The sequence below is a fragment of the Pyrus communis genome, chromosome 8 (genome assembly GCF_963583255.1).
Source record: "Pyrus communis chromosome 8, drPyrComm1.1, whole genome shotgun sequence".
In the NCBI taxonomy this organism is placed as follows: domain Eukaryota; kingdom Viridiplantae; phylum Streptophyta; class Magnoliopsida; order Rosales; family Rosaceae; genus Pyrus; species Pyrus communis.
This window is the reverse complement of record NC_084810.1, coordinates 24,318,582-24,387,965: the sequence shown is the minus strand read 5'-3', so window position 1 is coordinate 24,387,965 and position 69,384 is coordinate 24,318,582. Positions and strand designations below refer to the sequence as shown.

Sequence of the window (69,384 nt, the reverse complement as noted above, 5' to 3'; positions counted from 1 at the left end):
ATATTAAATCCATATGTGGTTTAAATATTTATCAGTTTAATCATTAAAATGCATAAACTCAATTACACATCCAAGTTAGATCAATTCCCGAAGTTTTGCTGCACAATAAAAATTGCTTAGCTATGAGTTTGCCTTTAAACGTGCATAGGCGACATACTTTTTAGCCACAGTTCAATGTAATGTGAATTGTTGTCCGCAACTTTTGTATCTAATAAATATCCACCGTTTAAAAAAAAAAATTATCCACAGTTAAAAATATTCATTGATCTACCAAAAGTTATCATGGACATACTCATTTTTCTAGCACAGATAGGAATATAGAGTTTAGAAGATTCTCATTTAATTGAAACATACCAAACACATTAAACACTCTAACTAGAAGATCATTTAATTGAAAAGAAAAAGTAATCAATAGGTAAAAATTGAACCAATCAATTGAACACATACCAATTATCATGCTAATTAGTGCTCTAGAAATTTAGAGATGTCAAATGATGAAGAAAAGGAAGAGGAAGAGGTTTGGATGACTACGGAGGAGTAGATGGGGGTGCAGAATGACAACCATGGGAGATGGAATGATTTTTTAAGGAGAGAGAGAAGGGGTTTTGCTCCATGGAGATGATGGACTGATAGGGTTTTATTTTTTATTTTTAAGTAGATTGAGTGGTGTAAAAAGAAGTTTAATTGAATTGAGTTTTGATAAATAAGGGTGGTTTCGGAAATAACGTTGGGTGTAATTTCAACGGCCCGATAGGTTTGGTTAGGAGGATTCTCACCCTTTACTCAGGAGAGGATCCTGATCCCAAACTTTATTCCTTTCTTTGGCCCTTTGAACTTTCATTTTACATTTCACATTGCCCCATTTCGTCAATTCCACAAGTGAGCATTAACTTTTCCTTACATGGGCTTTGGCCTAATATGACCTCATGAATTAGTTCATGTAGGCACAATGTAAGAAAAAGTTAACAATTCACTACAATGGTTAGACTAAATGGGTGCAATTTGAGACGCAAAATGAAAGTTCATGAAAACAAAGTGGTACAGTTGCAAAAGTACGGGATAAAGTTTACCAATAATTCAAGGGGCATTTTGTTAAGTAAGCCCTACTTTGGCGGTATCCTTACAAAAAGTTAAAAACACAGAGGAGGCTGCGGCTTAGGCAGAGACTTTAGTAGAGAGTAAACTTTGTAAGGGCAAGGAGAGCCACACAGACATCACCAAGAGTGTTAATCCGGTCATAATTAATCCTGGGGATTCTTGCAGCTCCTTCCTGAATGCAACTGCAAGCAATCCTCTGGTCCATCGTCGTGTTTTGTGCAGCATTCAGCCGTTTTATGCCTTTACAGCAATCTAGAGGCACTGTGCCTCCAAACACTCCAAAGGGTATGCATGGAGTGAGAAAAACTACCACTTCACTACAAGTTATGGTGGCATTACTGACGGAAGCAGCCGTCACAAATAAGAATACTATTGTCAAAATGACTGAAAACCTGGCCACAGTCATAATCTCATCATGTGTTAGACAATATCTCATCATGTGTCGAATGATTCTAACTCAACTTGTTTATAATGTTCGTGTCATTTGATCTATTAGCATTCCTTATAAAATCCATGAGAGATATTGACAAACCCTAGAATTCTTATCAGATAAGCCAGAGAGAAAGAACGAAGCTTTTCCTTTACTAAAGAGTATCTTTTTACACAACAATAAGTCTGAGCAATCTCAGACTATATATGCCCACAATGATTAACAAGATATTCGTGTTGGTGTAAAAAATGGCTAATCCAACCAAATCTAACTGTGTTGGGTTTAAGTAGCTTTTCTATGTCGTGCAAAAATTGTCACCCTGAAAAATTAAGCATATCAAACTATATGTTGACAAGGGTGGCTTGGGAAAAAAAATAGGGTTTGATTGTCTGTTACCTATGAAGGTCATGGGGCTGCTGCTAGAAATTCAATTTTCCTTGTACCGATGGCTCAAGGAAAATATAGGAAGGAGATTTCAAATGGTATTGAGCTTCTTGTGGAAAAGGGTTCCATGAGGGATACTTAGTTGTACAAATGCCAAAAGAGTGGAAGATCAGATTTATGATCAGCGTAATGCCAATCATGGAAGATTATTGAGTGTGACAGAGGATATGTCCTTCTCTTTGTCTCTTGCATCACATAACTGTATGCTAGAGTCCCCCGTCAATTGTGCATGTTTCAACTAGGTTTTGAATTTTCCATGTCAAATTAATCCAAGATTCATGGCGTCACCAAAGCAAGGCTCCAATTTCTTCAAAGCACACTTGATTGACTGTTTGTTCGTTCCATTTGACTTGTTTGATTATGGGGCATCAAGATATAGGTCCAAAAAATTGACGTACTATTGGCTTTAGTCCAATTTTTTGAAATTTCTGATTTAGGTCCACTTAACTATTTTTTAAACCTATTTTACCCCTTGTTTTCAAATTTTGAATATTTAAACATTTGCAATCTACTAAACATTTAAAAAAACGTTTCAATTCTTTACCCTTTAATAAAATAAAATATTTTTATCATAGATTAAGTTTCAAAAGTATACAACCTAATTAAAAGGTACTAATACATAAATGTACATATACCTATAAGTAAGATATCAAACGAAGAAAATATATTTAATCAATAGGTAGATAAACGAACTGAAAGGTACAAATACACAATTTACCTACCTATAAGCAAGATAAATTACTATGTAATATAGGAAAACATATAGAAGCAATCTGTGATAGAGATAGATAATAAAAATAAAAATAAATATAATCTACCTATAATAGAGGTAGGTTATATAACAAAATCTTGTGATACGGGTAGATTAATATTGGCCATGAAATCAATTAATTTGAGTAAAAATACAACTCAAATGAAGATCCAATTTTGACCATGAAATTAACTAATTTGAACACAACAAGCAATTTGATGAAAGAAGCCAACCGACCTCCATTCTTTGATCAAACATAATCAAATTTCATATATAGTGGAAGCCTGAGAAAAGAAGAGGAAAACTGAACAATGATAAAGAAGAAGAAGATTCGCAAGGCAAATGATAAATCCTAATTAAGAAGAAGGTTTTAGATAACAAACTAAAAAGAAATAATAGATAAATGAAGAAGAAATGAAGAGGCGTATCCTCACTTGGAGATATATAGGAAGTAATTTTATTCAACAATTATCCTATCATTAAGGGAATTTTATTCTTTAAACCTCAAATAGGTAAAACTTATCACAAATACTAATCCTAAAATCAAGGGATAATATTGATTACTTATAAGTAATTTTAGGAGTAAATTGGTATGAAAATGAAAAAAAACTGACATGGAATATAATTGGACTTATCTCAAAAATGACTCACAAAATTGGATTCATATCAAGTTCCCCTTTGATTTGATTTGATTAATTGTGTTCTAACTTTTAAAGCATTTCTTATTGAAATTCTTAATGATGGAATTGGACATAAGTACATTGAGTTGAGAGACTTTCTTTACGATGCACTGAAAACTGCACTGTTATTAGAATGTTGTTCCTGAGTTGTACCTTGTAAAGAAAATCTCACTTATAAGTAGAGACTAATAACACTAAAATCATAGTGCTAAGCGGCCAACGAATGAAATACTTTGGATTCCAAACATTGGCGTAGAGTTTATTGAATTATAGATTTTAATTATGTACTTTTATTATTGATAACGGCATCACTTTGTATATCAAAATTGAAAAAGATGACAACATAGTTTTTTACCAAAGTTATTTATGAAATTATTATTAGCATTCCAATCATGTCATCCTGCACTATCTATCGGCACTGAAATGTTATTTATCCTCTGGCGAATAAACGGGGCGCGGAGAAAAAGATCCTTGGATTTCTCCACCGAGAGGAGGAGGAGGAGAAGGTATAGTGCAGCAACGACAGTGTGGAAGGTAAAGTCCACGGACTTCCTTAACTATGCAAGAACCACTTTGCCCGCATTCCTCTAGACAATAATAATCGCACGATGCCGTCTTGCATATTTTAAGTTGAAGGTAATCACGGCAACATGTTTCTTCGTGGCAACAGTCTTGTTCAGCTTCACCTCGAAAAGCTGTAAAACATGAATTGAGCTCCGTCAGCTATACGATATATGGTTAGTTTTATTGATTTATGGGTCAGTTTTATGTAGATCGGATTAGGACATATGCAATTGAAATACGATTAGGATTGAATGATACATTGTTTTGATACACTTTCTTACGACCCCTACACCCTGTCTTTTAGGTATTTTTTCATAGATTATCATTATAATAATCAGCCAAATCCAAAACTATACAATCGTTGGATTAAAGGCAATCACTTTGTGTTCCGAATCAGTCTGTTTTTTTTCACTATAAATGAATGTCTTAATGGTTTTGCATTTATTTATTTTTTATTATTACACAAATGATCTAGAAATGATTGATAATTTAAAATACAAACATTCACATTCACATTCTTGAACAAAACTACAGAGTGAGCCCTAAGGAAATTTGTCAAAATGTTTGGTTGAAAAATATGTGTCCCCGATCATGACCATATAATATGTTAATGAAACCAACAAAGCTATCACATATAATATAAATTTACTCCACCATTTGATGAAAATAATTATGTATTACACAGACCTGTGCTTAAAGCATAGGTGACAATACAGAAAAGCACCAGCGCTCGTGCTATGGCCATCTTCTAATCTTCAGCTTTTTTCTGTGTACTATTTCACTTAACCAGCCATGATATATTAGCATGTATATATATGTGATGGCTATTGTGGAGGGAGAATGGTGTATATCTAGGAAATTAATTCCCATTTAATTTAGAGATGATTTTGTTGAAGGTTAATTAGCACTTTTGAACTAGGGATATGCTAAGGATTATTAATATTTCCTTTTCAGATCAGGCGTGATCAACAGTGAATTTGTTGAAGACTCCTTAATTTTTATTTTTCTTTCAAAGTTAGGTTTTTTTTTTTAAATAAATAAAGAAGGGTTCGAAATAATTACAATAATTTAAGAGAGAAAAGTAAAGTGTTCGAACTTAGGATGAATGTATGAAAACCCAACACTCTATCCAATATTTTTTTTCAAAGTTGTGACTTTAATAATTTTGTAAAAAATATATATAAATCATCATTGCACTTTTGGGGTGTAAAGGATAGAAAGCTTATTTTTAGCAAGAATCCATGTACTCTCAGCAAGTCTCATTACCTTATCGAGAAAAATCGTCCATTCGATTGCATTGAACTCTAAATCAATTCTTTTTCCAATTCTTAGTGTTTTTTTTTTTCTACAAAAGGAGGACAACTGATGACAAACTACGATTATGCACCCCTTTCGAGTCTGAAAAGGCTATGGAGAATTTCACTCTACTTGTGGCCATAGTCAAGCAAACTCACTAGTCAAAACATTGAACCCGGGACTTCCTACATTTTTTTGTTTATTGGGGAGCCACATTGTAATTGTTAATGTTTCAATTGGAACATACATGTTGCATGCTAAATACCAAATATATGCTATGTAATTACCTTTGCTTTTTATTGTTTTATTCAAGTTAATTTTCTTTTGGTATAACAGTTGTTGACCATATCTTTAAAATTAACTTTTCAAATTAAGTTTTTATACTACAAATTCAATGAATTTTTCTAACTATGTTTTTATTCCAAATTTATTTCAATTGACCGTTTGGACATGTCATTTAATTGTTTCTATGAATAACCTGTTGTTTTCTAATTGGTGAAAACAAAAATCCTTCAGTTACATAACATAGGTTAACAATTATATTAAATGCACAACGGTACAATCTTTTTTATTTAATTTGTTTCAACTTTGAAAATAAAATATCGATCTTGATTGAAGGATGTACATAATTATGTAATTTACATTTTCGTTTTATTTATTTTACATCTAAATGAGGTGGACTTCGTAAGTTGAAAAGAATGAGAGAAGAAAGCTACCACGTGAAGTGAGAGAGGAATCACATGAAACATCTCCACGTTTGAGTAAAAATAATATTTACATTTCCCAAAATTATAAATGATATATAAATATAATTTTCACAATTAAAACAAATGCAGAAGCAATAGAACAATGACGTCTATTATTGGCAATTCGAAAAAATCATTATGCACTTCAAACACGTAAAAATTAACTTAACAAAGCGTCAATAACATCTCTTTTAAACAATATTATTTAAATAAACGTTTGTATAATAAAATGAAAGAAAGAGTTTTTATTATCATAATTTGGATTACACATGATCTGTACGAACCATTACCCATATTCAAATAATTAATTATTTGTTCGATCAAATAATTAATAATTGAATGCGACAAAATAAAGCATTGTGCTTTCAATAAGTGACCCTTCTTGTAGCTAGATTTTGAGGAATAGTCTTCCAGGAAGCTTGATTTCAAAGGCATTATTCAATTTACCCTGCAAATAAATTACATCCATGTATTGTTAGCATGCTAATTTCTAGTAAAATTCAGTAACAAAAACGGGCATGTGTATAAATTAACACAAGGCTTACTCGGAGCAGTTAGTAGAGGGGTAAACTGTGTAGGGGCAAGGAGAACCACATCGATCCCCAAGCGTGTTAACTCGGTCATAATCTAACCCTGGAATCATTGCAGCCCCTTGTTGAATGCAGCTGCACGCAGTTCTTCGATCCTCCGCGGTGTTTTGTATATCATGCAGGCCTTTTATGCCGGCACAACAATCTGGCGGCACGTCTCCTCCAAACACTCCAAAGGGGATGCATGGAGTGAGTAATGTGACGACCTGACCACAAGTTACCGTTGCATTAACGGTGTAAGGAGCAGTCACAAGCATCGATAATAGCACCACCGTGAATGCCGCCCTAGACACCGCAGTCTTTGCCATAGTGGCTAGATTTGCAGTTAATACATTTTCTCCTTTAGGTTGTTTGGGCAGGAAACACACATGTTAATTGCCCTACTGGAGAGCCTTGCAATCACGTGTGTGACAAAACGTTGTCTGATTATCTGTTAGCATTGTTGTGCCTTGACCCGTTCGTTAGTGCGGAACCGAGATTCAGATTACAACCTCACCAAAATCACACACAGTTGAACAAAATATAATACAAGAAATAAAGACACAGAGAAATTTACGAGGTTCGGCAAAAAACTGCCTACATCCCCGGAGAGATATTGCTCTTCACTATGAGAATAACAGTACAAGTATACATGAGTTAAATCGACATAACCCAATCCCATATCCCTTGTACACCCACTCACAGAATTTTCCCAAGAGCCTCACTCTACCCCAAGAGTTCTTTCACTAGAATACTTTTCACTCTAGCTCTCTTGATTTTCTCTCAACCCATGTTCAACCTTTTCCATGGGAGAGCCGAATGCTCTTCCCCTTGGATGCTCTCTTTCACACTTCACAAAGGCATAACCAAATGCCTTAATATAAACAAAAGGTCCCGCCTTCTCTCTCTCCTCTTCTCTCTTTCGGCTCATCACACAAGGTCAATTCTTTGCCTTTGTAAAAGCCACAAATCAAGGGCTAGACATCATAATGATGTCCCCCTTTTTCTTTGTCTCTTTCTTTAGCCGAAAGTAGCTAGCACTCCACATGGTTAAGATGAAATTGTTGCCAACTCATAATATGAGCCAATCACAACAAGCATTGGTCATAAGGGGCTGCAGGAAAATTCAAATTTTCGTGCACCGAATGACCCACGGCCGGAAAATGAGTGCAGAAAAATACAAAGGGTACTGATCGAGTGAGATCATGTCGACAAAAGGGTTCCGGGAGGAACTTGAGTAGGGAAAATGGCCGAGACTGTGTTTTAGAAATGCATGCCAAGGGACAAAGAGAGATGGGACACTTTCCACAAAAATGAAGCTTCCGTATCTCTTCCTCTACTCGGCAATATCCCGGTGTCACCAACGCAAGGTTCGAATTACAGCACGGTACTGTCAGGCTGATAAAACAGTCGAGGCAGTGTCAGCTTTCGGAACTACCTCTACTGTTTTTGTTGTATCTGAAATTACTTGATTTCCTTGTTCTTTCCTTCTGACTTTTCTGATGGAAGAAGAAGAGTGGGTATGTCCTGGCAAGAAAATTCAAAAAAATGATAGCCCGATTTCGATTTCATCGAGTTCTAAATTCTAATTCATCATATGCATTTTTCTTTCTTTGGCTTTGGCAATTATTTCTCAGAGTTTTTCTATTTAAACACCATCTCATATCTACGACTCCTTGATATAAATCGTACATATTGGAACAAAAATAAAGTTTTAAAGTGTTAAGTGGCGAAATTTGAACTCCCGAAGTAAAGTGAGATGGAAATTGATTTAATGGGACACAAAACCGAGCACAATGAACTTCTAGGATTAATATAGCCGACCCCGCTTAGTGGAGCAAGACTTTGTTTTTATTGGTATATTTACACCAAGGAGCAGATGATTTAGGTCAAGCCACATAATGTTTCAATATCAAACACGTCATAGGAGTCAAACCTAAAATCTCTCATTTACAAGTGAAAAAAAAATACCACTAGACTATCGTACATTAGTACTAGTTGATAAAAGGACACTACAAAAAACATCTTTCATCCACATCCTGTAGTTGTACAAATATGTAAAAAGTTAATGTACACGTCCGATAAGGTACCAGATGACCAAAATACAACCGAGCAGACTATTCACAGGTGCCGCTACCCTTCCATGTTTCTCCACTTGTCCTTTAGATCAACCTGGAAGGACATGGTAACCCCAAAAGTCTTAGACACAATATTGACTGATGAAGTAGAGACATTTCAGATGAATAGAAAAACTTGTTTACGGAATGTACTTATGAATAGGTGAAAGTCATTGAATATATTACGAAACATGGGTACCTCAGTTCTCTCTTCGAATATATCGCGGTAGCTATTCAAGATAAGTTTCCAGTTCCCTTTTCCATACCTTCAGTGAAAACGACCAAAAAAATGAGACTCAGATGCATACATAATGTTCAAACTAATATCAGATCCTACTTATCCAGTCAAGTTGTAATGACAGGTATTCTGTCAAGACTCAAGACCAGGACCAACCGAATGACCATCTAAATCATGAAATTTAGAGGGGGGAAACAGGGAAACAAAAAAGAGGCCAGAGAGAAGAATGCAACTTACTTCTGTACACCAGTCCTTAAGGTTTCTTCTTCCAATAAGCTCCATCTCTTAACTTTTCTTCTCTTAGTCAATCTGATATTCCCGTACTTCTTCAATGGAGAAACAGCAGTCCTCTTTGGGCTCGGAAGGTGAAGCCTGCCTGCATCTTTCTTTGTTCCTTCTTGTGATGTATCTATTGAGTCCTCCCACTGAAAAAAACAATTTTCAACATGGAGTACAAATTTATGCAACCAGAACCACAAAATTGCAGGAGGGAATAAACCATAATACAAACTGAATAAAATAACTAACAGCAGAGAAACTCATGGATTCAGTAAAACGTTTACGAGGAATTAGTTATGTTCCCCTTGCCAAAGATAAAAGCAAATCAGGTCTCACACTCGAATAAAATGCAAAAAAAAAACAGCGTGAACATAAATACCTCAAAAGTACGGGCAGTACTATTACGTTCCATCAAGCTAGGACGAGCAACATTATTCTGATTATTGAGAGAAGCATTTCTAAGATTGGCAGCATCAGTTTGAACAGACTCAGTGCCCCCCTGGTCAACAGGCGGATTTGGTACATCATTTTCTATTCCACTAGATTGAGGATCATTCTGATGTCTGGATGGCAGATTTCCGACATTATCATTATTAGATTGAACAGGCCCAGCACCCTTCTCAATAGATGGATTATCTGCACCTATATCTTTTCCATTGACATGATTTGCAGATCTCACTGCCAAACCAGATCTTACGGTCTCAGACACTCTTAATGCATCTGGAAGTGGATCAATCACTACTTCTTGGAGCTCCGAAATACTGGTTTTAAGTGCTTCTTGTGCTTTGTTAACTTCAGGGGAAGAAGGGGAACCAAATTTTCTATTTGGTACCTCTGTGCTTGAATCTTCAGCATCCCCAATCCTAATTGGTCCTCTAGTGCGTCTATGAGCAAGGTGCTTGTGTCTAGGCACAGCACTCTGATTTTCTACAAGAAATTAAAAAAAAAAAAAAACAGAAATATAATAATTCGAAACTGAAGTCTGCAATAACTATATTATGCACGAGTTGGCAAGTTGTATTTTGGCAACGCTAAACAACCCAGAACAAGATCATGCACTTAAAAGAACAACAGATGACAGATAATACAATACAAAGCACTCTCTCACCATCCACGCACATAAGTTACTGTCACTAAGATTACCTTAATTTCTGCTAATGAAAAAAAAGTACCTTTATCTTTCGTGGTATGGTCAATACTGAGATCCAGTTCCCCATTCGCACAAGGCGAGCTCCCTGCCCGAACTTCTTTCAATGGGACTGCAACTGATATAGGACCTAATTCAGACTCATCAACTAAATTTGTCTCATTCAATGGTTGCTCTTCCAATGCAGACTGACTGCCCACATTAGATCCATTAGTAGTTTGTGCCTGCCTTTGTGACCGAACACCCTCATTAGTCCCATTAACAGTTTGTGATTCTGGCTCGGACCTATCAATCAGACTAGCTCCACTCATCATTTGTGCTTCCAATTCAGGGTCACCAGTCACATTAGCCTCCTTCCTAGTTTGTTCCTCCAATTGATCCCCGTCACCCACTTTAGTCCCATTAACCATTTGCTCCTCCAATTCAGATCCATCACCCGCATCAGTCCCATTCTCCATTTGCACCTCCATATCAGACCGACCACCCACAGTAGTCTCATTCTCCGTTTCAGCCTCTAAATCCAACCCACGCACCCCCACGTTTGCCTGGTTCGCCATTTGAGCATCCAATTCAGACCCACCATCACCACCCACGTTAGCCCTATTCGCCATTTGATTCTCCAATTCAGACACACCTGCCCCCACACTATCCCCATTCGCCATTTGTACATCCAATTCAGGGCCGTCACCCGCATAAGCCCCCTTCTTCTTTTGCCCCTCCACTTCAGACCCACAACCAACATTAGCCTCATTGGCCACTGTAATCTGATCAGCTTCCAAGTCAGCAACTTCCTTGGGCACATTCAATCTAATAGCCCAAGTAATAAACGGAGGTCCCAACAACGCCAAAGCTGCTTTCACATAAACTGCAAGCAATCTCAGCGCATCATTCCTCGTGTTCATCCTCGACAGCTTCTTCGACACTCTCAAATCCCAGACCCCTGCCTCGACCTCATCCATTCGATGCCTCAACTCCGCCGATACCAGCTGGCTCCTCCCAGACCTTTCCAAAACCCCAACCCTCCCTCTCCAAATGCGATCCACGGCCTCCAAGTACTTCCCACTAGGCTTTCCCATAAAACCCACCAAGAACTTGACCGTACACTCAGTGGCCACGGCGCAGTAGGCGGCTTTCATGGATTCCGTGGTGGAAATGCCTTCTCTGATATCCAAATCCTCAATCGTTTCAAGCGTTTCGAGGATCGATTCGGAGACCGAAGCTTCGTATACCTCGCACTCGATGGTTCGGAGGAGCACCGTCTTCTTCAAGCGATAGTCTTGGTCGGAGAAGGGTGCGACTGCGAGGACCCTCTTGGCAATGCAATCCTTCTCGCGGTCTCGGAGAAGGAGCTCGATGACCCATCGCGAAACGTCGACGTCTGAGTCCATTGAACAAGGCAATCGTAACCCTAATTCTGCGAGAAGGGAAGAAAAATGAATGTCAGAGACTGAAAAGTGAAGGTCTTGAAGCACGCTGCTTTTGCTTATTTGGGAAGTTAGGGTTTTTTCGATGCAATAATTGGGAGCGACAGAACAACGTTAGGGATTGGAATTTTTGAAAGGGGTGAGAGTTGATCATCGAAACGACGAACGTGAACGTCCTAAACCTTTGAATTTGGGGCTATTTGTGATGATGCTAGACGAATTTTACTGTCTATAATCTGCTTGGTTTTTTTGTATCATGTGTGGGCCAAGACACTGTAAATTAGGCCTCGGATTTGGGCTCAAAATTTGGACCTTTAACTTAACTTGGGCTTCATTCATGGTCTTTCTTTTTTCTTTTCTTCTTTCAATTATCTTAAGGAAATTGGTATTGGCATTCCAAAAATCTTATTCTACACTCCACACTTTCTATATTTGGAAAGAAAAATACACTTGTGAAGAGTGTAGAATGAGATTTTTGGAGTACCAATAACACTTCCCTTATCTTAATATGCAAATTATTTTTAGCACTACAAAATAGTAAGGTTGGGTTGGAAAAATCGAAAATCGAAAAAAAATCGAACCAAATACCGAACTGAAACCAAAAAAATCCGAACCGAACTGAAAGTTATTGGTTCGGTTTCGGTGATTCAAAAACCAAACCAAACATAACCGAATTAAATATAATTAAGTTTATTTATTTATTTTATATTTGAGTGTTTATATTCCAGGCCAAATTTAAGTTTAGACCCAAGTTTTAAGCTTTTGTTTTAGACCAACCATTAACACATAATCCAAGTCCTTTTTTTTTCTCCCTACCAAACCCTCTTCTTTCTTCCATTTTTTTCTCCCCATCTGACCCTTTGCTTTCTTCCTTGTTTTTTCTCCCCACCCGACCTCCCTACATCTTCTTTCTCTTTCTCTTTTTTTCTTTCTTTACTTTCTATGAAATGGAAAAACTGTAAGCAAAGTTGTAGAGCATAGGCCAATTTTCAAATTAAAAAAAAAATTAGGTTTTATAAAAAAAGGAACCGAACTGAAATTGAACCGAAATTTAACCGAACCAAATAAAATTGAACCGAACCGAAATTTCGGTTTTGGCAAAAAAAGGAACATATTGAAACCTAACCCACCCCTTCAAAATAGTTATGCTAGGGTTTTGTTTATAAAAAAGAAAAAGAAAAAAACAGCTTGTGGTTGCGCTACATAATTATTTTTTTTTTTTCTCAGAGTTGAAAAGAGTTACAGAAACATCGAATGACAATAAAATATCCTATTATCATGAAATCTAATTTTCAATCATGACCATACATTCGATTTCACGTACGAAATAGTTTTAATCAATAATGTAAGAATATCTCCACCAATCATGATAATAAGATGGTCATTTGTCTCCTTACTTGAACTAATAATAGTGATTTGAAAATTTCGTACGCACAAATAACCGATATCATTAGCCACTTAAATAAATAATTAGTATCTCAATGCAAAGTGACCACATGCTGACTTATCCAACTTACCAAAATTGCAATTGAAACCCTAGGGAATGTGTGACGGAATAACATAAAGTACCTTGAAGCACCCACATGAAAGGAATAAATTCCACCCCCGTCCCGAGTTGAGATCGTGCTCTTCCTCCTCCAAGCTGCTCCAAGACCCCGACTGAATCTCAAGACCCATAGCAGTGGAGAGAACTCGGAGAGCTTCCTTCAGCCGACTCCGTACTCTCTCCCTCTCTCTCCGACAATGGCTCGCTGCACTTTCAAATCGGACGATATCATAATAAAGTCCCCGAATGACAGACGATTATACAGGTTAATCGAGCTCGAGAACGGCCTCTCTGCATTGCTCGTTCACGATCCTGAGATTTACCCAGAAGGGCCGCCGGAGAACTCCAAGTACGTCGAGCACAGCGAAGCTGAAGAGGAAGAAGAAGATGATGATATGGACGACGGGGATGGAGAGGAAGGGGAAGACAGTGAAGGAGAGGACGATGAAGAGGACGATGACGAGGAAGATGAAGAAGCGGAAGGCAGAGATGGTGAACTGAAGAAGGGGAAGGGAGGAGATTCTCAGACTAAGAAAGTTGGTATTTTGATTTACATTGAAATTCTGAAATTGCCCATCTCGCGTTCAAGTTTATTCGATTTAATTTGATTGAAAAGTGAAAACCCAGTTGGAGAAACTTGATGAAATCGGTTTTACAATGTTAACAAATTGATTTTAGGTTGAAAAACAATATGAATTTTTGGTTGAATGATTGATTCCAGATTATAGTAACTTCAAGTTTTGAACTTTTACTTGGTTACTGCTTCAAGATTCCACCATCATTGTTTTTTCTGATAATCTTTAGCTATCGACCATTGGTACCTTCGTACAAATTTCATTTAAAATAATGATGAAGCTTTGATAGTATAATTCCAAGTACTGAGAATGGCACTGGTCTTTATTCTACTCTAATGATTGGGATGATGTTTACTCAGCCCGGTTAGCAGAACTTGATTTATGTGAAGATGTTTGGTCGTATTTGCAGGCAGCAGCAGCGATGTGCGTTGGAATAGGAAGCTTCTCCGACCCTTTTGAAGCACAGGGGCTTGCGCATTTTCTAGGTTTGTGTTACACATGCTTACATGCTTCATAAAAGGATGTACTTTTGAATGTTGAGGCATGCATTACTGACATGTCGAATGTTTTGCAGAACACATGCTCTTCATGGGGAGTACAGAGTTTCCAGATGAAAATGAGGTCTGTTTGTACTTGGAGTATTCTTTTCAGTTTTTAGGTGCCAATTATCTTCGTTTTTTTTTTCGCAAGTCACTTCGAGATGCACATGATCCTTTGTGCTATGCACCATAAATGAGGTGTACTGACTGTGTATGGAAATAGTTACGCCGCATGAATTTTCCCTCAATACAGATTGCTAGATGTAATCTCACTATTTATATTTACTCGTCCTTAAGCAACATCATGAGCCTGCTTAGTTCTGTTTCTTATATAAAATTATAAAAAAAATAAAAAAAAAAAAAAAAAAAAAAAAGCATCACCAGCATGCTTGTTCTATGTATATGTGAGTGTGAGGACTTGTTTGTTCTTTTGCTGCCCACCTGCTCGCAGATGGGTCAGGCTGTATGGAACAACTAATTCAGCCTATGATTGTGTCATTTGTGAAAGGTTGCTCCTTTGTGACCGAAAGGTCACAGGTTCAAGTCGTGGAAACAGCCTCCTTGCGTAGTAAGGGTAAGCGGTTGCGTAACGTTCCCTGGCCCCCGACTCTCGCAAAGCGGGGAAGTCTTGTTGGCTTGGGGTCGCCCTTTGACTTAAACCTTATAGGAATCGATGCCATTTCAGATTTATTATAGAAATTGTTTATGGTAGTTTTTATCTTCTTTTCTGCTTATTGTTTAATTGTAAAACAGATATTTAAAAGTAATCTGTTCTACTTGCTACAACATTTATTAAAATTTCACTCAAGTTAAATAGGAGAAGTCTATATGCCTTTGTTTGTGGCCACTCGTTTTGACTCTTCTCTTTGCTAGTATGATAGTTACTTGTCCAAGCATGGAGGTTCATCAAATGCATACACAGAAGCAGAGCATACCTGCTACCATTTTGAAGTGAAGCCGGAGTTTCTTAAGGGTGCCTTGAGAAGGTAAACTCTGAGCTCTTCATGCTTTGAATATTATATATGCATGCTAGTGATGTTACTTACGGGGTGCAGTGCACAACCATATAAAAAATGTTGGAATGGAACTATGGGGGTGAGGTTTTCAGATTCATAAGGTCCAGCAATATGTTCCTTTTGGTTCCTCAATATCTGGCTCGCCATAGTTGTTTCACTGGATAAAAAATATTTATAAATAGTTTTTAAATTAATATGCCCAGTATAGCGTTCCGTGTTCGATATGTTCCAATTGCAATACATTTAGTTAATAGGATGTACTTGGCCCTTAGTATAGAATACTCTAGTTATATTTTTCTCTTTCAAAATTTCTGTTTTAGAAACCTGGTTTGTATTCATTATGGCTCTTTATTTTGTCAGATTTTCCCAGTTCTTTGTTTCACCTCTAGTGAAAATTGAAGCGATGGAGCGAGAGGTACAAGCTATAGATTCAGGTGCGTGCATGTCTTACCTACGGTTCTTGATTTCCACGTTTCTTAAAAATTATCCAAGCTTTTTGCTTACAGTATTGCTCAGTGCAAATTTTCTAATGCTGAATGGTATTTCTTTGTTGTTAATCAAAATGGAATGCAGAATTTAACCAGGTTCTGCAGAATGATTCTTGCCGCCTTGAACAAATTCAGTGTCATACATCCGCACCTGGTCACCCATTTAATAGGTTCTCTTGGGGTAAAACTTTAATCCATTGTGCAATCTTACTCTTCTCTCTCTCTCTCTCTCTCTCTCTCTCTCTCTCTCTCTCTCTCTCTCTCTCTTACAATTTTTTTATGTTTGCTTGAAAGGAAATAAGAAGAGCTTGGTTGATGCTATGGAAAAAGGGATCAACTTGCGAGAACAAATACTAAAATTGTACAAGGATTATTACCATGGTGGACTAATGAAGCTAGTTGTCATTGGTGGAGGTGAATATACTCCTTTCCTTTCCTTTTTTCTTCTGCTCTTTGTTCTTTTTTCTTCTACTGTTGTTTTTTGGGGAATGAATGTTAGTTAAAACCTATCAATTTTGTATCATGCACAACACAAGGCATGCTTGAATGGAAATAATGAAACATTTTCAATTTGACTTGGTGGATTTCAATCACATTACTTATCTACTTAGGGTTTCTGTTCTGTAGATGATTGTTCTTTGAACTGTTAGAGTTTGATACTGGTGTTCACTATTAGTCTATTACACATTGGAATTTCGTCATTCATAGTGCTTTATTGGTGATACAGCTGTATTGGCAAAAATTTATCTATTAGCGGTGAAGATGCAACTATTGTTGGTATCAGTCTTTAAATGGTGTGGTTGTGCCATAAAGTTCATTTTCTAGGATCTCAATCCTGCATTTACTAGAATGATGTTTAGCTGGTAGTTTGATTTCTGTATCAAATAAAAAACTATTCCTGTGATCCTGTCCAATCATTTATGTGTACAATTAACCAACCAAATAGAATATTTTTATTCTGCTTATATATCAGATATATTTCATGCTAATTATAATAGTTCTGATTGCTGCAGAATCTCTTGATGTACTTGAGGATTGGGTTGTGGAATTGTATGGTAATGTCAAGAAAGGCCCCCAAGTAAAACTGGAGTTCAAGGCAGAAGGTCCTATCTGGAAAGTTGGCAAACTATACAGGCTAGAGGCTGTTAGAGATGTTAACATACTCAACCTTATGTGGACATTTCCATGTCTTCATCAAGACTATTTGAAGAAACCAGAAGATTATTTAGCTCATCTACTTGGGCATGGTAATCTGATTCATTATTACTTAATTTGATGTTGATTATTATTCCTCTGCAGAGAACAAAAATTTCTTTAGCAGGAAAAAAAAATGTTAAAGTTTAGAATTGTTAGTTTTCAATTTTTTTAGTACAAGCAGCAGTTACAACTTCCTAGAGTAGACGTCACTTGAAACTTTGATAGTAAGATATAGTTTTATTTTATTTGAGCGGAGCTTAAATCCTTCAGTTCCTTCTGTCACTTTGCGTCTCACTTATAATTTTTCACCTTGGAAAGGTATCTGTCAGAGTCATTGCTTTTCTGCATTAGATTTTGTTGCTTTTGCATTTCATATACATTGCATGTTATTTATTATATCTCACAATGGGTTTAGTCTGTTTGGCCACCTATGCCGTGATTATGACCTTAAATTCTGAGAACTAAATTATGGGGTTTTCAGAGGGCCGGGGAAGTTTGCATTTTTACCTCAAAACCAGAGGGTGGGCAACATCTTTGTCTGCTGGTGTTGGGGACGAGGGGATGCACCGATCTTCTGTGGCTTATGTCTTCCGCATGTCCATACACCTCACTGACTCTGGATTGGAAAAGGTAGCATCTCAAGTTTATCCTTGTAGAGAATCTTTTGGTAGAAGATAAATTTTCACAGATTCATAGTTTAATATGTTCTACATGCGCAGTTACTGTAAGCATCAGTAACTGTGGAGCAAAGTTTGCTTTTTTCTTTATTACTTCTCATTTGCTATATGTGATGCTTATCTTGCAGATTTTCGAAATAATTTGCTATGTCTACCAGTACATTAAGTTACTGCGTCAAGTGTCTCCACAAGAATGGATATTTAGGGAACTTCAAGATATTGGGAATATGGATTTTAGATTCGCAGAGGAGCAGCCCCAAGATGATTATGCTGCAGAACTTGCAGGTTTTCTTTTGTTAGCAAAATTGTACATCTTTCCTTGGTCATGTTTTACCTAACTGAAAGTATCCCTACTCCATAAAAGATTCTTTATGATATCTATATTCTGTGTTTTTCTTAGCCAAAAGGATATCCCCAAATTCATGACCTGTTTAATATTGTAAAATCTTATTGTTGCAGAAAATTTACTAATGTATCCAGCAGAGAACGTTATTTATGGGGACTATGTGTACAAGATTTGGGACGCGGAACTGATAAAATATGTTCTTGGTTTCTTCACGCCAGAAAACATGAGGGTTGATGTGGTATCAAAGTCCTCAATTAAGTCGGAAGGTAAATCGCATATGCCCTTTTATGTAAAAAAAAAGAAAGTAGAAGAAAAACCTAGAAAAAAAGTGTTGTTTCCACCTTGCAGTATTTATGAGTACGAACATAACAATAATTTTTATTTGTCCCATTCTATATGTGTTATAATATTGATGTAAGCTCTATTTTCTCGAACTGTTTCAGATTTCCAGTGCGAGCCTTGGTTTGGGTCACATTATACTGAGGAAGATATATCTCCATCCTTGATGGATTTGTGGAAGAATCCCCAAGAAATTGATGACTCATTGTATCTACCTTCAAAGAATGAGTTCATTCCTAGTGATTTTTCGATCCGCTCTGATAACTTATGCCTTGATCCTGCAAATATATCTTATCCAAGATGTATAATTGATGAACCATTGATGAAGTTCTGGTACAAGCTCGATGATTCATTTAAATTTCCACGGGCAAATACATACTTCCGCATCAATCTGAAGGGTGGATATGCTAATCTGAAGAGTTGTGTTTTGACTGAACTATATATTCTCCTTCTTAAGGATGCGCTGAATGAGATTGTTTATCAGGTTCATGTCTTGTCCTTTATAACTAATTATTTTGTGCTTCAATTTAGATAGCTGATAACTCTTATGTACTTGAATACATTTTAGGGAACACTTGTTCCATTAAGTTTATTTAGAATATCTCTGCAGTCTCTGTCCAAGTTTGTTCTGTAGAGGGACTTGGATGTTATAGTGGCTTACGATACAGACTAGAAAACCGGTATAATTATTGTCCAAACAAAATATATTCAGTTAACTTTTCATTATGTAAATCAGAAACTACAAATGGTAATTCTTATCCATAATGCCCTCATTTTAATATTCTCAATGTATAGTAATTCGGTTGTAAAAATATTAACTTATGCTGCCAGTGTAGTTATTTAGTTGATGCTGTATTTCACGAATATAGGTCCTTTTTATCCTCAGTGACATGCCCGACTTATTTTTTTCATTTAAAACATGCATCTAAAATCTGTACTGAGCACCTTTTTCCTCTGTGTGCAGGCCACTGTTGCCAAGCTGGAAACTTCTGTATCTATGTTCAGTGACAAACTGGAGCTGAAGGTCTATGGTTTTAATGATAAACTTCCAGCTCTCTTGTCAAAAGTTTTGGAAACAGCCAAAAGTTTCATGCCGACTGATGATCGTTTTAAGGTATGTGTGTTGCCTTTCGTTTCCATCGCTCCACTCTATGTCTGGTTTTAGTTTAATTTTGCATGCCCTGTTGTTTCTTTTGGCTTGTCCATTGCTAATTCACACTTTAACAGGATGTTAAAGAAGATATGAAGCGAACGTTAAAGAACACCAATATGAAGCCTCTGAGTCACTCATCATACTTAAGGCTGCAAGTTCTGTGTCAAACTTTTTATGATGCAGATGAGAAGTTGCATGTTTTGAATGCATTGTCTATTTCTGATTTGAAGTCATTCATTCCCGAGCTCTGTTCCCAGGTACAATACGCACAAATATGTATATTTGTTATAGGTTACTGCTGTCAGTTCATGAAACTCAAGTTCTCAACATCATCCTCCAGCCAGGTCTATTTTCATGAGAAATTCATGCGGTTCAGGCTTCTTGGCCTCTTATTCTTCACTGTAATATGTAACTTGATAAGTGGAGAGTGGTATGTTCTGGTGAGAGAATTGGAGAGTGGCTGCCAAATGTGAACCCAATAGTTAATTTTGACTGTTTTTAAAATAAAATTTTTTTTAACATTTGCTTTTAGATTTATTTAATTTTTTATCAAGTCTCTTAGAATTAGTTTAATTCAGGCATTTGCTTTCATCTTACCCTCTCCTCAATATGTGCAGCTATACATTGAGGGCCTTTGCCATGGAAATTTGTTAGAAGAAGAAGCAATTACCCTGTCAAATATATTTAAATTGACTTTTACCGTACCACCACTGCCTATCGAATTGAGGCATAAAGAGCATGTTATTTGTCTTCCTCCTGGTGCTAACCTGATTAGAGATTCCAATGTGAAGAATAAGTCGGAAACGAACTCTGTGATTGAGGTAACTCAAAATGGATACATTTTCGAGTGGTTTCCCTATATGAAGATGTACTTTCCTTGTCTTGTGTTGATATTCTTCTCTTGGTTGTGGTTTCATATTGCAGCTGTATTTTCAAATTGAGCAAGAAGCAGGGATTGAGTCAATCAGATTGAAATCCTTGATAGATCTTTTCGATGAAATTGTGGAGGAACCAGTTTTCAATCAACTAAGGTGATTTTATTTGAGGCTGGTGCTTTTACTTACATACTGGCTAGCAAAAGAATCTGGGATCTGATAATAATTTTTTCTAATATATTTGAATCTATATTCATATAATTGTTAGCTATTTCTGGGAACAGGACGAAGGAGCAGCTTGGATATGTTGTCCAGTGTAGCCCACGGGTAACATACCGTGTACTTGGCTTTTGTTTCTGTGTTCAATCGTCTGAGTACGACCCAATCTACTTACAAGGGAGAGTTGATAACTTTATAGAAGGTCTGCAAGAATTGTTGGTAAGCGGTCAAGTTTCCCTCTTATTTCAATGCTCTGCTCGTTTAAGCATCTCATAAGCTTTATAACTATCGTGCTATGCTAAGCTGACGTGCTTATGCGATTTTGCAATTTGAGGTTCCCTATTGTTAAATATATAAGGAAATTCTTGTTTGTGGAAAACTTTGCTTGGATCTGACCTCGTGTTATTTCTACTTCGATGAGTTGAGTTAAATGATTATTGTTTCTGCATTGCAATTTCAGTTACTGACAATACGTTGACATTTGCAGGACGGGCTTGATGATGAATCATTTGAGAATTATAAAAATGGACTACTTGCTAAGCTATTGGAGAAAGACCCGTCCCTCACATATGAAACCAATAGATTTTGGAATCAGATTATCGATAAAAGGTGCTGTTGTCCTCTTTGGTTTGTCCAGATTGTAATTTCCAAAGATTGGATTCAAACATCATTCTGTTAAACAGATTTGTGCCTTTAAACTTTCTAATTGTTGTGATTCGATGCTCATTCTAACTCAATACATGTTGATCACAGGTATATGTTCGACCTGTCAAAACGAGAAGCACAAGAACTCAGCAGTATTCACAAGAAGGACGTTATCAACTGGTACAAAATGTATTTGCAACAATCATCTCCCAAGTGTCGTAGACTAGCGATCCGTGTTTGGGGTTGCAACACTAACCCGAAAGAGGCGGGAGCACAACCGAAATCTATCCAAGCCATCGAAGACCCTGCAACATTTAAGAAGTCATCTAAGTTCTATCCTAGCCTTTCTTGAAAATATGAACCAGCTTTGATTTCTTGATTAAATTGATCCATTAGAAACACTGAAGGCCTCAGTTTTGACTAGTTGTAGGTGGATTGTATGATCACCTGGAAGAGCAAAGTTAAAATTACAAACATTTACCGGAAAATTGGGATTATAGATGTAAAATTACATTCATTTGAATAGAGTGAAATTTGTGATGCCAATCATTTCTTGCTCTGATTCTTCGATCCTTGACCACGAAGCATTCCTACAAGTCCAGGTTCGACAGAAAAAGCCATTGCGCGGATTTGTGTTTGGGGTTTGCGGCACTGACCCGAAAGAGGTTGAAGCGTATTACAGTGCGTGATTGGCTTGAAATATCGTTAATGTGACAATTCCAGATGCAAGGAAGTTTCTCGGCTTCTAAACATGTAACCAACATAAGAGGTCCAAATCATAAATAAGATGACGCTACATAAATCTCTGAGGATTTGTATTGGGTTCAAATTTTCAAATTTTGGTTTGAAATGCACATGGTAGGGTTTTGGGTTATTTGATTGAGATGCATCTAGGAGCTAGTTAATTTGTAGGGTCCTTGCTGAGCTCTGATTAAGACCATTTTCTTAATTTTCCCAATCAAAATCTGATGTGAAGGTCTATTCTCTTTCCAAGAAACTCAATACAAGTCCTTGTCAAGGGCACTTTCAGAGACCCCTAACTAACTGTAATATATAGATAATTTAATCCCTATGCTCCCTTGTCGATATTTCACAAATCATGTTCGACCCGAAATTTGATCAAGAATTATGATTGAAAATGACAAAAAATTAAGAATTAAAAAAGGAAAAAAAAGAGTTTTGTGGCTCAAACCTTTTCAAATTCCTGCTGTTTTGCTAGATTCGTTATATGGTGTTACGAGGCTAATGAAAACCCATGACATTTGTTGTGTTGGAGTAGAAGATCGTTAGAATAAGATCAAAATACATTACATTCATGTAATTAAATTACATGTTTTTTCGGACGACATTAATGATTGATAAAGCGTAAATAAAAAGTGACACTTAAAAATATTCTACTATCAAAATATGAAGCATGCGATCTTGTTAAAGGAATGTTCTGTTTATTAGTATTATCAAGTGACAATAACAACCCGGCTCAAGTTTTTTCGATCTCATGTTTTAAAAGATCTCTTGATGCATACACTTTTTTTTTTTTTGAAACCAAGAACCATATCATAAATAGGCCTACAGAGAGGCAAACATAATAACAATACCAAGCAGTGTCAAGGGATAAACCACAACGACCCCTCCACCAAGTAGAGGCGTCATCCCAAGCACCACCATAACCCCATTAATGAGGGCAAGGTAATCCGTCATTGTTCAATACATAGACCAACGAAGATGGGGGCCTAATGACCCAAACGATATCACTCATCTCCGAAAAACCAATCGATGCAATCTTGTGAGCCACGCCATTAGCAGACCGTGGCACCCAAGACCATCGGCAATCAATGAAATCCCCCCCCCCCCAACTGTTTAACCCGAGCCAGCACCGGGTATGCCTCCCAACTACCCATAGACAGCGAGCTAGAAAGACATTTAATCGCATCCAAGGAGTCTGATTCCAGAATTACATACCTTACACCCAACTCTGCACCAAGCATGCACCCGTGCAACAACGCAGAAGCCTCCGCTGCTGCAGCAGAAGGAGCAGTAATAGGATGCCGCGCAGCAGCCACGAACTTACTCTCCATGTCCCTCACAATCAATCCAACAAAACCCATCTTTGATGCCTTGGACCAGCTAGCATCCACATTAATCTTCACATAAGGGTAGGCCGGAGCACACCATCTCGTAACCTGCAAGTTCCTCCTGCCGTCGCCCCCTCCTCTATCCCCAGCCTTTGCCTTTGCACCACAAAACGAGCTCACCATCGCAGAGACAGCAGCCAGGACCTTTAACGGGTTAATGGGCACCCCTTTGAAAACAAAATCACAGCGAGCTTTCCATATGCACCAACAGGTAAAAACAATATAAGATTGTCTCCACATTATATCTCCAGAGTTGCATAAATTCGGAGAGAAAACCCCCTGAATCCAGTCCGACCAAGAAGGGAGAGAAAGACGATCCATTTTATAACCCAATGCCCCTCCAAACCAAATTGGCTCAACCTAAGAGCAGGAAAGGAAGATGTGCTCAATGGTTTCATCATGGCAGCAGCAAATAGGACAAGTAGAGGTTTGAGAGGACCTTCGTCGGAACAGTGCATCCCGAGTAGGAAGACAATTGTGAACAGTAAGCCACAAGAAATGCCGCAACTTGGGGGGCACCTCCAGCTTCCAAATCCCCTTCCAAAACGCTTTGGGAACCCCACGAACAGAAGGCCGACGCAAATCCCTTCTCGCCAGCGATCTTCCCTGCAGCCATCTGTATCCCGACTTGACCAAATAAGAACCGTTTTTACTCATATCCCATATAAGCCTATCTTTACGACTTAAATCTCCAAGAGGCGTCTCCTTAATAGCCAGCATAGCCTCCCCCGATATGAAAGGCTGTAAAAAGCTAATGTTCCATCGCCCCGACTCCGGACAGATAAGTGCACTGACCCTTAAACTAGGAGTAACCGCAACCTGGCCTACCGGCACCGGGTGTCCAAGGGGCAAGGATGGAAGCCACCTATCCTGCCACACCCGCACCTCCTGGCCACCCAAAATCTGCTAATGGGAGCCCTCCCTAATCAAGTCCCTGCCACAGATGAGGCTGCTCCACGCCCAAGAGGCCCGCCCACCCTTCTTCGCATCCCAGATCGAGCTATGTGGAAAATACCGAGCCTTAATCACCTTTGCCCACAGCGAATCCGGTTCCGTGATTAAACGCCAGCACTGTTTAGCAAGCAGAGCATCATTAAATTCCTGAAAATTTCTGAAGCTTAAACCACCCATGTCTTTGGGCAAACCCAAAACCTCATTTGAAACCCAGTGAATCTTGTGGGCTCCCTCCTTACATCCCCACCAAAACCCAGCCACCAACACATCCAATTCCTTACAAACAGCGGCTGGGAATTTGAAAATGCACATTGGGTATGCCGGGATAGCTTGGATAACAGCCTTAATTAAAACCTCTTTACCGGCACGGGAAAGAGTATTTTGTTTCCACCCTTGTAGCTTTTCCATTACTCTTCCTTTCACATAAGCAAGACCATGCTTTTTCGACCGACCCCAAATGGCAGGGACCCCCAAATATGTTCCCGGATTGATTACTACCGTCATACCAAGGGCGTTCCCCATCTGATCAGCATTCTCCTTCGGAACGTTAGCCCCAAAATATACATTGGATTTCTCCAAATTTACCTTCTGCCCCGACGCCACACAAAAAATGTCCAGCAGATAGGAAAAGAAAGTGCACAACTAAAGACTTCAAGAATAAAGATCCTTTTACTCATTGGAAGACTACATTTGATGTACAAGGTGGCATACAGGTTGGGTTTAACTTTAACTAATTCGGTAGTTTGGTTTGAGGAACTCCTGATGTAATTTTAGATTTTCTCGTTGAAGATAGTAATCATTTATAATCTATAATGGTGGGAACGCTCTTCTTCTCTTCGTTCGGGTTGAAATCTCTAGCAAGGTTTTTATTGAGCCTGTTTGCACCATATCCTCAATGTTGCACGTATTCAATTTTTCTATTAATGAATATCGTATCTTTGCTAAATAAGAATAAAGATCCTAAGACAATCTATATAGATCCTATTTAAGACAATCCTTAACAAAACATACAGAATGATCTGCAGTAAAGATTGCAAGTCCTTCCTTCCGGATTGCTACAAAATTTAATTAAAACCCTAAAATCTCAACTCAAATATTCCCTTCACGCGTGGACAAGAATTACATTGAAGGCAAGGGAACAGTATGGGTTTTGACGTGGGGACACAACGGTGGTTTAAGATGCTTCGTCAAACTTCATTTCTTGCAGATTACAAAAAATACGTTATATATTGTCGTAACTGCTGGCATGGGATATACAATATTTTTAACTTTTAGGTTTATGAATATATCAAAGATTGAGGAAAAAGTTATGCATGCATGCATGATCGCTAAAGGCCGAAAACACAGAACTTTGCATGTGCTTCTAAGATTGCAGACCGACATGTATATGATATATCTCCAACTTTTCAGACTCACTTTATTTCTAATAACTAATTAAATAATAGCTTTATCTATGTTTTGTTGACATACAATAATTTGATCATGCAAATCCAAATGAGTTAACCGCAGTGAAAACCGAAAGCACCAACAAATGTACTATTAATACATTTACCATTGCTGACAACTTACAAATCATGATTTTTAGTTAAAGAAACAAACAATGCAGTTGCTTAAACGATCTCGGACCTCTTTAACCGTTACGTACCATTTGGTTTTCACAATTAGATGCTCACATCATATAAGATTTGTAAATTATGAGTTGTGGACATTGTATGTATGTTTCGCTCAACTTTATTGTTATAAGTGCGAGTCTCATATTTGATTCCACTTTCTTTTAAATAATGAAAATATAATAGTAATCCAAACCTGCCACATCTTCAATTGCTATGCTGGCACCTATATTGATATAACCTGCTGCTATTTTCGCTTTAAAAGGCCCTGGTCGGTAGATTGAGAGTAAATAATTGCAATTTCTAATGAGGATATAATGCAGAAAAAGATTTTGTTAATATTTTGTCATGCATAAGACAAACGTAAGACAATTAATCAGAATCATTTGTCCTGTTAATCATGGTTCATGAACACTTAACCTTAACTGTAGCAGTATTGTTTTTGTTCCGTCTCTTAATTAATTCTTTGATTAGGACCAAATTAAAATAAAACAATTCCTCAACTGACATCAAATAGAGTAATAGGCTGTGGTGACACCTGTAATTAGGGTTTTGTATGTTAGTGAATTGCTTTCACTACTTCCTACATAAACACATGCATACACGTGAGAAATTTTTTATTGTGATGGGATTACGGTGCTATATCACGCGTTTTTATGTAAGTAGTGAGAAATTTTACTTTTTAAGTTATTAACTTTTTAACACACATACCTTATCATTTGTATAGTGATACGTGATGTAACGTGTACCGGTCACAATAAAAAATCTCTCTATACACACGTGTATGACAATGATTTATATTCTTGGAGATCAAAAGTTGGAAACAAGATGACAAGACCTGAACCAAACCTCATGTAAAAAGTTTGGGAACCATCAAATGATGTCGTTCAATGAGTGACAAACTATTTTAATTGACAAACTATATACATGGGCAGATCTGTGGTATTATTTTTTCATACAATTTTTTACATATGTTTATGTAATATTTACTTTGTAATGTAATTATGAAAGAGTGATATTTGCAAAAACTATTTTCATTATCAATTTACATTAAATTCTTCTTGGCCACTTTCACCGAAATATCTCTACGTCCGACGGATATATACACGTTAGAACCTTTTTCGGCGTAGGTGTTGCAGTTCACAAGTTCAAAGAACGCATGCTTCTGGGCTATTTCGATGGATCGGATTCTGGAGCTTTTTGCATGATCACATTGTATATCCAAATATTTACAGAAGACAAATGCCCCATGACTCAAATTTGAGGGCAGTACGACATCGGTTTGGTCCTAAGCCTCTAATAACCTCAAGTTCCCAGCTACTTGCCTTAATTTGGCGGTCCAAAATTCAGGCATGAGGGCTCTCACCTATTCAATGTAAGTCGGCCATCCATGTGACCAAACGCCCAACGAAAAGGGGACATATAGTTCCTGTTGTCCCCCATGCCCACGTAACACCAGAGTTTTTTTTTTTTTTTTTTTTCAGAAAAAAAAAATCATTAATAATTTATACAATTCACACATCATACAAGCATACAAATGTAAATTAAATATATTAAATGGATATCAGAAAATGGATAGGAGCCTAGAAAGTTTATTGTCTTTACTTACACATATCATATATAATACACAATTATTTTTTGGGCCAAACGTTGGTTATATTTTCGATAAAGTGTTAATATTATTGTCCAAAGATATAAAATTCGTCATTTAACAAAGAGCAGATGTCCTGTATAAATACTTTTGTATAATACGCATACATCATGGTATAACAAGAATTTTATATATTATGACTGTAATTTGAAGACCATTTATTTAGATATAATCAATATCTATAATCATTTGACATAACGACACTCAATCTCCATTATATTAAACGATATCACATGACCACAAAAGAGAAACCATTCCAAGCCAAATTCAACTTGGAAGTAAGACTTTAATTTATTGCCTTTAATAAGTTAATGCTATGTTACTTGAACGAAGAGATATATGTGTGAGGGTGGGGCAGTGACAAAACATAACACATGCACTACTACCCAAATCGAAGCACGGAAACGAAATAATGGGTGGGACTCGGCCACTTCCCACCATGAGCAGTACTCAAGACTACTGCAAATTGCCATTCACATTCTGCACAGATTTGGAACTTCTACTTGCAAGCTCGCAAATGGTACTTTATATCATGCCCTTAATTTTGTTTCTCACTTAAGGATTAATGTCCATAAAAATTGAAAGAAAAATGGAAAAAGATTAGAAAGTAAACATATTTTGATTAAGCAAAATTTTCTCTCATGTGCAAAGATACCATTATCTGTTAAGACTACCTACCATTATTCAACCAATAGAAGATTTTCAACTTTCTTGGGCCCCAAACTAAGAATTATCATCTTTATTTAAGTGTAATTAAGCACCAAAAACTAAAAGAAAATGCTATTGACACTTTAATTTGCCATCATTCACATACCCATTTGATGATAGGAACCAAACAAGATCAAAACTGAGTCCAAGTATATTGTATAAAATCTCACCTCTCTAGACGCGATTTGTAAGATGAAATACACACACAGACACACATATATATATGTTGGGTTGTTGGCCAATTCAATGAGTCCGGTTTCAACATTTATAAGTTCACTAATCAACGACTAGGTCATTAGTCCAATGTAATTGAAGTAGTCTACTCTAAATCAAATACCCGACTGCGTTCAAATTGAAATATTAATTTGTTAAAATGAAATGGCAAACTAAAAGTGTGAAGAACACGAAAAGCAAATAAGTGCCATCAAAGAAAATCAGATCATATAATTTATTAAAATTTGTAAGAGATTTAATGGATGAGAAACGCATGTGGAAAGTTTGGCCCACGGGGATATCGGTTGGTAATCCCAACCACAACCGGCATGTGCACTTGTTTTCCTCAATCACTTGTGGCTGTTTTCTGTGATATCATATGCAAACAGACTCACTCCCTAGCCTCCCAAGTTTCCTTATTAATAGAGGAACCCTCGTGCACTCTAAGCACAAAACAAACTCCACCTGCCCTACACAAAAACTAAAGTCACAAAAAATGGCAGCTCATCCATTGTCTTTGGCTTCTATAGCCCTCTCTCTTGTTCTTCTCAATCTACATATGCATGGTGTGTTGGCTGTTTATGGTAGCTGGGAAGGTGCTCATGCCACATTTTACGGCGGTGGTGATGCCTCCGGCACAATGGGTAAGTCCAAAACTCAAGTGTTTATTTACCATTGTAAGAAAAAAGTGTTTTTAGACAACTAAAATTGCTTATAAGTGAGAGGTTTTACGGCGGCGGTAATACCTTCGGCATTCAGTACTACAATCTAGTTTTTTTTCACTTGTAAGTGAGAGGTCTTAGGTTCAATTCTCGTCAAAGGCGAATTTGAACTACATTATTGGTAGCCCATTGTGAGGTCAAGTCCACTCTCCTCCATCCTTAGTGTAGATAATATCATTTGTACCCAAAAAAAAAAAAATTGCTTATAGAAGTACCGTTTCTATGTATTGGAGGTGATTAAGTTGCAATAATATATTTTATATTTTTCTATGAGCTGAAGTGTTTCTTTTAGAAATAGTCCAAATGAGTTAAAACTGGAAGTGTGAATAACATTTTAGTAACAAAACAAAACTATGGATAGACCTGGTTGAACGGCTCACCGTTGATCCAATGGCCGTCTAAAAAGAGTGTTTAATAAAGTGTTGGGGTTTGATATTAATTTGATTTGAAATTTTGCAGGAGGAGCATGTGGTTATGGGAATCTGTACAGCCAGGGGTATGGAACCAACACTGCAGCTTTGAGCACAGCATTGTTCAACAATGGCTTGAGCTGTGGATCTTGTTATGAAATGATGTGCAACAATGACCCGAGATGGTGCCGTCCTGGATCCATTATTGTTACTGCTACAAACTTTTGCCCTCCTAACTTTGCTGAGTCCAACGACAATGGCGGATGGTGCAATCCTCCTCTCCAGCACTTCGATTTGGCCGAGCCTGCTTTCTTGCAGATTGCTCAATACCGTGCTGGAATCGTGCCAGTTTCCTTCAGAAGGTAGGCCTTGAAGTTAATCACGGTGAAATTACTATGGTTATCGGAAATGTAAAGATGTTATGTTATCAGACTGAGAATCTAGATGATTAATTGAGTTTTCTGAAAACGCATGACTCTCAAGTAGTGATAACCTAACACATCAGATATCTGAAAGGCGAACATTAGTCGATTATAATTACAAGTTAACACCTTACAATTTCTTACTAATGGGAGGTGTTTGTGTTTTGGTCTTGGCAGAGTACCTTGTATGAAGAAAGGAGGAATAAGATTCACCATCAACGGCCACTCCTACTTCAACCTGGTTTTGATCACCAACGTGGCTGGTGCAGGAGACGTCCATTCAGTTTCAATCAAGGGGTCCAGAACAGGGTGGCAACCCATGTCAAGAAACTGGGGTCAAAACTGGCAGAGCAACTCTTACCTCAATGGCCAAGCCCTCTCCTTCCAAGTCACCACCAGTGACGGTAGAACCGTCACGAGCTACAACGTGGCGCCTGGTAATTGGCAGTTTGGCCAGACATTCTCAGGGGGGCAATTTTAGAATTATCCCACTAGATTATTGGTAAAAATCTGTATATCTATCTGCGTCATTTTTTCCCCTTAAGTTTCCAAGTGCAAAAGCAAAGAGTAGTTGTGAAGTGAAGGTCTGCTGAGGTGAGCTAAAATACACCCGCTGGGCCTTTCACATTTGAGATTTTCTGGAGAAACGAAATTTACCTCATTCAGGTTGTAATCAATTTCCTCAATTGTAACCTTAATGATATATATAATAATAATAATAAAAAGAGTTTTATTACAGTCGACACAACATTTAATGGCAAACAACTTTCTCGTGATACCACTAATGTCGATATTTCAAGTCAATCAGTCAACATGACGTCGCAGTAGTAGGTAATTCTTGATAACTTACCTGCAGAATCCAAAAGAATATGAGGCAACACAACCTTATCGACACAATCACTTTCAAGTTGTTCTTTTTGGCTGTTGGTAGTAAGTAGTAACTTCTTATTAGAAGTTGGTGTTGTATCCTTTTCAGCAATATCTAAAGGCCTGCCTCTAACATACAGCAGAACATGGCCACCTGGACACGGGCATGTGCTGTAGCAAAGGCTTGTTTTTTTGTCATAGGGCAACTAATTGTTGTGAAGGGTGACAGACAAAACAGAAACTTGGACAAAAAGAAAGGAACTATCATTTGGAATTTATCCAAGTACAAATGGAATGTATTTCGCCTTTGTGAGAAATGTGATCAGGTGATCGGTAGATGTGATATCTAAACTCTCGAAAAAGTGCGTTAAATCAAAGATTACTTAAAATAGTGCAGAATTTTTTTTTTTATAACCATCGTCAAACAACGAATGTTCATTCGGTATAATTAAAGGGATGAGAGCTTACCAGTTTATCCAAATTAAGATTTTCTGAGAAGGAAACATGAAAGTGTGAAAAATGATTCTCGCGCATGAGTTTGTACTGGAATCCCACTTCTGCCTAGTCCAATATAACAACAAATCACTCAAGGGATATGAATTAGAGATAAAGCTTACGTACATTGCATAGTCATAAAATATGTTTCAGTGAATGACCGTATAATTAAGTGCAAATTCATATTTGATTTAAATAATCATATATGGTTATGTATTTGATTTCAAACGTTATATTTGACTCTTATTTGGTGTGTAGTGGGAATTATATATCACACTAGAGTCAAATTTAACTCCAAATTTGACTTTAAAGTTTTAACTTTTAATTATTAGATTAGACATAACCTAACAAATGCAAATTTGAGTCATAACAAAATAATTCATCTCATAATAATGCAACTACCTTGAGCCACTTAACTAATGTAATTGATTTTTAACTAGATTGGTTCCTTTTGCTGAAGTTTTTACACCTCCTGAAAGACCAATCTATGAAAATTGAATTTTTCAAACTCAAACACAATTTAATAATTTTGCAAATAATAACCAAAATTCAGGGGCTTAGATCTGTTTTTGCTACCAAATATCAACCAAATTGGAGATTTTTCAGTCATCCATATATATCTGTATAGAACACGAACAAATTGACGATGTTGATACCAAGTAACATTTTTATGATGAACCGTCCATTTGTTTGATACATACAAATAATCACAATGTTTCTCACATCTAGAAGAAACATTCCAGTTGAAAAGAGTTCGGTGAAGAAACAAGAAAAATGACAATAATTCAATACTTTTAGATTCACAATAAGTACTGCCATTTGAGAAGAATTACGGAACACGTTAACATTAACATCACAAAGAAAACAAGTATGGCCTGCAGAACGAAAGGTAATCCGCTGAAGGATGAACAATTAAGTCCCCTCGAATATGTTGGCATCGTAAATTTCTCAACAACCTCCTGAGACATTTGAGACGTTACATGCTCTGACCAGATATGACCGCAGCAGAAAAGCTCGCATACTTTATATGTTGCAATTTTTACAGCAGGAACACCTCTTCCGTTTCCTAGGCCATAAAAGTTTACATCCTCAACAGCATTCCCTGCCACCGCTGAGGCAGAGTGAGTTCCATGAACGAAAACATCCCTCGAAGACTCTCGAGACTAATATAGAGGTCCAATGAGCTTGCTGCAAAATGAACATTTTATATAGTTTACAAAGTATTAGTATGTACAGAAGCAATACAATTATAAAAATTGTGTAACGCGGAACATACATAGGTGCTATGCACAACATTCTTGCTTATGATTTAGTTATTGTTTGTTTTCACAAAAAAGTATAACAATTGAAAGTAATAATTGGTTTATATATTTGTACCAGTGACTAGTATATTATGTAATAACTGAAAATTATGGAAACTATCTTGTTGCACCTGAAATTTTTGCGGCCTTCATAGGCACCTTTCTACCTCTGGGGAGGCAGGCCAAAACCTTCCCCTTTAAAGCTCAGATTCCACCCAAATCCTACATTCAAACACATGAACAATAATATCACTTTCGATAATTGCTCTTCAACTAAATTTCTCATTGAATCCCAAAAAGTCCCAAGATCTTGAACGTTCTGCTTGGAAAGACACAAAAATAACAAAAATATCACTCCCGATAATTTCAGCAGTAAAACGGGTACTCAACAGTTCAAATTACTTGAGCGTTATAGTTACAGACACAAAATCAATAGTATTCAAAGGATGCTAAAAGATTATATATTATCTATTGGAAACATAACACATATAGTAAGTCGGACTTGATTACTAGAAGAGGAAAGGAGGAGGGAATTTGAAAAACTTACATTGCTTAAGTTCACTGCGACAGTAAATTGGCGAAGCGTTGCTTAGCCTTGGCAGAGGGTAGATTCATCAAATTATTCTACATCCCCAGCTCTCTAAGGGGTGTAATGTTCCCCAACCACTCTGGTAAAGCCTCCACTCCCTCAAATAGTCGATACATAAAGCAGTTAAATTTAACGAGGCAGAGACTTGAGCTTTGTCCACCCTTTCAAATGTAATAATTCAAGCTGCAATGATCAACCTTGAACATCATGAATGAAGTTGATTCCTGCCAGAACCCGCCAAAGGTGAATTTTATCAATTTCGGGGTTTTAAACCTTTTCGCAGATTTCTTAAATTCGCCAAATTATAAAATCCCTAACTTAGTTTGCAACTGACGATTCTTAACCTAATTTTCTACAATAATGCAGATATTTGACAGTTCATCAAGCTACTTAAGGGATATGAAATATCGATTAAATAATTAACTGAATTCAAGTCATTGTTCGTACGATTCAAAATCTGTTCAGAAATCACTAACTCATAAAAATATCAGCGCAAAATCTTCATAAGAATAATAATAGACGAAAAGCAATTGCAGTAAATCTATATTTTTTATTATATGAATATGGTTTTACATGATTAGAAGCATTACTCTTCCAAGTTTCTAACCATGAACGGGTAATTAAGCTAGTGGTTCAACACTCATACAAATGAACTCAAGAAAGTTAACATATCGATTGATGTTGCTGAAATTAAGAAAGATAACATGTAAAGGAGAATGCCCACATGGTACCAAAAAAAGAGACTTTCTAGCTTGATAAGAACTATAACTTAAAGTACATTTTTGAGAAATGAAGGTAGAGCGAGAAATTTAATATCTTATGCATCAGTACCTGTACTCAGTTTGCACCTATTGAGCATCCTGAAAAAACGCCACGGCATGCCAAAAGAAATATAGATGCCACTGAAGAGGAGGAGGTGCGGATTTGAAAAGCTTACAGGGATTAATTCCAATGCGGAAGTTGCATCCATGAATATTCAACTGTACATACTCTGGTTTTTCCGCAACTCATTTGTTGCAGTTTCTAAAGGCGTTGCGTAGCTTCAATCCAACCGTTGTCCCAGACTCTTAACTAATTTAAAACAAAACGGAGAAGGATAAACAACTTTGGTTAGTTTTCGAAATTTTTTGTGTGGATGAATAAAAGAACAAAAGAGATAAACATTATAACATGTACCCTGCAATTCGATTTCAAGAATTGCAAAACGTACTTGTGATATTCGGAATGTGAGCAATCTTAGGCCAATCTGTGCCGCTGTCCCTGGTGCATTTTTGCTCTAAAAGAGGATGACATCCGGAAATGTCCAGGATTTGTAATTCGGTGAGACGTTGTATAGCTTCGACACTAGGTAAATTCGACAGATTCTTGCAATCTTGAATCTCCAGCTGTGTAAGGGATGTAAGGTTACCCAACCATTCTGGCAAAGTCTCCACTCCGTCAAATGAAACTATCATCAAATCTGTCAGAGAAGTGAAGTGTTGAATCTGTTGAGGCAAGGACTTGAGCTTAGGCCAACCCCACAAGTCTAGCATTGTAAGATGCATCAATGATCCAACTCCAAAATCAGGGAAGGAATCGAGCTCCTCCCAGAACGGACCAATCTGTAATTTCTTCAAGTGAGAAAGCCACCGTAGTCCCGCCGGCAAATATTTTAGCTTTCGCCAATTTCTGATCTCCAAATAACAGAGAGAATTGAGGTTGTCTAAACTTGGAAGAATCTCTAAATTTGGGAAATCGTTTATTGCCAGCCACTCGAGAGAGACTGGGAATTGCAGCCCGCTCACCCAACTTTCTGATCCTTCACAGTATTCGATCCTCAGTTGTTGAAGGGGTATCATTGCGCGCAAATCTGAAACGCATTTCTCCTCAATACTGCTACTTTGGACACCAAACGACGATAGCTTCGGGCATTCACTTATATACAATTGCTGAAGAGAGGGAAAGTGTTGTGGAAGAGCAGGTAAGCTCGATAGTTCATCGCAATACCTGATTGTCAACTTCTGAAGAGAGGTGAGAGACGCGCCGCCTTTAATTTCAATTGATGTCAGATTATTGCAACGCCATATAAACAATTCCACAAGCGAGGTGCAGCCTTGAAGCCCACTCAATGGGCCTGACAAACCACTGCAGTTATGAACAACCAACTTCTGGAGAGAGGTGCAGTAGTCTAACCCACTCGGTAGTCGTGACAATTGTTCACAATGATAAATCTCTAATCTGCGTAGAGATGCCATGCCCTGTGTAATTGGAATCAATTCTAGATTAGGACATCTGTATATACCCAGGTACTCAAGGAAAGGAAGTGTGTCTAGCCCATCCGGCAACTGCCTCAGTTTTTCACAATTACGAATAATCAATCTCTCAAGAGAACCACAAGAACCGAATAAATCGGGGGCAAGATCATAATCAATGACTCCAAAACTTTTTAAGTTAGCCATTCCGCTAATCTTAAGCTCCGTAAGATTGGGTAGATGACCAAGCGGTGGGACTGCTTCACATTTGTTGCATCCAAATAACTGAATCTTCTTCAAGTTGTTGAGCTGTAATGGTCTACTCATCATCCACAATGGAAACTTATCGCCCATGAAGTTTTCAATACTCAAGCTCTCTAAATCAGGATGCGGTTGGAGGCCTTCCAGTACATCCCCCTCGTCATTGTTGTTAGTTGTTGACCTATATCTCGTCCATCTGAGTGTCAAATGGCATACTTTTTTCTTGTCCTCTAGTTTAGCTTTTTTTGCTTCTTCTCCATTGTCTACGTGTTCCAGATTACAAACAACTAATTCACCTTTCAATTCTTTCAAGCCAGCCAACTCTTCAATTCGACGACCAATCTCATTACCCACCGAAAAGTATGGTAATGTTCTAAGGCAAGTCAACCACCTTAACCCCTGTGGAAATTTTGTACTCTCATCAAAATAAATATGCCTCAGATTGATCAAGTTTTGCAATTCTTTTGGAAACTCTTGAAGGGCACAATTTGTTGCTCTTAACGTCTGTAAGTTATAGAGCTTGCCTATAGAGCTGGGGAGTAATTTGAACCTTGTTTTAGAAATGTCAAGATACCTTAAGTGTTTCAGCCTTTCAACTAAAGTTGGAAACTCTTCAATATTAGCATTACTTAGATTCAAGATGCGTAAAGCTTTGAACCGTGGCAAAATATTTATAGGAACTTCACCCTCTTCAAAGACCAGTGATCGCAATTTTCCAGCACTTCTTTCTGGAATTGTTTTCAGTATAGAACTAGAAACTCGAGCAACATGTCGAATCTCATCTGTATTATCTATGCCATGGAAGTCTCCTGTCAAGCTTTCAAATCTGGATACAAGTTTTGCCAAATCGTGCACAAGATCGTGCATCTTGCATTCGCTAATAATGCCATTATAATCCAATGTAGCATCTTGAAATAAGGAGCTCTGCAATAGAATCTCAAAATATTCATTGCCTATATCCTCCATATCTTTACTTTCGCCAAGTGAAGGGCGGAGTAGTCCTTGAGCCATCCAAAGTTGAATCAAATTCTCTCTTTGAATTTCAAAATCTTTCTTGAACATTGAGCAATATGCAAAACATTGCTTCAATGATGGTGATTCTAAATTGTCAAAACTCAACTTCAAGACTGACATAATTCTATCTTCTCCTTTCGGTAGGTTGTTCCATATTCCACTTTCTTTAAACAACAACCATTCAGCAATACTATTTTTAGTGTGCAAAATGCCTCCCAAAACCTGTTGATTGGATTAGAGAGTTTATATCACATAATGATTCATAGAGTATAGTAGTTTTAGCTGAAGTTGATGAAAAATAAAAAGAAAAATACATGACTGAAAAAGAGGGTATAGTTATAATCAGGTTCAAAAGTTTCCTACAACAATGTAGAAAACACTTGAGTTATAACAAAGTATTCATCCAATAATAATGCAGTTGGCTTAAGTCACTTAACTAATTTAACTGATTCCAACTAGATTGATTCTCTTTGGAAGACCATGTAAATTGAATTTTCAAAATTCGAACACAATTCAATCATTTTGCAAATAATATAACTAAAATTCAAACGGCCTGGATCAGTTTGCATACTACATACCAAATATCGATCACATTGGAGACTTTTTAGTCATTCATGTGTATTGAACACAAACAAATTGACAATGTTGGTTTCAAGTATCCATTTGTTTGATACATAAATAACTAAACAAATGAATGAATTGTGTAGAGATGATCTTTTAACCATGTGCAAAATGTGATACTAGCTTCCGTGTTTGTCAAATTCCCGAAATATCCATTAACTAGTTAAAAAAACGTTATATTCTTGATTTGTTGGGGTGATGAATTAATTTTGTTTAGTTTCTGTCTTGTTGAAATCAATAAGCTACTAATGTTGGTTTTTTATTAAGAAAATGTTAAGAGAGACCACACATTTTTTTGCATACCATCTAATGCATAAGTGAGGTGTACATGTTATATTAATTAATGAAAAATCAATCTACGTAAATTATACTTTCAAAATTTGAACTCAATTCAATCATCTTGCAAATGATATAACTAAAATTCGAAGGGATCGACGATGTTGATACCAAGTAAAATATCTATGATATCGGATAGCTAATATCTATGATTTGAAATGAAATTTTGTAATGATGATTTTTAAATGATAATTACAAAAATGAATGGTTCCGACTAATACGTTTGTCACAATGCCTTGTCCTAATTTATAAGTGATGCGCCCCCTGTGGTGGATGCAAGTATATATTGTCCTAATTTATAAATAAAAAGCATGTAAAAAAAAAGTGCAAATTCCAGGTTATATGATATATAATAATAGTACGTACCTTTGCCACCAATGGAATACCACCACAATTTTCAGCAATTTCCATTCCAATTGTCTTTAACTGGGGAACTATATGAGCACTGCTATTTGGGAAGGCTTTCTTTTTCATGATGGACCAACATTCATCCACAGTAAGTTTTTCTAGACCATGTCGTCGAAGTAGTTTTTCTGATATTGATGCAACTTTTGTACTGCGAGTAGTGACAATGATTTTGGATCCCCCAGCAGATTTAAGCTTAAATAAACATTCCATCAAATTATTCCATTTTTCGGAATCTTCGTTCCAAACGTCATCAAGTACAAGTAAGTATCTTTTATCTTTCAACTCTTCATTAAGGAACATAAGCAGAGCATTCTGGTTATCTTTCGAAGGGACTTTTGTCGGATTAAGCTGTTCTAACATCTGGAGTAGAATCAAATTGACATCAAAAGTGTTCGATACACAAACCCATATTTTTGTTTCGAAAAACTTGTGTATCAGATCCTCATTGTAAACTGACTTGGCCAACGTTGTCTTTCCGATGCCTCCCATTCCCACAATGGCCATAACCGCAAGATTTTCTTGATTGTATCTGGCGTCGGTCAAGTTTGTAACTATTTTTGAGACATCGTCTTCCCTTCCAACAGTTATTTCATCTCTGCCAATGAATGCGTTGGTTTGTCTGTCCCATCTATTTCCTCGAGGGGTTGCATCTATTCTCTTGGAAACTAGACCAATGAAAGATGCCTCACCCTTGAGATCTACCAAGGACTGGTTGATGTTCTTAATTTTATGTGCCATTTTCAAACGAAATGCAAATGGATTGGAGAGTGAAAAGAAGTTAAGTACCTTTTTCTTCATATGATTTTGGAGTTCAACCTTACGGCGAACAACTTCGTACTCGAACTCATCCAACACATCGTCAGCTTCCTGAGCTATAGCTTTAAGCTTCCTCACCCACTCCTCCACCACCATGACCCGATCTTGTGGTTGATCGGAAACAGCTTGCAAGAAATCCTGAATGGTGAGTAATGAATGGTGAAGCCGTTTTAGTTCAGCTTTGAAACCCCAAGCAAGACTGAGTTCTTGAGCAGCAAGTGACGCCACCTTCGACAGTATTCCCTCAACAGAAAAAGTAAACACGGCTCCTGCAATCTTCCCTTCCATGCCGATCGATTAAATTTTCTCTCAATTTTCTCTCGAGTAGATGGAAGGAAATTAATACAAATGATGATGTGATGGCTTACACCAACCGCTTGTTTTTATTTGGCATGATCAGTTCTATCAGAATCCAAACCTGCCTATCGAACACATACAATTTAATTCCCACAATAGTCAAAAGAAGCGGCCAAAGCTGGCAAGGCAAGTGCAAGTGGTGACCGATGAGAAGACTTTATCTCTACCGACTAAAATTAATATCCGCCATTCATTCACGATTCATATAAAAAAAATGCTATGGAGATTATTTTAAAACAGTTCTTGTTACCTGATTAAAATAAAAAAGAAGACTCTTTACAAATTTTTTGTTACTTCTTGTTTTTTCATAATAATTTATAATATTAGTATGAATATTAATTGTTAAATTGTAAAGTCACCGAAAATAGATAAAAAAATCTAATTTGAAATAGAATCTCATTATCCTGTCCTGTCATATAATTCATTCATTTCTTCTCTTTTACCAATTTCTCTCCCCCGACTTCTTCTCTCTGAATTTATACTGCAACACGTTGAAAATTATGATTTTATATGTCCATTTCTCTTTATATGAATGTATCTAATACAGATCTAGATGAAAGATTTGGTCAATTCAAACTTACCTAAATTGAATAATCCCAAAAAATTGTTACACTCACAAAGTAACACATCACAATAGTAAAAACCAAACTAACAACTATTTAAGCCAGGTAGCTTTTCGACTCTCATTTTTTTCTTGATCATACTTGGCTGCATGCTTTTTTGCTTCATCATACATCTATGTGACAGTCACACTAGGTTTCACAACACATCATATATTCTTATCTTCTTGTTTTTTTGTTCTTAATTAGAAAAAGTACATGAGGATTATTTTGACGTATCAATAACAATTTATTACTTGAAAAATAACAGTATATTAATATGAGGTGTGTTGTTTTCTTATTCGCATGGCGTAAATGCACTGAGTAACGCACTTAGTCTCTTGTTTTGTAGCTCATGCTTTTGGCGTTCATTTTTGTGAGTTGGTCATTCATAGTTTGAAGTTTAATCTTCGCAAGCAATGTAAACGTGTTTATTTACTCGTATCTTACTATTATAAATACTAGCCTTTTTGGATGTGTTCATGCACGTGCGAAAGATCTGTTTTAATCATGGTGAGCTATGCACGTGAATAAAATTCTATTTTCTTTTCCACATTTGTACTCAATGCAGCTAATAGGCAAGATATAAGACTGATTCTTCCAATCTTATGGTATATGGAACCTTAATTTGTTAAATCTTAATAAATTGTATGTGGAGCAAAAAATAATTCCATAAATCCTAGAGACGACACATATTTAGGGGAGGAGAACAACTTCATTACTGGTGGTATCTTCACGAGGGATTGGAAAAGCTATTTCTCTACCATTTTTGCTCGTGCTAGTGCCCCAAAGATTCTTGGATTTCTTGCAATATGAGATTTAATCCCATAACTCTTATTTTTATTTTACATGCTTCAACGCACTCCCGCCTCGTGTTTTCCACAGAGTGTTGTGCCATGCTACAAAAATTATACGGTCTAGAATGATTCTAACTCATTTATTTGAATGAAAGCTCTTGAACAACCAAGTCCCCTGCCAACCAAACTACAAATTCTCAATTCTTTGTTCGATAGGAACCTCGAAAAAAGTTTTGGGGTTTGAGTACTTAAAAAAAGCTCTAAAAAAACGGAACTACAAGTAAATCTTACTAAAAAGCATATGATGAGCATTTATTTGAGTCGAGCATTTCCAAGTGTGAACTTTTTTCCGAAGAAGATAAAAATTCATTAAATAGACAAGGTTCACAAAGATGGAAAGGGATCCACTCTGGATCCCTTCTACCAAATCCACCTAATCATCTCATCTAGACCTTTGAAATTTGATTCAACGGCTAAAATTATTATAAATTTTAAAAAAACCCCCTATTTTTAGACGTTGAATTAAATTTCAAGAGCTCGAATAAGTTGATTAGGTGGATTTGATGAAAAACATGCGAAAATGATCCCTTTCCCACAAAGATTTCCATGCGCAAGTCAACATATGTGGAGGCTTTAGAAATTTTTTTTTGTTTCAGTCTTTCGGAGGCTTTTTGGTCTAGTTTTTTGTTATTGATGCCATGTCGGTGGTAATTCGAAAATAGAAGCTCGTATTCCTTCCTACAACCACCAAAAAAGCGTGGCAAGTGACCAAATATCACAGAATTTGGTAAGAAATCGCTCAACTGAGACGATTCGCAGCAAATGGGCCCCACGCTTCTCCAACTACACAAAAGAGACACATGGTGGTGCACTGGTGATGCGGCGCAATTAGAGGCCACCCCCCCCCCCCCCCCCCTTTTATGAGGATCTCTCTATATTAAATTCTAGGAATACCTGTTCATCGTATATGTATGATCAGTTTTCGTTAGTTATTATTTATGTTTAATTTTAAATAAAAAAATTTTAAATTTTTTTTATTACACAATATATAATGAACTAGAATATAAAACTTTAATTTATTGCCCTTAATAAGTTAACACATGCACTGCCCAAATTGATGTGTGAGGGATGGACAGTGACAAAACATATCACATGCACTACCCAAATCGAAGCACGAAAACGAAATAATGGGTGGGACTCGACCACTTCCCACCATGAGATTATCTCCAACCCAAAAGGGATCAAAAGATCATGTTTAGCTCTATAGTTTTATAAGAATTATTTTTTAATGAATAGTGTCACGCTATATTTTATACCATCTCCAACCGAGAGAGCCAAATGATCATAGGCCAAAACATAGCCCGTTTGAGAAAAAAAAAACTCATCTTCAACCGAAGGGGGCTATTTTTTAGCCCACTTAATAATTTATTATTTTAATTGAATTAATATTGCTAATTGAATTAAATTATCATGTTAAAATAAGATTTTCGGACATATTTTGAGTGTCACTTGTCGCTAAATGAATAAGGGTATGGTTCTCTTATCTTTATAATAAAAAGGATGTGAAAAATTGGTGAAGAATTGAATAAAATGAGGTAAGATAGTATGGAATAGTGAAAATGATGTAGAAATGGTTTAGGTATTTATAGGAAAAAAATTTAGATTTTTTTTTTAAAATTTCGTCTAAAAAAAAAAATCAAATCTAACATTAACATGACGTCAATTAGCATGGAATTATGGTCCGATAAGGTCCACAAGCCTTTTGGCCTAACCTTCAATTGAAGATGATTTTCGTATCAAAACAGATTATATTTTGGCTTGTGCCCTTTGGCTAATACTACTTATCCTCCCCATGGTTGCAGACGAGAGAAAGTAAAGGTGCTCAGTTATTACATGTGGAAAATGGAAGTGGGAACTATCCTAAAATTCCTGTATGGACAAGGACCTACAAGCTTAAAAGCTTGTGCGACCCCCTAAACCTTACACCCTAAACCTAAAAAAGTTTAAAACAAACGAATCGCCTACGCTGGGATTCGAACGGAGTCCTTGACTTTTAAAAACCAGGGGCTTATCCAATAGAAACAATTAGCATGAAATGGGCCCACAACCAATAAAAAAAATATAATGAAAAATGATCAAAAATTCTGAGTTTTAAGAAAAGAGTAAATTATAGCAATAATCTCAAAACTTTAATTAAATTGGAGCAATGATCCATTAACTAAAAATCTATTATCATTGGTCCCTCAACTCATCAAAATGTGTAGCTATGATCAGTTTCATCAACTTCGTCAAAATGAGTTATGTTGGAATGATCATTTCTACAATTAGGGTCTCTTAACTCATCAAAACGTGTAACTATGGTCCTTTTTGTCAACTTCGTCAAAATTTTGTCAAAACGAGTTATGTTGGAAGAACTATTGATACAATTGGGTTAAGTTGAGAGACCATTGCTCGATTTAGGTTAAAGTTGATAGACCATTTCTTCGGTTAGATTAAAGTTGAGGGACCAATGGTAATGGATTTTTAGTTAAGAAATCATAGCTGCACGTTTTGATGAGTTGGGTCATCAATGGTAATGTATTTTTAATTGAGGGACTATTGTTCTAATTGAGTTAAAGTTAAAAATGATCATTACTACAATTTACTCTTAACAAAAATAATAAAAAGTTGTTGTAATTAAATAATACGATGAGTGATTTTTTTAAAATAAAAATATTTTTAACGTTAAATGTGAACAATATTAAGAATATTTTATTAAGATTTCCAAAGAAATTCGACACATGCTGATGTGGCGTTATTAGAGGCCACCCTTCCCCGGAAATCCGAATAAAAAAATAAAAAGTCAACAAAACCCCCAAAAAATAAAATAAAAATTCATTGCATTTTTCCAATTTTCCAATTTTTATTATTATTTTTTTTCGAATTTTCACAAGAATTAAACGAAGAACACATGCTGATGATGCCCGCCATCAATGCCGCACTCGATTCTTTGCAATCTCAGTGATTCGGTGTCTGATTGATTTGATTGGACCGTCCTTCGTCGATTCCAGCTTTCGCATCTTCGTTTCCGTACGGTATCCCTCTCTCCCTCTTTTTCTCGTTTTCTCTGTTGATTTGGTGTTTCTTAGTAAGAAGCAGATCGTTTCATAATCGAAAATTCGAGCCAGTGTCGGTGATGATTTGGTAATTTTGTGTGTTTGCCATTGTTGTTGCTGCAGTTTTGAGCTGCTTTGCGCCTGAAAAATCTGAAATTTCGGATGATGAGGTACGAATTTTGAATGTGGGTATTTATGGTACGTCTGTTTTGTGATTTTTACTGGAAATTGATTGGAATTGGTTGGATATTTCTTTCTGGGATATGCTAGATCCGTGTAAAGGTTTGGGCTTTGAATTGAGGGAAAGAATGTGGAAGATGGGAGAGAGCCAGAAGTTCCAGCTGGGAACCATTGGGGCTCTGAGTTTGTCGGTGGTGTCGTCGGTGTCAATCGTGATTTGCAACAAGGCGCTTATTAGCACACTTGGTTTCACTTTTGGTGAGTAATGCACCTGTTTGATATGAAATTTGGCATATGTATATATTGGTTTTCTGCTTTGTTTGGGTGGTTGGAACTCTTTCTATGGCACATTTTTTAGTTTTAAGATAGTGTTAAATGATAAATGTCGGTAGAATTTGGTTGCTTCAATACATATAATGTTGGAAAAGAATTTTCTAGTTAATTTGGCTGGTACATCTTAAAAGCTTGAATGTGGTTTACTTTGATGGAAACCGAAAAATGGTTGGTCATGATTCATGAATGTAGAGCTAATTTATGATAACCACAGAGGGAAATACGAAAGATTTGAGTAACATATGCATTCTCTTTTCGTTTGCTTTTTTTGAGAATTCTCGTGTGTATTCTCTAAAGGTGATTCATTAAAAAATTGTGTTACAAAGATCATTTTAATGATCTTTAACTCATATGTGTTCTCTTTTTTTGAGTATCATATGTATTTGTTTTGTTTCTTGTAATTATATAGTTTCTTTAACTTAACATCATGCTAATGATCATGATATTATACTATCGCCTTGTCAATGTTAATTAATATACTAAATCACAATATGGGATATGCAGCCACAACTTTGACAAGCTGGCATCTTCTAGTCACATTTTGTTCGCTTCACGTGGCGTTATGGATGAAATTTTTTGAACACAAGCCTTTTGATGCTAGTTCTGTAATGGGATTTGGAATTCTTAATGGAATTTCTATTGGCCTTCTGAATCTTAGCTTGGGTTTCAATTCCGTTGGTTTTTACCAGGTAAAGTTCTTGTTAGTTTTGCCTGCCTTCCTCAACTTGAGACATGCATTTTTAATGTTGTACTGTATGTGATCCCGTTCGTGCTATGATTATTTACTTCTTTACCTAACGATATTACATTTTCATTTTAAAATCTGTTACTGTTTCAGCAGTTTTAATGTAAATTATCAATTTCTGAAGAAATTTTCTCTTAATTTTCTTTATCAGATGACAAAGCTGGCAATCATCCCTTGTACTGTTCTTCTGGAGACCCTTTTCTTTAAGAAGAAATTCAGGTCAGTGTTTATCATAGATCGGTAGTGGGATGAATTTGTTTGTAGTTCAATCTAGTTTGAATTAAACTTGGGAAATTTTCTATATAGGATGTTATATTTGCTTTCACTATTTACCTGAGTCATTATATTAAGTTTCCATGCACGATTTCTTTGAATTTTCAACTGATACAACTGCATACTGGTTCTGACACTCTTTACCTTATGACAGTCGAAGCGTCCAGTTTTCACTCTCCATCCTTCTTTTGGGAGTTGGGGTTGCAACAGTGACAGATCTTCAACTCAATGCTCTGGGTTCTTTTTTGTCCTTGCTGGCAGTTTTAACAACCTGTGTTGCTCAGATTGTATCCTAAATTGAACTGAGCTTTTCTATTTCATTAGATGCATTGTACACGTTTAATGTTTAAGCAAAGCGCTTTTGATAAAAAAAGAAGGCATATCAATAAGATCTGCATTATTTACTGATTACCGTATGGCATTTTGGTAGTGTTTATTGTTTTAGACCTTAACAGCTACTTCAGATGACCAATACCATCCAGAAGAAGTTCAAAGTTTCATCAACCCAACTTCTGTACCAATCTTGCCCTTATCAGGCAATAACGTTGTTTGTCATTGGTCCATTTCTAGATGGACTTTTGACTAATCAAAATGTTTTCTCATTTGCATATACCCCTCAAGTGCTGGTGAGTATTCAATATTTCCCCAGCGTTGCCTCCCCGGACCCCTTTACGACATTTCTATATCCTTCATTTACCGTGATATTGTCTATGTTGCAGTTCTTCATTGTTCTGTCCTGCCTGATATCTGTCTCCGTAAACTTCAGTACATTTTTGGTTATTGGAAAGACGTCTGCAGTAACCTATCAGGTCCTTGGACATCTGAAAACATGCCTTGTTTTGGCATTTGGCTACATTCTACTTCGTGATCCATTTAGCGGGCGCAATATTTTGGGGATATTGATTGCTATAGTCGGGATGGTGCTCTATTCTTATTATTGCACTCTCGAGAGCCAGAGGAAGGCTAATGAAGTATCCCAACAGTTACCCCAGGTGTGTCCCAATTTTTCATATCCCATTCACACGTTCTCTATATAATTCCCATATCCTTTATCTGAAATAGTAATAGGCACAAACTTGTGCCGATTCATTGGCTAATACTACTTATCCTCCCCATGGTTGCAGACGAGAGAAAGTGAAGGTGCTCAGTTATTAGGTGTGGAAAATGGAAGTGGGAACGATCCTAAAATTCCTGCATGGAAGAACAAGGACCTACAAGCTTAAAAGCCTGTGCGATCCCTGAGTTCATTTGCGGTAGATCAAATTTAGTGGGGGAAAAACTGTTCCGGCGATGAAGATGTTGCTGGAGAGGGGTTTCTATCTGTGGCATTGTGGGTTTATAATTTCCATTGTAGAAGGAAGCTTCAGGTCAAAGAAATGTCTCATTTTTTCCTACTTTATATAGCAGTTTTGGTTATTAATTTTGTCTGAAATGGGTTTGACAAATCGGATTTATACCGAAAATTTTGTGTTGTACCCAAATTTTAGTTGTATTAGTGAAGATAGTGAAAATTGCTGAACCTCAGTATTTGGTCTGCAGATTTCATGAGGTTAGCCCTCTAAATGTAGTTGAGAAAACAAAAACATAATCGCACTTGTACCAGTATGAGAAAACAAAAGCATTTTCCTGGAGCAATGAAGGCATAATTGTGATTACATGTTTTCTCATGCCATGGTGTCGGGGAATGTACGGTTCTTATGTTGTTTGACTGTAAATTTGATATGCACGTATCATTCTACATCAAATTTGATATGGCTCCAGCATATTTAGAGCTCGTTTGGAAGTGATTTTAAGTCAGGAAGTATTTTAAATGACTTAAAACGTTTTTAGAGAGAAAAAAATTGGATTCTAAAAGCACTTAAGGTAGTAGCAAAATGTTTTTGGGTTCTAAAAGCATTTAAGTGCTTTTTCAAATTTTTATCAATGATTGGTTTAAAAAATATTTTCATCAAAAACATATTTAACCATTTTAAAAACACTTCCAAACGAGCTAGTACTTTCAATACAAAATGTAATCACTATAGTACAAAAAGATAGCTCTCACGCCATATTTTAGGGAGGTGTATTCAATTAGACATTGGAGAGATTTTAATAGATTTAAAAATCCATGGATTTTTATGGAGTTTAATTGATTTGCAGAGATTTAATGTAAAAATTTGATTCAATTCTCTTGAAATCTCATATGGAGATGTGAGATTTGTGGATGCTTAAAATACACTACAAAATCTCTCAAATTCCCTCTAATTCCTCAACTTTTTGAAATTCTTTAAAATCAAATTTAAATTTAATACACCTTGAATTTATAAACTTCCTTAAAATCCTAATTGAATACACTTAGATTTCTAAGAATTTTAATAAATTATCTTAAAATCATGATTGAATACACATTGAATTTCAGATAATCACTTAAAATCCAGATTGAATACCCCTAGATTCATTAAAAGAATTAAAATCTTTTAAAATCCCAATTGAATACACCCCAAAGTTGGAAAAAAAAAAAGAAAAAAAAAAGGAGAGTTGTAGTAATTATCATTGATCCCTCAACTTTAATCTAATTAGAGCAATGGTCTCTCAACTTTAACTCAATTGTAGTCATGACCCATCTAACATAACTCATTTTGACAAAAATGACCAGAGCTACACATTTTAATGAGTTGAGGGATCCTAATTATAGCAATGGTCCTTCCCACATAACCCATTTTAACAAAATTCTGACGAATTTGATGAAAATGACCATAGCTACATATTTTAATGAGTTAAATGACTAATAGTAATAAATTTTTAGTTAAGAGACTATTATTCCAATTTAATTAAAATTGAAACACTATTGCTATAATTTATGAAAACAACAAGGAAATAATTAATTGATTTTGTTTTGAAAAAAAAAAAAAAAAAAAAAAAAAAAAAAAGAAGAAGGAACAGATTTTAACGGGCCCGGCCCGAATGGATCATAAGACCCCGCAAAACCCTAGTAAACGAAAGCGTCCACAAATATATATCCTCCTACCATAAGAGGCCGCCGAAGCGTTTGGCAGCACAAGAAGGGGAAGCTCAGATCGAGACGGCGGCTTAGGGTTTCACTTCCCTGAAGGCAAATCAGCAACCATGGTAAACCTTCTCTCCCCCATTTCTCCATCCCCAAATTACACGATTAACGAGTAATATTTTACTTACCATTCAAACTAGAATTCTTAGTCTCTCTCCGTCTGCAGACTTTCAAGAGAAGAAATGGCGGCCGGAACAAGCACGGCCGCGGCCACGTGAAGTTCATCCGCTGCTCCAACTGCGGGAAATGCTGCCCCAAGGTGTGCTTATACCTAATTATCCCTTTTTTGTATTTTTATTAAAGTTTGAATCTTTAGAGGTGAAAGATTTGAAATTCGAAGTGGGTTCTGTGTTTTTAATTAGTTTTTTGGATTATTTTTAAGTGGGTTCAGGTTTTGAATTAGTTTTAGGATTAATTTATTGGGTTTGTGTTAAAAAGGACAAAGCTATCAAGAGGTTTCTGGTGAGGAACATTGTTGAGCAGGCTGCAGTTAGGGATGTTCAGGAGGCTTGTGTTTACGATGGTAATAATCCTTTCCCTTTCAGTTTAATTCCGTAAATGTTTCTTCGTATTGTTTTCGGTGTTATTTTAGTATTTGGTTTCTGATGACTGCTGATAATGTTTTACTGGGAATGCTGTTTGATTTGAAGGTTACACTCTTCCTAAGCTGTATGCTAAGATGCAATACTGCGTTTCTTGTGCCATCCACTCCCACGTTGTGAGGGTTCGGTCTCGCGAAAACAGGAGGAACCGTGAGCCCCCTCAGCGTTTCAGGCGCCGGGTATGCTCTAAACTTCATCCCTATATATCTATATCTTTTATTTTGTTTTAGTTTATGCTTCTATGCAATTTGGCTTATGGTTCAGTGTGACATATACTTTCACATAAGCTGTATGTTTTGTGTTTGTTCAATACTTATGTTTGTTGGGATTTCGTGTTTGAAATTATTCATTATACATTCTACCTAAGTTGACGAGGGTCCATCTATACAAACTTAACAAGTTTAAGAGCAAAGGAGTTAATGCCATGTTGAATTTGCTTAAAAGAGGTTCGGATGCACCCAACTGTGAAGACTCTATTTAGGACATGCATATTGGTAGCTAAACTTTAGACTTATTATTTGGTTAAATGATCCGTGTACTTCCATTACTAGTGGCATTTAGGAGCTTGAAGACTCATGCTAAACAATTTTTTGTTTAACTTCAAAATTGTATGTAGTATCGTAGTAATATCTCAGTAACATTTACTGGCTAGGAGTTTCTCCTGCTAAAGTTTTTATACCTCCGTCTGATTTCCGAATCCATCTGTTGCTTTCATTCTTAATTAAACGTTTTTATATGCCGATATTAGGATAAATTTTGAAGTGTGGTACTTATAAAAGCACCCTATCTGTCTAGTTCAGCCGCATCCCCTCTACCCAATGTTAGCATTTCACTATTTTGGCTAGATAGTTCCTACCAGGAAGCAACATTTGATATAATTGGTTGTCACATTTGGCGGTAATTTTCTAGTTTGTACATTTGCGTTCATCATTCACTGTCTTTTAATAAACCTTTCAATTTCGATGTATACATTTCAGGAGGATACACCTAGGCCTGGTGCACCTGGTGCTCCTGGTCAGGGTCCACGCCCTGTTGGAGCTGGAGCGCCAGCTGCTCGTCCATGAAAAGGCAATGCATCTGCCTGCTCAATTGCTTTGAGGATGTGCATTGAGGCTTTTAATTTTGGCTGCTACCTCGCTTTATTTCCATTTTATCTTTGAATGCATCTTTGACTCCGTTGTGACTTATGTGTAATATCATAGTACTTCAGTCTTATATGTTGTACTTATCATGTTGCGGGAAGGTATTTGCGAAAGCAGCCGGAGATTCAAAACCAGAGTTTTTACATATTCATATTCGTATTAACTTTCATCAACTTTTGTTGGTTTTCACTAAATTTTTATCTCCGAAGATTTTGTTACGCTGGTTTTTAGCCTTAAATTGGCACTATGGTCCTTGAACTATATAAGTTTTAGTTTTGGTCTCTAAACTCTGATAATAGTTGTTCTGGTTCTCGAATTATGTTTTGTGTTGAACTTGCACTAGTGGTTCTTTTGGATAACTCTCAACTTTGCTGTCGCTGACGGGCTGGGATTAGGTTGCAGTCGTCTTCATCAAGAAAAATTGTTGGCTTCGAATGGTAATGGTCCTATTTCCTATTCATTTTTTCAAGTTGCCTAATTAAACTTTTCATTAGTTGGTTTTGGCACAATCCACGACAGAACAATAGCTGTTAAGATCTAGATGCATTCAATCCCTTGACCTATCAAAATACTTTTCAGCAGAGATTTTTTTTAGGCACTGTTGAAATCAGTTGTTTTGCTTTGTCCTTACTGTAAGTTTGTTAAACATTCAAGCCAAATTTGCTGACTGTCATACTGCCGGGTGATGTAGTTTATGCCAAGGAATTTGGATTCTCTCGACTTTAGTGTTCGGAGCCTAAGGATTAGGGAATCCAGGCTCTTAATTTGTGCCAAAGCGAAATTGAAACCCTTGTGTTTGTGTGGTGGGCTAATACATTGAGTTAATGGGGTCAGTCGAATTCAATTTGAATGGTCTGAATTTTCAATGTTTGAGCTTTGAACAGCGAGATCCGAAGAGTAATTCTATCCTATGCCAGGGACAGTGGTATCAGGGTTGATGCTTCATGAACACCATTATATGGTGTGGTATTATGGCCATAGACGAAGCTACATAGGGACAAGGTGGGGCGGCCGCCCCTCCTCTTGCCGGAAATGAAGCCCAGGAGCGACGGTCCACCTCTTTGCCCTCATTAGAAAACCTGCAAGTTGTGAAGCCTCTCCCTTGGCGATGATCTCGATATGTCGTTTTGCTAGACACCAACGTCAGTTTAGTGCCATTTCCTTGTGCGACAATAGACGACGGCGGTGTTGATAAGGTTTGTTGGAAGGCCTCGCGAAAAAGATGGTCAGCAAAACCCTTTTAATCTTTACTACGTCACCGTTTTGTTGAGAGTTCATGATTTTAAAATACGACCTGCCGTTATTTATTTCTATACCGAAACGACACCACATTCTATTCCACATCCTATTTTTTCTTGGGTTTAAATGAGACTAAAGCCCAACAACCAGAACAAAACCATAATCCCTCTTTGAATTCTTTTTTTGGTAATTTAAAAATATGTTGCAAATATTTTTATTATTAAATATTTACCAACATGATACAATTGTTCGTATCGACGTGTTGTATTGTGTAGTCATGTCTGTATTCATGCTTTATAATGCTTGAATGAAGGCTATTGTTGCTGTTGTTGTGTTGTGTGCAACCTTTTTTTAATAATAATAAATAAAAAACAGGTCCAAAACGACGGAACAACGTCATTTTGGACATGAAAAAAAAAAATACAAAAAAAGAAAAGACAAGCTGCATCGTTTTAGTGGTTAAGTTCCGCCCTCCATTCCATCAACAATTATTGGCTTCGCCACTGATTATGGCTGGATACTTGATGGGCCAAGGGCAGTTAACAAAATGTTGTACGGACTATAACACGAGTAAATTTGCATTTCGTTTATATTTGAACAATAACTGATTTTTTTTCTAAACATTGGCTTTGCACCATATAGGGGTAAGGAAAGAGGTTGACAAGTCCACAGAGGAGCAATTGACGGTTGATGTAGATAGACATGGATGCTGTGGCGGGCGTAGGAAAAGGCATGCCAGGTTAAAGGAGAATTGACGAACAAGGATCCTCTTTGGATCCTCTTTGTGGAGATCTGGAGATTAATTAATTATGTCCGTTCATCGTACATCGTATGGTTAGTTTTCGTTAGGTATTATTTATATTTATTTAAAAATTTAAAAATTTAAAAATATTTCTAACTGTTGTACAATAAACGAACATGATTAATTGATCATCCGGATCTCCACAAAGATGATCCGAAGAGGATACTTATCCAGAATAGATAAACGTAATTGCGTTTCTGAGTTTAAATTTTGAAAATGTCAAAAGTCATGATGGCCAAACATGTCTGAATGTTGAAAGAAGCCATGTGCACTGCCATCCAAATCCACATCCAACGCAAACATCACATTTTGTGCTTAGCGGGATGCCACAAAGGACAATCTTTGAAATATGAGTTGTACGACATTATTATCGGTAAGACGTCTTTCATAAAGATATAGAATTTTGTTAATTTTAGATATATTTATATCCGATCTTACGTTTACGTTAACGTTAACTTTACTGATCTTATAAAAGTTGTCCTAGTCAATAGTCTTCTCGAAATTTTTCTTTTTATTTTTGGTAAAATGTTTTGGATATATTTTTTTCTTTTTTGGGTGAATAATGCCATGTGAAAACACATTCCAATTGGGATTTTGTTATTAATGTTTAATAATTAAGGAACATTAACAAAATTTTAAATTTAATTGGTAATGCGATGTATGATTTCATATTGAGTAATAAACACGTTAATTAACAATTAAGTAATAATTTAATCATCAACTTCCCTTAGTTTACAAATTTTAGTCTACAAATTTAGTCTCAATAGCATTACCCTTTCATACTTAGTTTCAATGGCATTTATTCTCAACAAGTAAGACATACATCTATTATTTATCGCATTATTTGTAACTAAAAACTTTGAATGTTTTTATCTTTGATAAATCAAGCGTTGTTTAATAAAGAATTGAATACGATCATTTTGTTTTTATGAATGTAACTGATACATATCGATCATGCTGTTTGGGTTAGATGAAGAAAGGTCCAATGGCGCTAAAACAAGATGAACTTGCCCAAAGCCCATGTCACGATGCCTGATGCAAATTGAAGCCCTTTCAGCCAAGGCATAGGCCATGTGCCTATGACTGAAGTGACAACTGACAGAGACCAGCTCAATACCAGCCAAAAAACACTTTCTAATGGCATGACGGTATAAATGCATGATGACTCACTGCCCTTGGAAGCCCTCGGCCAAGAACAAAGCTTTGGCAATCGGGCCAAATCGCTTATAAAAGGAATAAGAGACAAGGACACTCAACCAATCAAACAAATAACATACAAACTCTATTCTCAATCCAGATTTGCATTCATAACAGTTGAAATCAACCTAGATTCAGTCATTCTAACAGTAGTTCCCTTAGAAAAACTATTTTTTGTCTAGTGTAAAAGCTCTGCTACCTTCCCTAGTGTTGTAGTATCGATTTCCTTGTGTAAAACCTATTTACCATCCATCCCTTTTAGCATAAAACCTCTGTGAACTTTAAGAGAAGTGGCTGCAAGAAGTTCAACCTTACCCGACAAGGTGAAATCTTGCCCGAGTCTCTTTGTTTGTCCTCTAAACTAGTAGATCTGTCGCTTAATGCACTTTTCAGTATGTATTCAAGTTATTTCTATTTGTTTTCTACTTAAGAGTCCCATCTACATTCGAATATGGTTAACTTAATAGATCTGTTTTCATCGAGAACAACCTGGAATCAAAGAAATGGTTTAAAAGAGCCCTTGACTCCCTTCATTTGAACATTTAAGATTATGAACTAAAAGTCCTTGTTTACAAGGCAAGAAAAATAACTTAATGCATACTTAACCCATATGTGACAATCCTTTGATAACAAAAAGTTTGAGTAACTTGGGGCGCAAGTAACAGACTTAAACCAAATATGTTTTACATCTGTTATAACTGAGATAACAGTGGCACGCCTAACACTTTGTTAGTTTTGATTGTGAGCCTCAAGGTCTATACATAAGGCCCCACAAATGGACATTTCAAAGCTAACTTCCAACTCATCTTGCAGCACATCAAGCAGTAGGAGCTCGCCCGACCAACATCAACAAAAGTGCCAGTCAACCTTGGAGAACTGTACAAGGGGCCATCCACCTTGTGCCTTCAAACACATACATGCATCAGTGATCGACTATCGTTCATGTACATAAAAAGATAAATCGAATTGAGACACACAAATACTAAGCAAAGAACTGACTCAGTCCTCGTCAGGCTAATTTGAAGCATATGTAGTTTTGTGGTTAGGAAGAACGGAATAAAAAGAATATTCCCAAGAATCTTATGGGAAAAAGAATTAATGCAAAATTAGGAAATAAACACAATCAGATAAGGATCCGCAAACGTTTGAAAAAAAAAAAAAAATTAAGCAGGGCACGCAACGACGTCGTTTGACTGCGTCAGCGTGTTGCGGTGTCTGCTTGGCGCAGCATTGCCGCGGCATGTTGTGCTTGCTTTGGTAATAATGATGACATGCTGATGCGTCATCGTTTCCGCCGCGACCTCGAGCTTGCATTTGCATCGCGTCGCGTCGCTATGCGGCAGACATGTGTCCTTGTGTGGCCCACAACGACTGAAAACCCCCAAAATTAACGCTAAATTTCACTAGTAGCCCTCGTACTTTTGTTGTATATTTTATTTGCCCCTATAGTTTTCCTTACATTTTCATCCTCCTCCAACGAAGAAATCCCTCTTTCAATCCTTTCAAGCAACTGTTTAAATTTTTTTCATGACAGAGCAATGTGCACAACTAAGTTGGTGTTAATTTTGCCACTTAGTAATACGGTCTAGTGACATTCTTCTTCATTTGTAAGTGAAAAGTCTTAGATTTGATTATCGCCAAAAGCGAATTTGAATCACATTATTATTAGCTCATTATGAGACTAAGCACATCCCTTATTCTTTAGTGTAAATGATATCATTTGTTAAAATAATAGTTGGTGTTAATTCCATTAAATGTAGACATATATCATATTTTTTAGAGCGAATCTACTCTCTAAATGCACTTAGTCGATATCCTCATTTTTACACTATGGATTAGTTAAAGTAAAATCTCGTTCATTTATCAAAAAAAAAAAAAAACCATAGTTTTGACGGCATTTTATGACAACAAAGTCATCGTCAACTGACTAAACCCTATGGTCTAGTTGAATTTTTCAAATAACAAGTGCCCATAATTTTTTTATTGCAAAAAATCGATAATAAATTGATATTGATAAAGATCTGAAGGTAAAATACCCGCGATTATTGGTAAATGCAGTTACCTGCTTATTTAAATTTAATGGTTACGGTTATGGGTAACCATTTAGATAAATAAACGGTTATGGGTATAACAGTTTACCCGTGAAATTTAAATGGATGATTATGGGTATTAACTGCGGTTATAAACAGGTAATCGTTTACCCATTTATTTTATATATGTAAAATTAACACAAACCATGTTCTCTATCGAACAAAACTTAGATCAATGCTATTGACTATAGTGCATGGTTTATATAGCTAATTATATATATTATGTTAATACTTTACATTATAGGTTAAATAACTCAAGCATATTGTCTTCTAAACAGTTTTTGTAATAAAAAATACTTAACAAATATTATATTACCTTCATTATTAACATGGATTAGTAGTAAAAGTTTTCCCAAAAAATTAGGAAAATAAATAACAATTCCCCTCAGCCCCACTCACTTAATTCAACCCAAGACCTGTTCCTCAAACATGTTGCGAATTGCCATTTCAGCAATCCCTCACTTTTGTTAGCATTGTTACTGTAATTTATATATCCTATATTCCAATTTTGTTTTTTAAAACTAACTTTCTTGCTTTTTCATTCTATATCAATTAAAAATATCGTCCGTAAATTATTATTTCAATTATTGAAATGGTGTAAGGATTAAAAAAATTAAAATACGGAGATGTATGATGAATGTACCTATAACGGTGTTTAATTGTAAAAAAAAAAAAAAAAGTATGAAAAAGAGGTAATGGTAAAAAAAAGATAAATGAGTTAAAAAGGGTAAATGGGTAAACAGGTATTAAATGGTTAGGGTTAAATGGGCATGTGGTTATGGGTATAGTTAACAATTTATAAACGGTTATGGGTATAAGTATAACAGTTTATGCAATTACCTAATAGGTAAACAGTTATGCGGATATGAGTATAAATGGTTATGGGTAAATAACCACGTTTACCCATCCGTCATAACCGTTGCCCATCCCTAATCTGAACTCGAAACTTGATACGAGTTACAAAAAGTGCTCATAATTAAATGAAAATAAAATGGAACTATAAGGACGATATATGACTTGAACGAAAGTGTAAGCACAAGATATTACTTGAACGAAAGTGAAAATTCGACGGGTCTTTCGTGAAAATTCAACTTAATAATAAAATAATAAAAAATAAAATAATAAAGAAAGAAACAGAAGGAGGAGAGAGAGGGAGAGCGAGGGGGAGAGAGGAGGATTTTTGCCGCTTTTGCGTTTGGGTTTGGGGGGTTTTTAAAAGGTTTTTCCTTACACCACCGAAAAACGAAACTGGTCTTCCCTTCCAATCACACCCTCTGATTCCTCCTCCAAATCTCCGACCACCGTCTGTCAACGACTCCCTCAACGGCGCCTTTTCTGCGTTTCCTTCCTCTTCCTCCTTTCATTTCCCTCTCTCTTCTCCTCCCCCAATCTTGCCTCCGTTGGTCTCATGGCCCGTCCCCTCTGTTCGGCGCTGCCGAACGACGTCGTCTTCCGCGAGGATCGACCCTGCCCTACGCCGCCCTCGCCGTCATTGCCGACCACCAACCCCGATCCCTCCGTCATAGCCACCGAATCTTGGGCCGGAGCAGAGGAGGCAACCCAGGAGATAGTCTCAAAGATTCAGCCCACTCTGGCGGCCCACCAGACGAGGAAGGAGGTCATTCAATACGTGCAGAACCTCATCACATGTAACGTCGGGTGTCAGGTAATTACAATTCTGCCCAATTACATTTCTTTCGAATTCAGTTTTGCCATCTGGGTTAGTGTTTGTTTTGTGCAATTCTTGTGCAATTTGGTGGTAATGGCGATGTGGGTTTATCTGGTCATGTCCAATTTAGTCTAGTCTTGCAGTGCCAATGCCTACCTGTTAGCAAATGAAAATGTTACTTGTGATGTGATTGATCTTGGTTTTTCAAGGTAATGACTTCAATAAATGGAACGGGATTTTCTTGTGTTTTCCTGTTCGATTTCTGTTTAGCAACGAAATGTTGGTACTTGGTGCAAACCGTGAAGCAATATTGTTTTTCGAGTTCATTTTTTTCTGGGGAATCGGTGAAGTTATGATGTTGTTTCTGAGTTTGTTCATTTCACTGACTTGCTTATAAGTTACGATGGCGCTTTTTGTATTGTTATCTCACAGGTTTTTCCTTATGGGTCAGTTCCTTTGAAAACGTATCTGCCTGATGGTGATATTGATATGACGGCATTTGGCAGTGCAAACATTGATGAAGTCTTTGCAACTGATGTGTATGCAATTATGAAGGGAGAGGAGAATAACGAGGCTGGTCCATTTCATGTGAAGGATGTACATTACATTGATGCCGAGGTTCTTCCCCACTTGATGCCTTAATTTTTTGTTGGGAACCTTCAGTCTCTTCAGTTGAAAACATTTATAATTCCATATATTAGTAGAGTTCGGGTCTTTGATGTAGGTATTATCGCATTTTTCTTTTGTCTGCATCGACATACAATACTTGTTCTTCTGTGGGATGTCTTTCCTATAACTTCGTCTTCTCTTTTTGTGGTAATGTATGTTTGGGAGAGTGTTGAGATTGATGTGTTTAGCAAAATAAGGTTCTTTTGCTAAATGTTATCAATTTTCTCTCGAGTATTGTTTCTTCCGAACTTTGTCTAGAACTGTTAATGTTGGTTCGGAGTTCTCCTGTGGCATATCACCCCCTTTTATTTATGCAACAAAAACTGTTTAGCTTTTCTATTTGCCAGGTTGAATTTCTTGGACTTGACTTTATTTATAGGGAAAGTTTCTGATATTCATGATTGGATATTATGGAACTCAACATCTGCGGGGATTTTGTTGAGTTGAGTGCTTTAACTTTCTTGCGTTTTAACATCAGTGCTTCATGCTTAATGATGACGCTCCTAGGTTGATGAAGATTTCATAATTTTCTTTGTTAGACATTTTCAATTTGCATTTGCGAGGTTACATTATCTAAAATTTGGAGGTTTTCGTTGCAGGTTAAGCTTGTCAAGTGCATTATACAAAATATAGTTGTAGATATATCCTCCAATCAGTTAGGAGGATTTAGTACACTGCACTTTCTTGAACAGGTATTAGCAATTCAAATTTTGATTAGTTACGATTCATATGGTATAACTGAAAGTTCACTCAGGTTCGATCTTTGGGTCATATTTCTTATGTTGCTTCCTCTGCAGGTTGATAATTATATTGGCAAAAATCATCTGTTCAAGAGGAGTATTATTCTGGTAAAAGCCTGGTGCTACTATGAGAGTCGTATTCTTGGGGCCCATCATGGTTTGATTTCAACATATGCTTTGGAAACATTAATCCTATATGTTTTCCATTTTTTTCATTCATCACTGGATGGCCCTCTGGCAGTGAGTACTCCCAAGTCAACTTTGAGTCCTTATTTCAAATACATAGATAAGTTTAAGAGCCTAATTGTTTTTCATTTCTATAGGTCCTTTATAGATTTTTGGATTACTTCAGCAAATTTGACTGGGAGAACTACTGTATAAGTTTAAATGGACCAGTGTGCAAATCGTCCCTGCCTGATATAGTGGGTAAGAGATATTATTGTGTGTTTGTGATGCTTTGTTTATGTTTTCTTGCTCTGTCTCTCTGACACACTCACTTAAAAACTGCAGTTGAGGCACCAGAAAGTGGGAGAGATGATCTACTGCTGAGTGAAGAGTTTATTAGAAATTGTGTGGAAATGTTCTCTGTTCCATCAAAGGGTTATGAGACAAACTTGCGAGCTTTTCCCCTGAAGCATCTTAATATAATAGATCCACTAAAACAGAACAACAACCTTGGGCGTAGTGTCAGCAGAAGTATGCATTCTCTCTCTCTCTCTCTCTCTCTCTCTCTCTCTCTCTCATGCTGTTGTGGAGTTTTATCGTAGTATGATTCATGGGTTTTGTACAGGTAACTTCTATCGAATCTGCAGTGCTTTTAAATATGGAGCTCGCAAGCTTGGTTGGATTCTTTCGTTACCAGGGGAATGCATGGCAGATGAGTTGCCCAAGTTTTTTGCGAACACTTTGGATAGGCATGGAAGCAATGGTCAGACTAATGTGCACAATAATGCGTTGTCTGGAGGTTCTGAAGCTTTGAACATTTTGTTGGAGCTGGGTGGTGATTTTGACAGTCATGGAATGAACCTGCAATATGGTCCCTTTTTCCCTGGATCTGTTACATCACCTCCTTTGTTGGAGCTTGGTGGTGATTTTGACAGTCATGGAATGAACCTGCAATATGGTCCCTTTTTCCCTGGATCTGTTACATCACCTCCTTTGTTGGAGCTTGGTGGTGATTTTGACAGTCATGGAATGAACCTGCAATATGGTCCCTTTTCCCCTGGATCTGCTACATCACCTCCTTTGTTGCCCAGTCCTCCCTTGTCACCTCAGCCATGGAAAGAGAACCCCTGGGGAGGTACGACTGAAGCCCTTCAGTTCCATCAGAATATTAATTCTCAAACTAACATAAATGGTGTTGATTGGGGAGTACATGCGTACCAAGCAAATGATTCCACTTTCTCCGTTGCTGCTTTCAGAGGAGAAAAAAGGAAACCCCAAGGGACTGGAACCTACATCCCCAATGCGGTAGTGGCATTTTTGTTTTCTATAAAATCATTTTCTCAGACTGCATTCATGTAATTCTATTGTCACGAGCTTCATATTTTTGGGTTTCTTTTTCTACTAAGTCATTCTCACAGAGGACTACAGTCCTGGTTTTCATAATCTCATGGTTATCTGCTTACAGTCTTTTCAGTGTTACCGTCCCTTCAAGGATAGGTTGCCTGGAAGGGGAAGGAAACAGGCACCGGGAACTTGTTTCCGATTTCAGAGACATGCCTTTGGTTATGGCTTCACTGTAGCTCCTCAAGAGTCAATCTCCCCTAGAGAATGCAGCCGAGAGCTCTCGGAAGTGGAGTACCCAGTTCTAGGTCATGGAAACTGTGCGACATTAGATTACCATCAACCTCACATGCCTCTTTGGAAATCTTTTCATAACAACAATTTCTCCAACTTGCCAGCGAAACTCGAATCTAGATCCTCATCCCCTCAGTTATGGGAGGAGGCACCCATGCCAGAATTGGACCTTCAAGCGGAGTATTTTGGAGCCGATGAGGAGAGGTAGTTTGATTTGTTAATTTGAAGTAGTCCTGCACAACGGCTTTTCTTCTAAAGCTAAATAGCTCTCTTTTTGTTTGTATCTTCAGGATTGAAGAACAATCATACCATCTGAAAAATGAAGATCAGGCATTCCACCTGAAAAACGAAGATGATTTTCCGCCACTCAACTCTCGAGTGCCGTTGAAGGAAGGATTATGCGTTGGAGAATGAAGACACTGGACTGAGCTTCCGGGAAGACTTTTCCCCCTCACCTTCCATCTCCTTGGGACCTCTGTTATTAGTTGTTTCGATGTAGCATACACATGTTGTACATTCTGGTTCGTTTTTGTCGTTACATATCTACGCGCACATTCGTGCGCTTTCATTGGAACGGGTGGATGATGTATATACGGGGTAAAGTTGGCCCCTCGGCTTGTCATTCCCTCCCAAAGTTTCTAGTTTTAAACACACTACTGAGAAACCTTTGTTAGGTATCTTTTAGGTTGGTATACAAATGATGAAATCTATAAATGTAACAGGAAAGTTTTGGTTATGTTGATTTTTTTTTGGTCGAATGTTATTTTGAATCGATGAAAGTTAATTGCAGTGAAGTTGAGTTTATTTTGGTGAGGCAGTAACAGTTGCGGACGTGGGTTTAATCAAGTTGTTTAGAACAATGTGTTTTTCTCTCAGCAATCATGTCCAAACCCAGGTTTGATCAATTAGAATATTGTTGTACTAAAAAAATGAATTCTACAAAAGTTACCATGTGGGAACCTTATGCTTAAGATGAACAAGCTGTCGAACGTAAGGGCTCGTTTGGTGCCACAATTTAATTGGATTAGAAGGTCGAGGTAAATGATTTTCATTTCAGCGGAGGATTATAAGTGGTGAGAAATGAAGGAAACTCTCACCTCGTCTTACATTTTTGTGAGAGTTAAGTAATTCTTCTTCTACCTTCATGTTGGGAAAAATTTATTCATTTCTTCCTTCAACACACATTGAACGTAGTAAGTTTTCTACTACAATTCCATCCTTGAGGTTGCACCTTCGATTAGTGATTCACGATAATTAAAAATTTCTCAGACAACTAAGCAAGAACGCACCAGTGGTCTAGTGGTAGAATAGTACCCTGCCACGGTACAGACCCGGGTTCGATTCCCGGCTGGTGCATCCCTTCTTTTTACTTTTTCGTTCATGAGAAAGAGATTTGTCGTCCTTTTGCCCTTTTTCTTTTAAAAAAAAAAATAATGAAAAGGATAGTTTTTAGTCATATTCCAACCCAACGACGTGGCAACGGATTTTAGGGAAGAAATAAATAAAGTCGTACTTGGGTGGCACTAATTAAGTAAGAAGAAGAGCATCAAAGTTGCTTTCTCCCTCACAATTATTATTCTTAATTAAATTAGTAATTATTATACATAGAGAATGCTTAAATTACTTCAAATATATACAAATTGGCTGAATTCATTTGATCTGTCCATTTCATTTCAGTTGCCTGCCTCCTTCCTTCACCATCACAATAAATCTTTCGAGCCAACAACCTCTTGCTAATTTCCACAAGTTCAAGTTCAAGTCTGCGGACTAAGCAAAATGTGGGCGGCTTAACTCAATATATTTTACTATTTGATGATTAGGCAGATGATGACGCTCGCGTACGTAGACGCATCGTTAATTAATTCACGTAGAAGGTCGTAATACGAGAAAAGTAAACTAACTAAAAAAAATCTATTTGTGTCGATTTACTATTAGTTATCACGTATAATAAAAGACAAATCTCTCTGTCAATGTTATTTATATATTCTAAACGTGAATATTATGTGATTTGGGAGATTAGGAGGAACTTTTACATGTCATTAGGTCGTATATATTCCCGTGCAAGTGTAGTACTCGTACGAAGATGTATGACATCCAAGTCTTCCTACAGTATTAGAGCGACAGTTTTTCGTACCAAACTACTCGAAAAACAGATAAACATCGAGAAATATCAGGAAATAATACAGTAAAACAAAGGAAGGTATAATACTGTATTTTTTTGTACCTGTTCATCCTAATTTTTGTTGTTATTTACACACGTAAGGATTTACATGCCAAATTAATCAATGGGTACAGAGCTGCCTATATAATCATACTTAACTATAACTACCTGCACTATAATATATAACCATATATATAAATATATTATATTATAATATATATATATATATATATTTGAAACAATCAAGTGTTTGACTATTTTCCTGTTCGTAGTGCATTACGTACAAGTCATGACTTGTTTCATTAGAAAAAAGAAAGAAAATGGTGTGCTGTGTAACCACATAACCGACGGTTTATCCATTTAAACTATGATATTATTTGTTCTTTGTTAATTTGTACACTACAAACTGCAACATGTCTTCCCCATTCTCACCTGTCTGAATTAGTCCAAACGCATACTAGGGTTTTCATATATTTATCTTGTAAATTTTATCCGCAAGTCTTTTGTGATTGTAACTTATTGCATAAAAAGGTGACGTTGAACTAAATCTTTAGTTAACGATATATTAGCGATTCTATCAGTTTCAATCCAATCTCGTTAAACTTATAACTTAACTACTTAACGTATCGTGTACGATATTATCAAGTATCTTGTTTTATTAGAAAAAAAGGTGTGTTGAGTTATTGATCAGACATGCGTTATAAAACCTCGTAATGAAACATTTATTTATTTTAATTATTACATTATTGTTGTTTGCTAATTTGTACACTACAACCCACAGCAACTAGCTTCCCCAATCTTACCTCTCCTCTTTTGGATGAGTTAGTCCAAACGCAAACTAGGGTTTTGACGTTTTCAGGTTTTAAACTGTTAGCTAGTTCTATAAAACAAGTATTTTGTAATCCATTGCAAATTACGGACGGCGAGTCGCAAGATGGCACTTCTGCATGCATGACTGGTATGCTCAACCAAATTAAATTTTATTTTCTATAAGGTATAAAAATTCTGGTTATAAATTTCACAGGCTTCATGCAGCTTTTATAATTTATTTGAGACCGACACAGACAGTTATATATTGAATCGAGATCTTCTTCCAATCTTTAAGAATTAAGAGATTTGGGTTGTTAAAGTGAGGAGATTCAGGGTCTTTAATTTATGTAAGTATGAGCCAGTAAAATTGATTAATATGAACCGTAAAATTTAAAATAAGTTATCTGAATTTCCTAATGCATTTGTGGATATAAAGATCTGGGGAGAAATGGGGACAAAAATAAAGAAAAAAATCATTGAGAAAGAGAGGATAAGAATATAATAATTGGGAGTGGGGGGACCCAATGAAAAATTGAAAATGCATGAAGAGACAAGTGAGCTGACGATTGATTTGCCAACCCACTACTAAATAATTGGAAAAATGAGGTGGGAGGAGCCCTCCGTGGGTTAACACAGCCGTTTACGGTGATGAAAATTTTCAAATCAAATTAAATTATGCGTTACTAAAACACAAGGAAATCTAATTTATTTGACGGAAAGAGAGATAAAGAGAAGAGCATCAAATAATAGTTGATTAGATTACTTTAGAAATAATAGTTGATTAGAAAGCAAATACAAACAAAATTGTTAGACAAATATAAGATACACGTCTCTCGACTAAACTTATTCATGAGGGCAATTCATCTTCTTCTTTATGTCTCAAGGTTCTACAATTGCAGACTTGAGGCTATCAAAAATTTATTACATAGTGAACATAATGGGCCCGAAACCGCTCTAGTCTCTTAGTGGCTCCGCTCATGCTAACTTATTAAATGTCGGGGAGGGAAGGTAGAATAAGTGAGATCAAACCAGTACTAAGATAATAAACATTATAACGTTTTGCTATTACTGTAAAATCCGTTTGCCTTTAAAGTGTAATCATAAAAACAATAAAATTACTTTCGGGTCTCCAACATGAACTTTGAGAATCCTCGCAAAATTGAAGTATTCACAAGATCTTTTCTTTTTTTTGGACAAGATCTTTTTTTTTTTGGACAAGTATTCACAAGATCTTTGGTGTGTGCAATAATGGAACTGTTTTAACTCACTTCAAAATGATTGTTATAATGATTTTTGTTAAACTCTACAAACCTGATAAAAATCATGAGTTATATATACGCTATAGCGAATCGGTGTCGAAATTAAATTTTAGTTTAAGAAGGACCAAATGTCTCAATCGAAAACTCTCTCTTTATTTATAAAATTTATTCTGCATGTGGTACGCAACCAACCAACATTAGTTAGGCTTGGTATGTTATCGTCTTCATCATTACCTTTCTTAAACCTAAACCCCAAGTCTCTATGACTTTCTTTTTTTCTCCATCCAACGATCCCCATACCAAAGTCTTACTCAAAGCTCACAATGTCTAAACTCGATAAAAGCCACTCACCTCAAGTAAGAAATTAAAGTAAAAACGTCGGATTGAGATCTTGAGCTTACGAAAAATCTTAAAAATCATAAGCATAAGACTAAACTTTTTTTAGCCAAAATGGTCCTTGAAATTGGCATAACTTCTCACTTTGATCTCTGAGATTTGAAATCAATAGAAGTAGTCTCTAAGTTTGTCCACCATCAATCATTTAGGTCATTCCATAAAAAATCTCCATTAAATAAGGCTAAAATGACAAAATTACCCTTAATTTTGGTTAAATCATTTGGCCCATTGTTTATTAAACTGACGGTGTTTTTGTCATTTTGGTCCTTATTTAATATAATTGTTTATGGAATAACCAAAATGATTGATGGTGGACAAACTTAAGGACCGCATTTATTAATTTCAAATCTCAGGGATCAAAATAATGAGTTATGCAAATATGATGGACCATTTTGGCTAAACAACAAAAAATGTTAGAATGCACATGGGAGCTTCCTGATCCATTAATTGCTTCGCCTCTGTTGCCAATTCAATAAGTATATATATAAAAAAAAAAAAATTATTAAGATTACCAACACCAGCAGATTTGTTTAGCAGTGAGCGGTAATTTGACAAGCGCTAAACAAACCGTGTTTGCCCCACATGTAAGCTAAACACATGTGCGTGATCAAATCTATGACTTTGAATGCATAAAAAAATACGCTTAACAACTTAAGATACAAATATCTTGCATAGGCTTTACTTATATGTATTGCTTTTTATTTTATTTTTTTGTAAAGAACTTCCAACAGATTCATGTCAACTATGCAATAATGATACATCATCATACATGCATGTAAGCTTGGTTGTCGTATCCGTGTGATATTACGGATCATGTTGTGTCAAATTCGTTGTTTTAACAAGTGATCTAATAATGACTTGATTCGTTAATAGATTATGTCGTTTTGTGTTAGATTAATAGGTCATGCAAGAAATTCTCATGTCTAATGTCGAGATTTGACAAATGATATTTCATCGGATTCTTAACGAGTGACCCGATAACCATCTGACATGTCAATGGGTTCTTAATGGGTTATTCGATAACGACCCAACTCGTTAACATGTTGACCTAAAATCCATTATTTTTATGTTATTTCATGTCGAATTAACGAATTGTGTAACAAATTGACAGCCTTACATGCATGTAACATAACCAAACGGAATTTCAAACTACAAAATGCTAAAAAAGCCTAAGCATTTGACGCAATAAAACAACCCAAACAGTCCCTATGGAGTTGCCACCACCACCTCTTGTCACACATGGACCACTCTCACACTGTCATACATAACCGGATCTCCTCCGGATCCAAATAAACTGAGCTTAATGATTAAAAGATATGGACAATTGAATTTTGATCCAGCGGCTATAATTATTATAACTCTAAAGGATATCCTGTTTGTAATCGTTGGATCAAATTTCAACGGTTCGAATTATTTTTTCAAGAAACTCAGTTTATTTGGGAGGGGATCCGGTTTCCTGTCATACATCTCTTCCTGTTTAGTGTACTACTGGTGCAGTGTTTTGCCTCTCTTCTATATTTATAGCTTTTACTTCTTCTCTTCCAACACGTTAACGTTAACCTAAAACTTGTTATTTTTGTATTATTTCGTGTCAAATTAACGAGCCGTGTAAAACATTGACAACCATGCATGTAACATTTCCAACGGAATTTCAAACTACAAAATGCAAAAAAAGCCAAAGCATTTGACGCAATAAAAATAAGGGAACTTTAACGAAAAACTCTTGGTATTGTTTATTTTAACGAAAAACCATATTTTTACGTTAAAAAATCAATTCTGGTACTATTCACTTTACTCTTTATTTTATCTTTATCTTTAAAACTCAAAATTTTCAAACAATTTTTATAGTTTTCTTGAAAACAACCCAAACAGTCACTGGCGAGTTGGCACCGCCACCACCTCCCGTCACACGGGGACCACACTCACACATCTCTTCCTGTTCAGTTTCCCTGTTCTATATTTACAGCTTTTACTTCTCTCGCTTCACTTGAAAACTCAATTGCCTTGCCCACAAACAACAACAGCAACATCCCACAAAAGTGCTTTTACAACTTGGATTCCTCCCCTTTCCCACAAATGGTACCAACAAAGTGTAGCCACAGATTCTTCAAGTTTCGTACCCCATCTTCCACTACACCACAATCTCTCTGATTCTTCAAAACTTTTGACAATTTCTCAAACTGCCCCTCCCAAAAACCCACCAACCATTCCCTACTCCTCAATTCCCCACACAAACACAACTCTCCCTTTCCAAGTTTCAAACTTTCTTTCCATTTGCCTCTGAAATTTGACATCTTTTTAAAACCCAAGTCCCAAATGGTTGCCAACAAGTACGAGGGGGCCTCTCGCGCCGTGGTAGTGGGTTTGGGTTGGATTATGCTGAGGATTGACTACTCGAGGCTCTTCTGGCTCTTGTTTGGTGTCTTCTCTTATGAAAACCACGAGGGAAAGCCTCGGATTTGATTTCCCAAATTTCCCATTTAATTTTCCCACCACACCCTTTTGATAATTTTTAGCAACCTTTAATTTGTTTCTAGTAATCACCTGCTCTCTGGTTTGTTCATCAAGCAAAACAAACAACGTTTGCTTGGAAGTCAGTAGCTGGAATCCTCGAACATGTCGATGGCAGACAAGACTGGCTATGTTGAAATGGATCCTACTGCGAGATATGGTCGGGTATGTAATACTAATATGCATGTTACCATTAATTTTTTTTTCTAGAGACTATTTTTTTTGAAATTTTGGACCTTACCCAGTTGCCGGAATTGATTGTTTTTGTGGTGGCTCAAAGTGTACTACTTGCTTATACTTTTTTTTCCCCATAAATTATGATGTTTAAATTCCATTTATATATGTGTGTGTATATATATATATTAAAGTTGGTTACTATTTGTTTCTTGAAATTATTTAATTAAATGAATTTTGAGAACTATCTGAAAAACCATGGAAATGCTTAAACTTTGGAATCTCAGATCATCAGATATTTGAGTTTGATCAAATGGTTGGTGAGCATGGATTTATTGCTCGCCATGAGTAGGTGATCAATATTGTATTGTATGTGTGTGTGTATGCATGCATGCATGTATGTTCTTGTACACAAGTAGAATAACATTAAGTCTGGTTATAGAGTTTAGATAGTTTTGAAGGATGGAATAGTTTATTTGGTCAATCTTGTTTACTGGGTGAGTCATTGTCTAATTCATCATTAAGTACTTTAGTTTAAGCTGGAGTATTCGCCATCCGGGTGATCCCGATGACCTTGAACCCTAACCCATTAGTTTTATTTATTTATTTATTTTATTTTATTTTATTTTTTATGACAGTTGGTGTAAAGAAAGATTGTTAATTTAATACAAGATGCTAATTCTTCTCTTAAATAATATTGGTTTTCAATTCTGTGAGCTCTTTGGACTTGGATTGATGGTGCTTGTTAGGAGTTGGAGAAAATTTGGGAAATAAATTTGATTGTTTAATTTGGTGCCTCATTAGTTTAGATGTAAAACAAGGGTGGTGCTATCCACACACCAATTTTTACCCCTCACACACCCCTCTCAATTTCTGGCCATCGGATTGAAAGAACCAAAGAAGATCAATGAACAAAAATTAACAAGGGTGTGTTGGAAGTAAAAGGGGGTGTGGGAATAGCACTCCCCTAAAACAAAATCAAAAGGATTTCTTGGCCAGCAAGCATCTTGGTCGAAGTTTTATTCAGTTGTGCTTATGCTATCTATATTATCTCGTAAGGGACAACCTTGTAATACCATTAGAGTGAGAACTTCAAATCTGATTATTCTCCGAATGGTACTCTTTAACTAAAAGTCAGTTCCTGACTCCTGAGCATATGGTTAATTATGGATTCAAGAGTAATTAACCATATGTTGATAATTTCAGTGATAATAATAGTCGATGGAAATTAATAGAATGTTGAGTCAATTAATTTGTTCTGGTTTATGTATGGAAATAAATAAACGGAAATGATATTTTCGATTGCTTTTTGAAGTGACAATAGTATTTTCTTCGTGTTAGTTTGAAGAAGTTCTTGGCAAAGGAGCAATGAAAACAGTGTACAAGGCAATTGATGAGCTGCTTGGGATGGAGGTGGCATGGAATCAGGTAAAACTTAACCAAGTTCTTCGCTCACCAGAGGATTTGCAACGGCTTTACTCAGAAGTTCACCTCCTCAGCACCCTCAACCACGACTCCATAATTCGGTTCTACACCTCC

At 36.6% G+C, this 69,384-nt stretch overlaps 10 protein-coding genes and 1 non-coding gene across 13 annotated transcripts in view; 7 read left to right on the top strand and 4 right to left on the bottom strand.

Moving 5' to 3' along the window:
• Positions 1-6,550: 6,550 nt before the first annotated feature.
• LOC137743204 (non-specific lipid-transfer protein 1-like) lies at positions 6,551-6,907 on the bottom strand. Its single transcript, XM_068483087.1, has one exon. The coding sequence runs from the start codon at positions 6,905-6,907 to the stop codon at positions 6,551-6,553; it is 357 nt and encodes a 118-aa protein (XP_068339188.1).
• A 1,461-nt stretch (positions 6,908-8,368) lies between these two features.
• LOC137742377 (uncharacterized) lies at positions 8,369-11,971 on the bottom strand. The gene is made up of 5 exons (XM_068482231.1): positions 10,385-11,971; positions 9,592-10,139; positions 9,171-9,358; positions 8,895-8,961; positions 8,369-8,750 (listed from the first exon to the last, which is right to left on the bottom strand). Exons 1-5 carry the CDS (start codon positions 11,745-11,747, stop codon positions 8,712-8,714), a joined length of 2,205 nt encoding a protein of 734 aa, XP_068338332.1. The 5' UTR covers positions 11,748-11,971; the 3' UTR covers positions 8,369-8,711.
• Positions 11,972-13,357: 1,386 nt separating this feature from the next.
• LOC137743340 (nardilysin-like) lies at positions 13,358-21,944 on the top strand. The gene is made up of 19 exons (XM_068483217.1): positions 13,358-13,865; positions 14,314-14,389; positions 14,479-14,525; positions 15,317-15,429; positions 15,820-15,893; positions 16,033-16,128; positions 16,242-16,361; positions 16,961-17,194; positions 17,626-17,774; positions 17,950-18,106; positions 18,281-18,433; positions 18,611-18,990; positions 19,471-19,620; positions 19,734-19,916; positions 20,277-20,480; positions 20,584-20,690; positions 20,819-20,972; positions 21,241-21,362; positions 21,507-21,944. Exons 1-19 carry the CDS (start codon positions 13,527-13,529, stop codon positions 21,748-21,750), a joined length of 3,102 nt encoding a protein of 1,033 aa, XP_068339318.1. The 5' UTR covers positions 13,358-13,526; the 3' UTR covers positions 21,751-21,944.
• A 2,492-nt stretch (positions 21,945-24,436) lies between these two features.
• Positions 24,437-25,006, bottom strand: LOC137743203 (uncharacterized mitochondrial protein AtMg00310-like). Its single transcript, XM_068483086.1, has one exon. It carries the CDS (start codon positions 25,004-25,006, stop codon positions 24,437-24,439), a length of 570 nt encoding a protein of 189 aa, XP_068339187.1.
• A 4,092-nt stretch (positions 25,007-29,098) lies between these two features.
• On the top strand, positions 29,099-30,948 carry LOC137742020 (expansin-A4-like). The gene is made up of 3 exons (XM_068481751.1): positions 29,099-29,310; positions 29,848-30,160; positions 30,398-30,948. The coding sequence occupies exons 1-3, from the start codon at positions 29,163-29,165 to the stop codon at positions 30,699-30,701; spliced, it is 765 nt and encodes a 254-aa protein (XP_068337852.1). The 5' UTR covers positions 29,099-29,162; the 3' UTR covers positions 30,702-30,948.
• A 1,277-nt stretch (positions 30,949-32,225) lies between these two features.
• LOC137743322 (disease resistance protein RGA2-like) lies at positions 32,226-39,570 on the bottom strand. 2 transcript variants are annotated; one of them, XM_068483190.1, is made up of 6 exons: positions 38,302-39,570; positions 34,683-37,200; positions 34,304-34,543; positions 33,431-33,696; positions 33,015-33,202; positions 32,226-32,770 (listed from the first exon to the last, which is right to left on the bottom strand). In XM_068483190.1, the coding sequence occupies exons 1-3, from the start codon at positions 39,445-39,447 to the stop codon at positions 34,515-34,517; spliced, it is 3,693 nt and encodes a 1,230-aa protein (XP_068339291.1). In that variant the 5' UTR covers positions 39,448-39,570; the 3' UTR covers positions 32,226-32,770; positions 33,015-33,202; positions 33,431-33,696; positions 34,304-34,514. The 2 variants fall into 2 exon arrangements, with proteins under 2 accessions (XP_068339291.1, XP_068339290.1); XM_068483189.1 differs by having other exon boundaries at positions 33,015-33,105.
• A 4,233-nt stretch (positions 39,571-43,803) lies between these two features.
• Positions 43,804-47,264, top strand: LOC137742690 (UDP-xylose transporter 3-like). The gene is made up of 9 exons (XM_068482623.1): positions 43,804-43,986; positions 44,131-44,177; positions 44,278-44,445; positions 45,025-45,209; positions 45,417-45,484; positions 45,693-45,825; positions 46,003-46,164; positions 46,258-46,530; positions 46,663-47,264. Exons 3-9 carry the CDS (start codon positions 44,316-44,318, stop codon positions 46,759-46,761), a joined length of 1,050 nt encoding a protein of 349 aa, XP_068338724.1. The 5' UTR covers positions 43,804-43,986; positions 44,131-44,177; positions 44,278-44,315; the 3' UTR covers positions 46,762-47,264.
• Positions 47,265-48,507: 1,243 nt separating this feature from the next.
• Positions 48,508-50,501, top strand: LOC137743532 (small ribosomal subunit protein eS26x-like). Its single transcript, XM_068483446.1, has 5 exons — positions 48,508-48,646; positions 48,751-48,843; positions 49,023-49,107; positions 49,235-49,365; positions 50,164-50,501. The coding sequence occupies exons 1-5, from the start codon at positions 48,644-48,646 to the stop codon at positions 50,248-50,250; spliced, it is 399 nt and encodes a 132-aa protein (XP_068339547.1). The 5' UTR covers positions 48,508-48,643; the 3' UTR covers positions 50,251-50,501.
• A 6,304-nt stretch (positions 50,502-56,805) lies between these two features.
• Positions 56,806-61,405, top strand: LOC137742573 (uncharacterized). 2 transcript variants are annotated; one of them, XM_068482479.1, is made up of 9 exons: positions 56,806-57,322; positions 57,758-57,943; positions 58,594-58,686; positions 58,792-58,974; positions 59,058-59,160; positions 59,245-59,430; positions 59,525-60,204; positions 60,365-60,738; positions 60,825-61,405. In XM_068482479.1, the coding sequence occupies exons 1-9, from the start codon at positions 57,065-57,067 to the stop codon at positions 60,946-60,948; spliced, it is 2,187 nt and encodes a 728-aa protein (XP_068338580.1). In that variant the 5' UTR covers positions 56,806-57,064; the 3' UTR covers positions 60,949-61,405. The 2 variants fall into 2 exon arrangements, with proteins under 2 accessions (XP_068338580.1, XP_068338582.1); XM_068482481.1 differs by having other exon boundaries at positions 57,185-57,322; positions 57,832-57,943.
• Positions 61,406-61,819: 414 nt separating this feature from the next.
• On the top strand, positions 61,820-61,890 carry TRNAG-GCC (transfer RNA glycine (anticodon GCC)). Its single transcript has one exon. It is a non-coding gene; the product is annotated as a tRNA-Gly (tRNA).
• Positions 61,891-67,160: 5,270 nt separating this feature from the next.
• The window catches only part of LOC137743349 (probable serine/threonine-protein kinase WNK4), a 5,294-nt gene continuing 3,070 nt past the window's right edge, over positions 67,161-69,384 (top strand). The window contains exons 1-2 of the mRNA XM_068483226.1: positions 67,161-67,836; positions 69,187-69,384. The exon at positions 69,187-69,384 is cut by the window's right edge and continues 68 nt beyond it. Coding sequence (XP_068339327.1) covers positions 67,777-67,836; positions 69,187-69,384 — 258 coding nt within the window. The 5' untranslated portion in view covers positions 67,161-67,776. The remainder of the gene's footprint in view (positions 67,837-69,186) is intronic.

Coding starts and splice junctions, on each gene's coding strand:
- LOC137743204 (XM_068483087.1), bottom strand. CDS start 6,907: ATGGCAAAGACTGCGGTGTCTAGGGCGGCATTCACGGTGGTGCTATTA.
- LOC137742377 (XM_068482231.1), bottom strand. CDS start 11,747: ATGGACTCAGACGTCGACGTTTCGCGATGGGTCATCGAGCTCCTTCTC. Junction 9,359..9,591: donor GTACTGCCCGTACTTTTGAG/GTATTTATGTTC, acceptor TGTTTTTTTCAG/TGGGAGGACTCAATAGATAC. Junction 8,751..8,894: donor TATTCGAAGAGAGAACTGAG/GTACCCATGTTT, acceptor ATGTCCTTCCAG/GTTGATCTAAAGGACAAGTG.
- LOC137743340 (XM_068483217.1), top strand. CDS start 13,527: ATGGCTCGCTGCACTTTCAAATCGGACGATATCATAATAAAGTCCCCG. Junction 13,866..14,313: donor GAGATTCTCAGACTAAGAAA/GTTGGTATTTTG, acceptor TCGTATTTGCAG/GCAGCAGCAGCGATGTGCGT. Junction 16,362..16,960: donor GCTAGTTGTCATTGGTGGAG/GTGAATATACTC, acceptor TGATTGCTGCAG/AATCTCTTGATGTACTTGAG.
- LOC137743203 (XM_068483086.1), bottom strand. CDS start 25,006: ATGGGGAACGCCCTTGGTATGACGGTAGTAATCAATCCGGGAACATAT.
- LOC137742020 (XM_068481751.1), top strand. CDS start 29,163: ATGGCAGCTCATCCATTGTCTTTGGCTTCTATAGCCCTCTCTCTTGTT. Junction 29,311..29,847: donor TGATGCCTCCGGCACAATGG/GTAAGTCCAAAA, acceptor GAAATTTTGCAG/GAGGAGCATGTGGTTATGGG. Junction 30,161..30,397: donor GTGCCAGTTTCCTTCAGAAG/GTAGGCCTTGAA, acceptor TGGTCTTGGCAG/AGTACCTTGTATGAAGAAAG.
- LOC137743322 (XM_068483190.1), bottom strand. CDS start 39,447: ATGGAAGGGAAGATTGCAGGAGCCGTGTTTACTTTTTCTGTTGAGGGA. Junction 37,201..38,301: donor GTATTCCATTGGTGGCAAAG/GTACGTACTATT, acceptor TCCAATCAACAG/GTTTTGGGAGGCATTTTGCA. Junction 34,544..34,682: donor TCACATTCCGAATATCACAA/GTACGTTTTGCA, acceptor GTTTTAAATTAG/TTAAGAGTCTGGGACAACGG.
- LOC137742690 (XM_068482623.1), top strand. CDS start 44,316: ATGTGGAAGATGGGAGAGAGCCAGAAGTTCCAGCTGGGAACCATTGGG. Junction 45,485..45,692: donor TTCTTTAAGAAGAAATTCAG/GTCAGTGTTTAT, acceptor ACCTTATGACAG/TCGAAGCGTCCAGTTTTCAC. Junction 46,165..46,257: donor CATATACCCCTCAAGTGCTG/GTGAGTATTCAA, acceptor TCTATGTTGCAG/TTCTTCATTGTTCTGTCCTG.
- LOC137743532 (XM_068483446.1), top strand. Junction 48,844..49,022: donor GCGGGAAATGCTGCCCCAAG/GTGTGCTTATAC, acceptor TGTGTTAAAAAG/GACAAAGCTATCAAGAGGTT. Junction 49,366..50,163: donor CTCAGCGTTTCAGGCGCCGG/GTATGCTCTAAA, acceptor TATACATTTCAG/GAGGATACACCTAGGCCTGG.
- LOC137742573 (XM_068482479.1), top strand. CDS start 57,065: ATGGCCCGTCCCCTCTGTTCGGCGCTGCCGAACGACGTCGTCTTCCGC. Junction 57,944..58,593: donor TACATTACATTGATGCCGAG/GTTCTTCCCCAC, acceptor TTTTCGTTGCAG/GTTAAGCTTGTCAAGTGCAT. Junction 59,431..59,524: donor TGGGCGTAGTGTCAGCAGAA/GTATGCATTCTC, acceptor GGTTTTGTACAG/GTAACTTCTATCGAATCTGC.